We start from the raw sequence: 72,089 nt of genomic DNA, 5'->3' as shown, positions 1-72,089 counted from the left end.
CGCCGTTTTTCATCATTTTGGAGGATTTGAAAAAAATAAAAAAACAATGGGTTATAGCCCATGTTTTTTGAAATTTTGAAAAAAAAAGTTAGCCTCGTTTCTCATCATTTTGGACCATGGGCTATAGCCCATATCGTACGGCATACTATAGCACGCCGTTTATCATCATTTTGGAGGATTTGAAAAAAATGAAAAAATAAAAAAACGATGGGTTATAGCCCATGTTTTTTGAAATTTTGAAAAAAAAAGTTAGCCTCGTTTCTCATCATTTTGGACCATGGGCTATAGCCCATATCGTACGGCATACTATAGCACGCCGTTTTTCATCATTTTGGAGGATTTGAAAAAAATGAAAAAATAAAAAAACGATGGGTTATAGCCCATGTTTTTTGAAATTTTGAAAAAAAAAGTTAGCCTCGTTTCTCATCATTTTGGACCATGGGCTATAGCCCATATCGTACGGCATACTATAGCACGCCGTTTTTCATCATTTTGGAGGATTTGAAAAAAATGAAAAAATAAAAAAACGATGGGTTATAGCCCATGTTTTTTGAAATTTTGAAAAAAAAAGTTAGCCTCGTTTCTCATCATTTTGGACCATGGGCTATAGCCCATATCGTACGGCATACTATAGCACGCCGTTTTTCATCACTTTGGAGGATTTGAAAAAAATGAAAAAATAAAAAAACGATGGGTTATAGCCCATGTTTTTTGAAATTTTGAAAAAAAAAGTTAGCCTCGTTTCTCATCATTTTGGACCATGGGCTATAGCCCATATCGTACGGCATACTATAGCACGCCGTTTTTCATCATTTTGGAGGATTTGAAAAAAATGAAAAAATAAAAAAACGATGGGTTATAGCCCATGTTTTTTGAAATTTTGAAAAAAAAAGTTAGCCTCGTTTCTCATCATTTTGGACCATGGGCTATAGCCCATATCGTACGGCATACTATAGCACGCCGTTTTTCATCATTTTGGAGGATTTGAAAAAAATAGAAAAACGATGGGTTATAGCCCATGTTTTTTGAAATTTTGAAAAAAAAAGTTAGCCTCGTTTCTCATCATTTTGGACCATGGGCTATAGCCCATATCGTACGGCATACTATAGCACGCCGTTTTTCATCATTTTGGAGGATTTGAAAAAAATGAAAAAATAAAAAAACGATGGGTTATAGCCCATGTTTTTTGAAATTTTGAAAAAAAAAGTTAGCCTCGTTTCTCATCATTTTGGACCATGGGCTATAGCCCATATCGTACGGCATACTATAGCACGCCGTTTTTCATCATTTTGGAGGATTTGAAAAAAATGAAAAAATAAAAAAACGATGGGTTATAGCCCATGTTTTTTGAAATTTTGGAAAAAAAAGTTAGCCTCGTTTCTCATCATTTTGGACCATGGGCTATAGCCCATATCGTACGGCATACTATAGCACGCCGTTTTTCATCATTTTTGACGACTTGACAAAAAAAATTAAATTTTAAAAACGATGGGTTATAGCCCATGTTTTTTGAAATTTTGAAAAAAAAAGTTAGCCTCGTTTCTCATCTTTTTGGACCATGGGCTATAGCCCATATCGTACGGCATACTATAGCACGTCGTTTTTCATCATTTTTGAGGATTTGAAGAAAATTCAAAATTTCAAAAAACATGGGTTATAGCCCATCGTTTTTTGAATTTTTGAAAAAAATGTTATCCTCATTTTTCATCATTTTTGAACATGGGCTATAGCCCCTACCGTACGGCATACTATAGCACGCCGTTTTTCATCATTTTTGAGGATTTGAAGAAAATTCTAAATTTAAAAAAACATGGGTTATAGCCCATCGTTTTTTTAATTTTTGAAAAAAATGTTATCCTCATTTTTCATCATTTTTGAACATGGGCTATAGCCCCTACCGTACGGCATACTATAGCACGCCGTTTTTCATCATTTTTGAGGATTTGAAGAAAATTCTAAATTTCAAAAAACATGGGTTATAGCCCATCGTTTTTTGAAATTTTGAAAAAAAAAGTTAGCCTCGTTTCTCATCATTTTGGACCATGGGCTATAGCCCGTACCGTACGGCATACTATAGCACGCCGTTTTTCATCATTTTTGAGGATTTGAAGAAAATTCAAAATTTCAAAAAACATGGGTTATAGCCCATCGTTTTTTGAATTTTTGAAAAAAATGTTATCCTCATTTTTCATCATTTTTGAACATGGGCTATAGCCCGTACCGTACGGCATACTATAGCACGCCGTTTTTCATCATTTTTGAGGATTTGAAGAAAATTCAAAATTTCAAAAAACATGGGTTATAGCCCATCGTTTTTTGAATTTTTGAAAAAAATGTTATCCTCATTTTTCATCATTTTTGAACATGGGCTATAGCCCCTACCGTACGGCATACTATAGCACGCCGTTTTTCATCATTTTTGAGGATTTGAAGAAAATTCTAAATTTCAAAAAACATGGGTTATAGCCCATCGTTTTTTGAATTTTTGAAAAAAATGTTATCCTAATTTTTCATCATTTTTGAACATGGGCTATAGCCCCTACCGTACGGCATACTATAGCACGCCGTTTTTCATCATTTTTGAGGATTTGAAGAAAATTCAAAATTTCAAAAAACATGGGTTATAGCCCATCGTTTTTTGAATTTTTGAAAACAATGTTATCCTCATTTTTCATCATTTTTGAACATGGGCTATAGCCCCTACCGTACGGCATACTATAGCACGCCGTTTTTCATCATTTTTGAGGATTTGAAGAAAATTCAAAATTTCAAAAAACATGGGTTATAGCCCATCGTTTTTTGAATTTTTGAAAAAAATGTTATCCTCATTTTTCATCATTTTTGAACATGGGCTATAGCCCGTACCGTACGGCATACTATAGCACGCCGTTTTTCATCATTTTTGAGGATTTGAAGAAAATTCAAAATTTCAAAAAACATGGGTTATAGCCCATCGTTTTTTGAATTTTTGAAAAAAATGTTATCCTCATTTTTCATCATTTTTGAACATGGGTTATAGCCCCTACCGTACGGCATACTATAGCACGCCGTTTTTCATCATTTTTGAGGATTTGAAGAAAATTAAAATTTTCAAAAAACATGGGTTATAGCCCATCGTTTTTTTAATTTTTGAAAAAAATGTTATCCTCATTTTTCATCATTTTTGAACATGGGCTATAGCCCGTACCGTACGGCATACTATAGCACGCCGTTTTTCATCATTTTTGAGGATTTGAAGAAAATTCAAAATTTCAAAAAACATGGGTTATAGCCCATCGTTTTTTGAATTTTTGAAAAAAATGTTATCCTCATTTTTCATCATTTTTGAACATGGGCTATAGCCCGTACCGTACGGCATACTATAGCACGCCGTTTTTCATCATTTTTGAGGATTTGAAGAAAATTCAAAATTTCTAAAAACATGGGTTATAGCCCATCGTTTTTTGAATTTTTGAAAAAAATGTTATCCTCATTTTTCATCATTTTTGAACATGGGCTATAGCCCCTACCGTACGGCATACTATAGCACGCCGTTTTTCATCATTTTTGAGGATTTGAAGAAAATTCTAAATTTCAAAAAACATGGGTTATAGCCCATCGTTTTTTGAATTTTTGAAAAAAATATTATCCTCATTTTTCATCATTTTTGAACATGGGCTATAGCCCCTACCGTACGGCATACTATAGCACGCCGTTTTTCATCATTTTTGAGGATTTGAAGAAAATTCAAAATAAAAAAAAACATGGGTTATAGCCCATCGTTTTTTGAATTTTTGAAAAAAATGTTATCCTCATTTTTCATCATTTTTGAACATGGGCTATAGCCCCTACCGTACGGCATACTATAGCACGCCGTTTTTCATCATTTTTGAGGATTTGAAGAAAATTCAAAATTTCAAAAAACATGGGTTATAGCCCATCGTTTTTTGAATTTTTGAAAAAAATGTTATCCTCATTTTTCATCATTTTTGAACATGGGCTATAGCCCCTACCGTACGGCATACTATAGCACGCCGTTTTTCATCATTTTTGAGGATTTGAAGAAAATTCAAAATTTCAAAAAACATGGGTTATAGCCCATCGTTTTTTGAATTTTTGAAAAAAATGTTATCCTCATTTTTCATCATTTTTGAACATGGGCTATAGCCCGTACCGTACGGCATACTATAGCACGCCGTTTTTCATCATTTTTGAGGATTTGAAGAAAATTCAAAATTTCAAAAAACATGGGTTATAGCCCATCGTTTTTTGAATTTTTGAAAAAAATGTTATCCTCATTTTTCATCATTTTTGAACATGGGCTATAGCCCGTACCGTACGGCATACTATAGCACGCCGTTTTTCATCATTTTTGAGGATTTGAAGAAAATTCAAAATTTCAAAAAACATGGGTTATAGCCCATCGTTTTTTGAATTTTTGAAAAAAATGTTATCCTCATTTTTCATCATTTTTGAACATGGGCTATAGCCCCTACCGTACGGCATACTATAGCACGCCGTTTTTCATCATTTTTGAGGATTTGAAGAAAATTCTAAATTTCAAAAAACATGGGTTATAGCCCATCGTTTTTTGAATTTTTGAAAAAAATGTTATCCTAATTTTTCATCATTTTTGAACATGGGCTATAGCCCCTACCGTACGGCATACTATAGCACGCCGTTTTTCATCATTTTTGAGGATTTGAAGAAAATTCAAAATTTCAAAAAACATGGGTTATAGCCCATCGTTTTTTGAATTTTTGAAAAAAATGTTATCCTCATTTTTCATCATTTTTGAACATGGGCTATAGCCCCTACCGTACGGCATACTATAGCACGCCGTTTTTCATCATTTTTGAGGATTTGAAGAAAATTCAAAATTTCAAAAAACATGGGTTATAGCCCATCGTTTTTTGAATTTTTGAAAAAAATGTTATCCTCATTTTTCATCATTTTTGAACATGGGCTATAGCCCGTACCGTACGGCATACTATAGCACGCCGTTTTTCATCATTTTTGAGGATTTGAAGAAAATTCAAAATTTCAAAAAACATGGGTTATAGCCCATCGTTTTTTGAATTTTTGAAAAAAATGTTATCCTCATTTTTCATCATTTTTGAACATGGGTTATAGCCCCTACCGTACGGCATACTATAGCACGCCGTTTTTCATCATTTTTGAGGATTTGAAGAAAATTAAAATTTTCAAAAAACATGGGTTATAGCCCATCGTTTTTTTAATTTTTGAAAAAAATGTTATCCTCATTTTTCATCATTTTTGAACATGGGCTATAGCCCGTACCGTACGGCATACTATAGCACGCCGTTTTTCATCATTTTTGAGGATTTGAAGAAAATTCAAAATTTCAAAAAACATGGGTTATAGCCCATCGTTTTTTGAATTTTTGAAAAAAATGTTATCCTCATTTTTCATCATTTTTGAACATGGGCTATAGCCCGTACCGTACGGCATACTATAGCACGCCGTTTTTCATCATTTTTGAGGATTTGAAGAAAATTCAAAATTTCAAAAAACATGGGTTATAGCCCATCGTTTTTTGAATTTTTGAAAAAAATGTTATCCTCATTTTTCATCATTTTTGAACATGGGCTATAGCCCCTACCGTACGGCATACTATAGCACGCCGTTTTTCATCATTTTTGAGGATTTGAAGAAAATTCTAAATTTCAAAAAACATGGGTTATAGCCCATCGTTTTTTGAATTTTTGAAAAAAATGTTATCCTCATTTTTCATCATTTTTGAACATGGGCTATAGCCCCTACCGTACGGCATACTATAGCACGCCGTTTTTCATCATTTTTGAGGATTTGAAGAAAATTCAAAATAAAAAAAAACATGGGTTATAGCCCATCGTTTTTTGAATTTTTGAAAAAAATGTTATCCTCATTTTTCATCATTTTTGAACATGGGCTATAGCCCCTACCGTACGGCATACTATAGCACGCCGTTTTTCATCATTTTTGAGGATTTGAAGAAAATTCAAAATTTCAAAAAACATGGGTTATAGCCCATCGTTTTTTGAATTTTTGAAAAAAATGTTATCCTCATTTTTCATCATTTTTGAACATGGGCTATAGCCCGTACCGTACGGCATACTATAGCACGCCGTTTTTCATCATTTTTGAGGATTTGAAGAAAATTCAAAATAAAAAAAAACATGGGTTATAGCCCATCGTTTTTTGAATTTTTGAAAAAAATGTTATCCTCATTTTTCATCATTTTTGAACATGGGCTATAGCCCCTACCGTACAGCATACTATAGCACGCCGTTTTTCATCATTTTTGAGGATTTGAAGAAAATTCAAAATTTCAAAAAACATGGGTTATAGCCCATCGTTTTTTGAATTTTTGAAAAAAATGTTATCCTCATTTTTCATCATTTTTGAACATGGGCTATAGCCCGTACCGTACGGCATACTATAGCACGCCGTTTTTCATCATTTTTGAGGATTTGAAGAAAATTCAAAATTAAAAAAAACATGGGTTATAGCCCATCGTTTTTTGAATTTTTGAAAAATATTTTATCCTCATTTTTCATCATTTTTGAACATGGGCTATAGCCCCTACCGTACGGCATACTATAGCACGCCGTTTTTCATCATTTTTGAGGATTTGAAGAAAATTCAAAATTTCAAAAAACATGGGTTATAGCCCATCGTTTTTTGAATTTTTGAAAAAAATGTTATCCTCATTTTTCATCATTTTTGAACATGGGCTATAGCCCGTACCGTACGGCATACTATAGCACGCCGTTTTTCATCATTTTTGAGGATTTGAAGAAAATTCAAAATTTCAAAAAACATGGGTTATAGCCCATCGTTTTTTGAATTTTTGAAAAATATTTTATCCTCATTTTTCATCATTTTTGAACATGGGCTATAGCCCCTACCGTACGGCATACTATAGCACGCCGTTTTTCATCATTTTTGAGGATTTGGAAAAAATGAAAAAAACGATGGGTTATATTGAAGCGTGCATGCGTATGCACACCTGGACCTGTAAATGAACAACACAAAAACTAAGGCACTGGTGTCGGACTTCTGGTTTACCGGAACGGGGTTCAACTCCCTGCAGTGCCCTGCTCAATGTGTTGTATTTACCGGAAAAATTAAGTGTTGCGCAATTTCCATTTCCGCAATTTCGGCAATTTTCGCAATTTCCGCAATTACCATTTCCGCAATTTCTGCAATTTCCGCAATTTCTGCAATTATCATTTTTCGCAATTTCCGCAATTCCGCAATTTCCATTTCCGCAATTTCCGCAATTTCCATTTCCGCAATTCCGCAATTTCCGCAATTCCGCAATTCCCGCAATTTTCGCAATTACCATTTCTGCAATTTCCGCAATTAGCATTTCCGCAATTACCATTTCCGCAATTTCTGCAATTCCGCAATTTCCGCAATTACCATTTCCGCAATTTCGGAATTGCAGAAATTGCGGAATTGGTAATTGCGGAAATTGAGGAAATGGTAATTGCGGAAATTGCAGAAATTGCAGAAATTGCGGAAATGGTAATTGCGGAAATGGCAATTGCGGAAATTGCGGAATTGCAGAAATTGTGGAAATGGTAATTGAGGAAATTGCGGAAATGGTAATTGCGGAAATTGCGGAAATGGGAATTGCGGAAATTGCGGAAATTTTAATTGCGGAAATTGCGGAAATAGTAATTGCTAAAATTGCGGAAATGGTAATTGCGAAAATTGCGGGAATTGCGGAATTGCGGAAATGGAAATTGTGGAAATTGCGGAATTGCGGAAATGGAAATTGCGGAAATGGAAATTGCGGAATTGCGGAAATTGCGAAAAATGGTAATTGCAGAAATTGCGGAAATTGCAGAAATTGCGGAAATTGCGGAAATGGAAATTGTGGAAATTGCGAAAATTGCCGAAATTGCGGAAATGGAAATTGCGCAACACTTAATTTTTCCGGTAAATACAACACATTGAGCAGGGCACTGCAGGGAGTTGAACCCCGTTCCGGTAAACCAGAAGTCCGACACCAGTGCCTGTTTTTGTGTTGTTCATTTACAGGTCCAGGTGTGCATACGCATGCACGCTTCAATATAACCCATCGTTTTTTTCTTTTTTTCCAAATCCTCAAAAATGATGAAAACGGCGTGCTATAGTATGCCGTACGGTAGGGGCTATAGCCCATGTTCAAAAATGATGAAAAATGAGGATAACATTTTTTCAAAAATTCAAAAAACGATGGGCTATAACCCATGTTTTTTGAAATTTTGAATTTTCTTCAAATCCTCAAAAAATATGAAAAACGGCGTGCTATAGTATGTCGTACGGTAGGGGCTATAGCCCATGTTCAAAAATGATGAAAAATGAGGATAACATTTTTTTCAAAAATTCAAAAAACGATGGGCTATAACCCATGTTTTTTGAAAATTTGAATTTTCTTCAAATCCTCAAAAGTGATGAAAAACGGCGTGCTATAGTATGCCGTACGGTACGGGCTATAGCCCATGTTCAAAAATGATGAAAAATGAGGATAACATTTTTTTCAAAAATTCAAAAAACGATGGGCTATAACCCATGTTTTTTGAAATTTTGAATTTTCTTCAAATCCTCAAAAATGATGAAAAACGGCGTGCTATAGTATGCCGTACGGTAGGGGCTATAGCCCATGTTCAAAAATGATGAAAAATGAGGATAACATTTTTTTCAAAAATTCAAAAAACGATGGGCTATAACCCATGTTTTTTGAAATTTTGAATTTTCTTCAAATCCTCAAAAATTATGAAAAACGGCGTGCTATAGTATGCCGTACGGTAGGGGCTATAGCCCATGTTCAAAAATGATGAAAAATGAGGATAACATTTTTTCAAAAATTCAAAAAACGATGGGCTATAACCCATGTTTTTTGAAATTTAGAATTTTCTTCAAATCCTCAAAAAATATGAAAAACGGCGTGCTATAGTATGCCGTACGGTAGGGGCTATAGCCCATGTTCAAAAATGATGAAAAATGAGGATAACATTTTTTCAAAAATTCAAAAAACGATGGGCTATAACCCATGTTTTTTGAAATTTTGAATTTTCTTCAAATCCTCAAAAAATATGAAAAACGGCGTGCTATAGTATGTCGTACGGTAGGGGCTATAGCCCATGTTCAAAAATGATGAAAAATGAGGATAACATTTTTTTCAAAAATTCAAAAAACGATGGGCTATAACCCATGTTTTTTGAAAATTTGAATTTTCTTCAAATCCTCAAAAGTGATGAAAAACGGCGTGCTATAGTATGCCGTACGGTACGGGCTATAGCCCATGTTCAAAAATGATGAAAAATGAGGATAACATTTTTTTCAAAAATTCAAAAAACGATGGGCTATAACCCATGTTTTTTGAAATTTTGAATTTTCTTCAAATCCTCAAAAATGATGAAAAACGGCGTGCTATAGTATGCCGTACGGTAGGGGCTATAGCCCATGTTCAAAAATGATGAAAAATGAGGATAACATTTTTTTCAAAAATTCAAAAAACGATGGGCTATAACCCATGTTTTTTGAAATTTTGAATTTTCTTCAAATCCTCAAAAATTATGAAAAACGGCGTGCTATAGTATGCCGTACGGTAGGGGCTATAGCCCATGTTCAAAAATGATGAAAAATGAGGATAACATTTTTTCAAAAATTCAAAAAACGATGGGCTATAACCCATGTTTTTTGAAATTTAGAATTTTCTTCAAATCCTCAAAAAATATGAAAAACGGCGTGCTATAGTATGCCGTACGGTAGGGGCTATAGCCCATGTTCAAAAATGATGAAAAATGAGGATAACATTTTTTTCAAAAATTCAAAAAACGATGGGCTATAACCCATGTTTTTTGAAATTTAGAATTTTCTTCAAATCCTCAAAAATTATGAAAAACGGCGTGCTATAGTATGCCATACGGTACGGGCTATAGCCCATGTTCAAAAATGATGAAAAATGAGGATAACATTTTTTTCAAAAATTCAAAAAACGATGGGCTATAACCCATTTTTTTGAAATTTTGAATTTTCTTCAAATCATCAAAAATGATGAAAAACGGCGTGCTATAGTATGCCGTACGGTAGGGGCTATAGCCCATGTTCAAAAATGATGAAAAATGAGGATAACATTTTTTTCAAAAATTCAAAAAACGATGGGCTATAACCCATGTTTTTTGAAATTTTGAATTTTCTTCAAATCCTCAAAAATGATGAAAAACGGCGTGCTATAGTATGCCGTACGGTAGGGGCTATAGCCCATGTTCACAAATGATGAAAAATGAGGATAACATTTTTTTCAAAAATTCAAAAAACGATGGGCTATAACCCATGTTTTTTGAAATTTAGAATTTTCTTCAAATCCTCAAAAATGATGAAAAACGGCGTGCTATAGTATGCCGTACGGTAGGGGCTATAGCCCATGTTCAAAAATGATGAAAAATGAGGATAACATTTTTTTCAAAAATTCAAAAAACGATGGGCTATAACCCATGTTTTTAGAAATTTTGAATTTTCTTCAAATCCTCAAAAATTATGAAAAACGGCGTGCTATAGTATGCCGTACGGTAGGGGCTATAGCCCATGTTCAAAAATGATGAAAAATGAGGATAACATTTTTTCAAAAAACGATGGGCTATAACCCATGTTTTTTGAAATTTAGAATTTTCTTCAAATCCTCAAAAAATATGAAAAACGGCGTGCTATAGTATGCCGTACGGTAGGGGCTATAGCCCATGTTCAAAAATGATGAAAAATGAGGATAACATTTTTTTCAAAAATTCAAAAAACGATGGGCTATAACCCATGTTTTTTGAAATTTAGAATTTTCTTCAAATCCTCAAAAATTATGAAAAACGGCGTGCTATAGTATGCCATACGGTACGGGCTATAGCCCATGTTCAAAAATGATGAAAAATGAGGATAACATTTTTTTCAAAAATTCAAAAAACGATGGGCTATAACCCATTTTTTTGAAATTTTGAATTTTCTTCAAATCATCAAAAATGATGAAAAACGGCGTGCTATAGTATGCCGTACGGTAGGGGCTATAGCCCATGTTCAAAAATGATGAAAAATGAGGATAACATTTTTTCAAAAAACGATGGGCTATAACCCATGTTTTTTGAAATTTAGAATTTTCTTCAAATCCTCAAAAAATATGAAAAACGGCGTGCTATAGTATGCCGTACGGTAGGGGCTATAGCCCATGTTCAAAAATGATGAAAAATGAGGATAACATTTTTTTCAAAAATTCAAAAAACGATGGGCTATAACCCATGTTTTTTGAAATTTAGAATTTTCTTCAAATCCTCAAAAATTATGAAAAACGGCGTGCTATAGTATGCCATACGGTACGGGCTATAGCCCATGTTCAAAAATGATGAAAAATGAGGATAACATTTTTTTCAAAAATTCAAAAAACGATGGGCTATAACCCATTTTTTTGAAATTTTGAATTTTCTTCAAATCATCAAAAATGATGAAAAACGGCGTGCTATAGTATGCCGTACGGTAGGGGCTATAGCCCATGTTCAAAAATGATGAAAAATGAGGATAACATTTTTTTCAAAAATTCAAAAAACGATGGGCTATAACCCATGTTTTTTGAAATTTTGAATTTTCTTCAAATCCTCAAAAATGATGAAAAACGGCGTGCTATAGTATGCCGTACGGTAGGGGCTATAGCCCATGTTCACAAATGATGAAAAATGAGGATAACATTTTTTTCAAAAATTCAAAAAACGATGGGCTATAACCCATGTTTTTTGAAATTTAGAATTTTCTTCAAATCCTCAAAAATGATGAAAAACGGCGTGCTATAGTATGCCGTACGGTAGGGGCTATAGCCCATGTTCAAAAATGATGAAAAATGAGGATAACATTTTTTTCAAAAATTCAAAAAACGATGGGCTATAACCCATGTTTTTAGAAATTTTGAATTTTCTTCAAATCCTCAAAAATTATGAAAAACGGCGTGCTATAGTATGCCGTACGGTAGGGGCTATAGCCCATGTTCAAAAATGATGAAAAATGAGGATAACATTTTTTCAAAAAACGATGGGCTATAACCCATGTTTTTTGAAATTTAGAATTTTCTTCAAATCCTCAAAAAATATGAAAAACGGCGTGCTATAGTATGCCGTACGGTAGGGGCTATAGCCCATGTTAAAAAATGATGAAAAATGAGGATAACATTTTTTTCAAAAATTCAAAAAACGATGGGCTATAACCCATGTTTTTTGAAATTTAGAATTTTCTTCAAATCCTCAAAAATTATGAAAAACGGCGTGCTATAGTATGTCGTACGGTAGGGGCTATAGCCCATGTTCAAAAATGATGAAAAATGAGGATAACATTTTTTTCAAAAATTCAAAAAACGATGGGCTATAACCCATGTTTTTTGAAAATTTGAATTTTCTTCAAATCCTCAAAATTGATGAAAAACGGCGTGCTATAGTATGCCGTACGGTACGGGCTATAGCCCATGTTCAAAAATGATGAAAAATGAGGATAACATTTTTTTCAAAAATTCAAAAAACGATGGGCTATAACCCATGTTTTTTTAAATTTTGAATTTTCTTCAAATCATCAAAAATGATGAAAAACGGCGTGCTATAGTATGCCGTACGGTAGGGGCTATAGCCCATGTTAAAAAATGATGAAAAATGAGGATAACATTTTTTTCAAAAATTCAAAAAACGATGGGCTATAACCCATGTTTTTTGAAATTTTGAATTTTCTTCAAATCCTCAAAAATGATGAAAAACGGCGTGCTATAGTATGCCGTACGGTAGGGGCTATAGCCCATGTTCAAAAATGATGAAAAATGAGGATAACATTTTTTTCAAAAATTCAAAAAACGATGGGCTATAACCCATGTTTTTTGAAATTTAGAATTTTCTTCAAATCCTCAAAAATGATGAAAAACGGCGTGCTATAGTATGCCGTACGGTAGGGGCTATAGCCCATGTTCAAAAATGATGAAAAATGAGGATAACATTTTTTTCAAAAATTCAAAAAACATGGGCTATAACCCATCGTTTTTTTATTTTTTCATTTTTTTCAAATCCTCCAAAATGATGAAAAACGGCGTGCTATAGTATGCCGTACGATATGGGCTATAGCCCATGGTCCAAAATGATGAGAAACGAGGCTAACTTTTTTTTTCAAAATTTCAAAAAACATGGGCTATAACCCATCGTTTTTTTATTTTTTCATTTTTTTCAAATCCTCCAAAATGATGAAAAACCGCGTGCTATAGTATGCCGTACGATATGGGCTATAGCCCATGGTCCAAAATGATGAGAAACGAGGCTAACTTTTTTTTCCAAAATTTCAAAAAACATGGGCTATAACCCATCGTTTTTTTATTTTTTCATTTTTTTCAAATACTCCAAAATGATGAAAAACCGCGTGCTATAGTATGCCGTACGATATGGGCTATAGCCCATGGTCCAAAATGATGAGAAACGAGGCTAACTTTTTTTTTCAAAATTTCAAAAAACATGGGCTATAACCCATCGTTTTTTTATTTTTTCATTTTTTTCAAATACTCCAAAATGATGAAAAACGGCGTGCTATAGTATGCCGTACGATATGGGCTATAGCCCATGGTCCAAAATGATGAGAAACGAGGCTAACTTTTTTTTTCAAAATTTCAAAAAACATGGGCTATAACCCATCGTTTTTTTTTTTTTTCATTTTTTTTAAATCCTCCAAAATGATGAAAAACGGCGTGCTATAGTATGCCGTACGGTAGGGGCTATAGCCCATGTTCAAAAATGATGAAAAATGAGGATAACATTTTCTTCAAAAATTCAAAAAACGATGGGCTATAACCCATGTTTTTTGAAATTTAGAATTTTCTTCAAATCCTCAAAAATGATGAAAAACGGCGTGCTATAGTATGCCGTACGGTAGGGGCTATAGCCCATGTTCAAAAATGATGAAAAATGAGGATAACATTTTTTTCAAAAATTAAAAAAACATGGGCTATAATCGTTTTTTTATTTTTTCATTTTTTTCAAATCCTCCAAAATGATGAAAAACCGCGTGCTATAGTATGCCGTACGATATGGGCTATAGCCCATGGTCCAAAATGATGAGAAACGAGGCTAACTTTTTTTTTCAAAATTTCAAAAAACATGGGCTATAACCCATCGTTTTTTTATTTTTTCATTTTTTTCAAATACTCCAAAATGATGAAAAACGGCGTGCTATAGTATGCCGTACGATATGGGCTATAGCCCATGGTCCAAAATGATGAGAAACGAGGCTAACTTTTTTTTTCAAAATTTCAAAAAACATGGGCTATAACCCATCGTTTTTTTATTTTTTCATTTTTTTTAAATCCTCCAAAATGATGAAAAACGGCGTGCTATAGTATGCCGTACGATATGGGCTATAGCCCATGGTCCAAAATGATGAGAAACGAGGCTAACTTTTTTTTTCAAAATTTCAAAAAACATGGGCTATAACCCATCGTTTTTTTATTTTTTCATTTTTTTCAAATCCTCCAAAATGATGAAAAACGGCGTGCTATAGTATGCCGTACGATATGGGCTATAGCCCATGGTCCAAAATGATGAGAAACGAGGCTAACTTTTTTTTTCAAAATTTCAAAAAACATGGGCTATAACCCATCGTTTTTTTATTTTTTCATTTTTTTCAAATCCTCCAAAATGATGAAAACGGCGTGCTATAGTATGCCGTACGATATGGGCTATAGCCCATGGTCCAAAATGATGAGAAACGAGGCTAACTTTTTTTTTCAAAATTTCAAAAAACATGGGCTATAACCCATCGTTTTTTTATTTTTTCATTTTTTTCAAATCCTCCAAAATGATGAAAAACCGCGTGCTATAGTATGCCGTACGATATGGGCTATAGCCTAAGGTCCAAAATGATGAGAAACGAGGCTAACTTTTTTTTTCAAAATTTCAAAAAACATGGGCTATAACCCATCGTTTTTTTATTTTTTCATTTTTTTCAAATACTCCAAAATGATGAAAAACTGCGTGCTATAGTATGCCGTACGATATGGGCTATAGCCCATGGTCCAAAATGATGAGAAACGAGGCTAACTTTTTTTTTCAAAATTTCAAAAAACATGGGCTATAACCCATCGTTTTTTTATTTTTTCATTTTTTTCAAATCCTCCAAAATGATGAAAAACCGCGTGCTATAGTATGCCGTACGATATGGGCTATAGCCCATGGTCCAAAATGATGAGAAACGAGGCTAACTTTTTTTTCCAAAATTTCAAAAAACATGGGCTATAACCCATCGTTTTTTTATTTTTTCATTTTTTTCAAATACTCCAAAATGATGAAAAACGGCGTGCTATAGTATGCCGTACGATATGGGCTATAGCCCATGGTCCAAAATGATGAGAAACGAGGCTAACTTTTTTTTTCAAAATTTCAAAAAACATGGGCTATAACCCATCGTTTTTTTATTTTTTCATTTTTTTTAAATCCTCCAAAATGATGAAAAACGGCGTGCTATAGTATGCCGTACGATATGGGCTATAGCCCATGGTCCAAAATGATGAGAAACGAGGCTAACTTTTTTTTTCAAAATTTCAAAAAACATGGGCTATAACCCATCGTTTTTTTATTTTTTCATTTTTTTCAAATCCTCCAAAATGATGAAAAACGGCGTGCTATAGTATGCCGTACGATATGGGCTATAGCCCATGGTCCAAAATGATGAGAAACGAGGCTAACTTTTTTTTTCAAAATTTCAAAAAACATGGGCTATAACCCATCGTTTTTTTATTTTTTCATTTTTTTCAAATCCTCCAAAATGATGAAAAACGGCGTGCTATAGTATGCCGTACGGTAGGGGCTATAGCCCATGTTCAAAAATGATGAAAAATGAGGATAACATTTTCTTCAAAAATTCAAAAAACGATGGGCTATAACCCATGTTTTTTGAAATTTAGAATTTTCTTCAAATCCTCAAAAATGATGAAAAACGGCGTGCTATAGTATGCCGTACGGTAGGGGCTATAGCCCATGTTCAAAAATGATGAAAAATGAGGATAACATTTTTTTCAAAAATTAAAAAAACATGGGCTATAACCCATCGTTTTTTTATTTTTTCATTTTTTTCAAATCCTCCAAAATGATGAAAAACCGCGTGCTATAGTATGCCGTACGATATGGGCTATAGCCCATGGTCCAAAATGATGAGAAACGAGGCTAACTTTTTTTTTCAAAATTTCAAAAAACATGGGCTATAACCCATCGTTTTTTTATTTTTTCATTTTTTTCAAATACTCCAAAATGATGAAAAACGGCGTGCTATAGTATGCCGTACGATATGGGCTATAGCCCATGGTCCAAAATGATGAGAAACGAGGCTAACTTTTTTTTTCAAAATTTCAAAAAACATGGGCTATAACCCATCGTTTTTTTATTTTTTCATTTTTTTTAAATCCTCCAAAATGATGAAAAACGGCGTGCTATAGTATGCCGTACGATATGGGCTATAGCCCATGGTCCAAAATGATGAGAAACGAGGCTAACTTTTTTTTTCAAAATTTCAAAAAACATGGGCTATAACCCATCGTTTTTTTATTTTTTCATTTTTTTCAAATCCTCCAAAATGATGAAAAACGGCGTGCTATAGTATGCCGTACGATATGGGCTATAGCCCATGGTCCAAAATGATGAGAAACGAGGCTAACTTTTTTTTTCAAAATTTCAAAAAACATGGGCTATAACCCATCGTTTTTTTATTTTTTCATTTTTTTCAAATCCTCCAAAATGATGAAAACGGCGTGCTATAGTATGCCGTACGATATGGGCTATAGCCCATGGTCCAAAATGATGAGAAACGAGGCTAACTTTTTTTTTCAAAATTTCAAAAAACATGGGCTATAACCCATCGTTTTTTTATTTTTTCATTTTTTTCAAATCCTCCAAAATGATGAAAAACGGCGTGCTATAGTATGCCGTACGATATGGGCTATAGCCCATGGTCCAAAATGATGAGAAACGAGGCTAACTTTTTTTTTCAAAATTTCAAAAAACATGGGCTATAACCCATCGTTTTTTTATTTTTTCATTTTTTTCAAATCCTCCAAAATGATGAAAAACCGCGTGCTATAGTATGCCGTACGATATGGGCTATAGCCTAAGGTCCAAAATGATGAGAAACGAGGCTAACTTTTTTTTTCAAAATTTCAAAAAACATGGGCTATAACCCATCGTTTTTTTATTTTTTCATTTTTTTCAAATACTCCAAAATGATGAAAAACTGCGTGCTATAGTATGCCGTACGATATGGGCTATAGCCCATGGTCCAAAATGATGAGAAACGAGGCTAACTTTTTATTTCAAAATTTCAAAAAACATGGGCTATAACCCATCGTTTTTTTATTTTTTCATTTTTTTCAAATCCTCCAAAATGATGAAAAACCGCGTGCTATAGTATGCCGTACGATATGGGCTATAGCCCATGGTCCAAAATGATGAGAAACGAGGCTAACTTTTTTTTCCAAAATTTCAAAAAACATGGGCTATAACCCATCGTTTTTTTATTTTTTCATTTTTTTCAAATACTCCAAAATGATGAAAAACGGCGTGCTATAGTATGCCGTACGATATGGGCTATAGCCCATGGTCCAAAATGATGAGAAACGAGGCTAACTTTTTTTTTCAAAATTTCAAAAAACATGGGCTATAACCCATCGTTTTTTTTTTTTTTCATTTTTTTTAAATCCTCCAAAATGATGAAAAACGGCGTGCTATAGTATGCCGTACGATATGGGCTATAGCCCATGGTCCAAAATGATGAGAAACGAGGCTAACTTTTTTTTTCAAAATTTCAAAAAACATGGGCTATAACCCATCGTTTTTTTATTTTTTCATTTTTTTCAAATCCTCCAAAATGATGAAAAACGGCGTGCTATAGTATGGCGTACGATATGGGCTATAGCCCATGGTCCAAAATGATGAGAAACGAGGCTAACTTTTTTTTTCAAAATTTCAAAAAACATGGGCTATAACCCATCGTTTTTTTATTTTTTCATTTTTTTCAAATCCTCCAAAATGATGAAAAACGGCGTGCTATAGTATGCCGTACGGTAGGGGCTATAGCCCATGTTCAAAAATGATGAAAAATGAGGATAATTTTTTTTTCAAAAATTCAAAAAACGATGGGCTATAACCCATGTTTTTTGAAATTTAGAATTTTCTTCAAATCCTCAAAAATGATGAAAAACGGCGTGCTATAGTATGCCGTACGGTAGGGGCTATAGCCCATGTTCAAAAATGATGAAAAATGAGGATAACATTTTTTTCAAAAATTCAAAAAACATGGGCTATAACCCATCGTTTTTTTATTTTTTAATTTTTTTCAAATCCTCCAAAATGATGAAAAACTGCGTGCTATAGTATGCCGTACGATATGGGCTATAGCCCATGGTCCAAAATGATGAGAAACGAGGCTAACTTTTTTTTTCAAAATTTCAAAAAACATGGGCTATAACCCATCGTTTTTTTATTTTTTCATTTTTTTCAAATCCTCCAAAATGATGAAAAACCGCGTGCTATAGTATGCCGTACGATATGGGCTATAGCCCATGGTCCAAAATGATGAGAAACGAGGCTAACTTTTTTTTTCAAAATTTCAAAAAACATGGGCTATAACCCATCGTTTTTTTATTTTTTCATTTTTTTCAAATACTCCAAAATGATGAAAAACGGCGTGCTATAGTATGCCGTACGATATGGGCTATAGCCCATGGTCCAAAATGATGAGAAACGAGGCTAACTTTTTTTTTCAAAATTTCAAAAAACATGGGCTATAACCCATCGTTTTTTTATTTTTTCATTTTTTTTAAATCCTCCAAAATGATGAAAAACGGCGTGCTATAGTATGCCGTACGATATGGGCTATAGCCCATGGTCCAAAATGATGAGAAACGAGGCTAACTTTTTTTTTCAAAATTTCAAAAAACATGGGCTATAACCCATCGTTTTTTTATTTTTTCATTTTTTTCAAATCCTCCAAAATGATGAAAAACGGCGTGCTATAGTATGCTGTACGATATGGGCTATAGCCCATGGTCCAAAATGATGAGAAACGAGGCTAACTTTTTTTTTCAAAATTTCAAAAAACATGGGCTATAACCCATCGTTTTTTTATTTTTTCATTTTTTTCAAATCCTCCAAAATGATGAAAACGGCGTGCTATAGTATGCCGTACGATATGGGCTATAGCCCATGGTCCAAAATGATGAGAAACGAGGCTAACTTTTTTTTTCAAAATTTCAAAAAACATGGGCTATAACCCATCGTTTTTTTATTTTTTCATTTTTTTCAAATCCTCCAAAATGATGAAAAACGGCGTGCTATAGTATGCCGTACGATATGGGCTATAGCCCATGGTCCAAAATGATGAGAAACGAGGCTAACTTTTTTTTCAAAATTTCAAAAAACATGGGCTATAACCCATCGTTTTTTTATTTTTTCATTTTTTTCAAATCCTCCAAAATGATGAAAAACCGCGTGCTATAGTATGCCGTACGATATGGGCTATAGCCTAAGGTCCAAAATGATGAGAAACGAGGCTAACTTTTTTTTTCAAAATTTCTAAAAACATGGGCTATAACCCATCGTTTTTTTATTTTTTTCAAATACTCCAAAATGATGAAAAACGGCGTGCTATAGTATGCCGTACGATATGGGCTATAGCCCATGGTCCAAAATGATGAGAAACGAGGCTAACTTTTTTTTTCAAAATTTCAAAAAACATGGGCTATAACCCATCGTTTTTTTATTTTTTCATTTTTTTTAAATCCTCCAAAATGATGAAAAACGGCGTGCTATAGTATGCCGTACGATATGGGCTATAGCCCATGGTCCAAAATGATGAGAAACGAGGCTAACTTTTTTTTTCAAAATTTCAAAAAACATGGGCTATAACCCATCGTTTTTTTATTTTTTCATTTTTTTCAAATCCTCCAAAATGATGAAAAACCGCGTGCTATAGTATGCCGTACGATATGGGCTATAGCCCATGGTCCAAAATGATGAGAAACGAGGCTAACTTTTTTTTTCAAAATTTCAAAAAACATGGGCTATAACCCATCGTTTTTTTATTTTTTCATTTTTTTCAAATACTCCAAAATGATGAAAAACGGCGTGCTATAGTATGCCGTACGATATGGGCTATAGCCCATGGTCCAAAATGATGAGAAACGAGGCTAACTTTTTTTTCCAAAATTTCAAAAAACATGGGCTATAACCCATCGTTTTTTTATTTTTTCATTTTTTTCAAATCCTCCAAAATGATGAAAAACGGCGTGCTATAGTATGCCGTACGATATGGGCTATAGCCCATGGTCCAAAATGATGAGAAACGAGGCTAACTTTTTTTTTCAAATTTTCAAAAAACATGGGCTATAACCCATCGTTTTTTTATTTTTTCATTTTTTTCAAATCCTCCAAAATGATGAAAAACGGCGTGCTATAGTATGCCGTACGATATGGGCTATAGCCCATGGTCCAAAATGATGAGAAACGAGGCTAACTTTTTTTTCAAAATTTCAAAAAACATGGGCTATAACCCATCGTTTTTTTATTTTTTCATTTTTTTCAAATCCTCCAAAATGATGAAAAACGGCGTGCTATAGTATGCCGTACGATATGGGCTATAGCCCATGGTCCAAAATGATGAGAAACGAGGCTAACTTTTTTTTTCAAAATTTCAAAAAACATGGGCTATAACCCATCGTTTTTTTTTTTTTTCATTTTTTTCAAATCCTCCAAAATGATGAAAAACGGCGTGCTATAGTATGCCGTACGATATGGGCTATAGCCCATGGTCCAAAATGATGAGAAACGAGGCTAACTTTTTTTTTCAAAATTTCAAAAAACATGGGCTATAACCCATAGTTTTTTTATTTTTTCATTTTTTTCAAATCCTCCAAAATGATGAAAAACGGCGTGCTATAGTATGCCGTACGATATGGGCTATAGCCCATGGTCCAAAATGATGAGAAACGAGGCTAACTTTTTTTTTTCAAAATTTCAAAAAACATGGGCTATAACCCATCGTTTTTTTATTTTTTCATTTTTTTCAAATCCTCCAAAATGATGAAAAACGGCGTGTTATAGTATGCCGTACGATATGGGCTATAGCCCATGGTCCAAAATGATGAAAAATGAGGATAACATTTTTTTCAAAAATTCAAAAAACGATGGGCTATAACCCATGTTTTTTGAAAATTTGAATTTTCTTCAAATCCTCAAAATTGATGAAAAACGGCGTGCTATAGTATGCCGTACGGTACGGGCTATAGCCCATGTTCAAAAATGATGAAAAATGAGGATAACATTTTTTTCAAAAATTCAAAAAACGATGGGCTATAACCCATGTTTTTTGAAATTTTGAATTTTCTTCAAATCATCAAAAATGATGAAAAACGGCGTGCTATAGTATGCCGTACGGTAGGGGCTATAGCCCATGTTAAAAAATGATGAAAAATGAGGATAACATTTTTTTCAAAAATTCAAAAAACGATGGGCTATAACCCATGTTTTTTGAAATTTTGAATTTTCTTCAAATCCTCAAAAATGATGAAAAACGGCGTGCTATAGTATGCCGTACGGTAGGGGCTATAGCCCATGTTCAAAAATGATGAAAAATGAGGATAACATTTTTTTCAAAAATTCAAAAAACGATGGGCTATAACCCATGTTTTTTGAAATTTAGAATTTTCTTCAAATCCTCAAAAATGATGAAAAACGGCGTGCTATAGTATGCCGTACGGTAGGGGCTATAGCCCATGTTCAAAAATGATGAAAAATGAGGATAACATTTTTTTCAAAAATTCAAAAAACATGGGCTATAACCCATCGTTTTTTTATTTTTTCATTTTTTTCAAATCCTCCAAAATGATGAAAAACGGCGTGCTATAGTATGCCGTACGATATGGGCTATATATAGCCCATGGTCCAAAATGATGAGAAACGAGGCTAACTTTTTTTTTCAAAATTTCAAAAAACATGGGCTATAACCCATCGTTTTTTTATTTTTTCATTTTTTTCAAATCCTCCAAAATGATGAAAAACCGCGTGCTATAGTATGCCGTACGATATGGGCTATAGCCCATGGTCCAAAATGATGAGAAACGAGGCTAACTTTTTTTTCCAAAATTTCAAAAAACATGGGCTATAACCCATCGTTTTTTTATTTTTTCATTTTTTTCAAATACTCCAAAATGATGAAAAACGGCGTGCTATAGTATGCCGTACGGTAGGGGCTATAGCCCATGTTCAAAAATGATGAAAAATGAGGATAACATTTTTTTCAAAAATTAAAAAAACATGGGCTATAACCCATCGTTTTTTTATTTTTTCATTTTTTTCAAATCCTCCAAAATGATGAAAAACCGCGTGCTATAGTATGCCGTACGATATGGGCTATAGCCCATGGTCCAAAATGATGAGAAACGAGGCTAACTTTTTTTTTCAAAATTTCAAAAAACATGGGCTATAACCCATCGTTTTTTTATTTTTTCATTTTTTTCAAATACTCCAAAATGATGAAAAACGGCGTGCTATAGTATGCCGTACGATATGGGCTATAGCCCATGGTCCAAAATGATGAGAAACGAGGCTAACTTTTTTTTTCAAAATTTCAAAAAACATGGGCTATAACCCATCGTTTTTTTATTTTTTCATTTTTTTTAAATCCTCCAAAATGATGAAAAACGGCGTGCTATAGTATGCCGTACGGTAGGGGCTATAACCCATGTTCAAAAATGATGAAAAATGAGGATAACATTTTCTTCAAAAATTAAAAAAACGATGGGCTATAACCCATGTTTTTTGAAATTTAGAATTTTCTTCAAATCCTCAAAAATGATGAAAAACGGCGTGCTATAGTATGCCGTACGGTAGGGGCTATAGCCCATGTTAAAAAATGATGAAAAATGAGGATAACATTTTTTTCAAAAATTAAAAAAACATGGGCTATAACCCATCGTTTTTTTATTTTTTCATTTTTTTCAAATCCTCCAAAATGATGAAAAACCGCGTGCTATAGTATGCCGTACGATATGGGCTATAGCCCATGGTCCAAAATGATGAGAAACGAGGCTAACTTTTTTTTTCAAAATTTCAAAAAACATGGGCTATAACCCATCGTTTTTTTATTTTTTCATTTTTTTCAAATACTCCAAAATGATGAAAAACGGCGTGCTATAGTATGCCGTACGATATGGGCTATAGCCCATGGTCCAAAATGATGAGAAACGAGGCTAACTTTTTTTTTCAAAATTTCAAAAAACATGGGCTATAACCCATCGTTTTTTTATTTTTTCATTTTTTTTAAATCCTCCAAAATGATGAAAAACGGCGTGCTATAGTATGCCGTACGATATGGGCTATAGCCCATGGTCCAAAATGATGAGAAACGAGGCTAACTTTTTTTTTCAAAATTTCAAAAAACATGGGCTATAACCCATCGTTTTTTTATTTTTTCATTTTTTTCAAATCCTCCAAAATGATGAAAAACGGCGTGCTATAGTATGCCGTACGATATGGGCTATAGCCCATGGTCCAAAATGATGAGAAACGAGGCTAACTTTTTTTTTCAAAATTTCAAAAAACATGGGCTATAACCCATCGTTTTTTTATTTTTTCATTTTTTTCAAATCCTCCAAAATGATGAAAACGGCGTGCTATAGTATGCCGTACGATATGGGCTATAGCCCATGGTCCAAAATGATGAGAAACGAGGCTAACTTTTTTTTTCAAAATTTCAAAAAACATGGGCTATAACCCATCGTTTTTTTATTTTTTCATTTTTTTCAAATCCTCCAAAATGATGAAAAACGGCGTGCTATAGTATGCCGTACGATATGGGCTATAGCCCATGGTCCAAAATGATGAGAAACGAGGCTAACTTTTTTTTTCAAAATTTCAAAAAACATGGGCTATAACCCATCGTTTTTTTATTTTTTCATTTTTTTCAAATCCTCCAAAATGATGAAAAACCGCGTGCTATAGTATGCCGTACGATATGGGCTATAGCCTAAGGTCCAAAATGATGAGAAACGAGGCTAACTTTTTTTTTCAAAATTTCAAAAAACATGGGCTATAACCCATCGTTTTTTTATTTTTTCATTTTTTTCAAATACTCCAAAATGATGAAAAACTGCGTGCTATAGTATGCCGTACGATATGGGCTATAGCCCATGGTCCAAAATGATGAGAAACGAGGCTAACTTTTTTTTTCAAAATTTCAAAAAACATGGGCTATAACCCATCGTTTTTTTATTTTTTCATTTTTTTCAAATCCTCCAAAATTATGAAAAACCGCGTGCTATAGTATGCCGTACGATATGGGCTATAGCCCATGGTCCAAAATGATGAGAAACGAGGCTAACTTTTTTTTCCAAAATTTCAAAAAACATGGGCTATAACCCATCGTTTTTTTATTTTTTCATTTTTTTCAAATACTCCAAAATGATGAAAAACGGCGTGCTATAGTATGCCGTACGATATGGGCTATAGCCCATGGTCCAAAATGATGAGAAACGAGGCTAACTTTTTTTTTCAAAATTTCAAAAAACATGGGCTATAACCCATCGTTTTTTTATTTTTTCATTTTTTTTAAATCCTCCAAAATGATGAAAAACGGCGTGCTATAGTATGCCGTACGATATGGGCTATAGCCCATGGTCCAAAATGATGAGAAACGAGGCTAACTTTTTTTTTCAAAATTTCAAAAAACATGGGCTATAACCCATCGTTTTTTTATTTTTTCATTTTTTTCAAATCCTCCAAAATGATGAAAAACGGCGTGCTATAGTATGCCGTACGATATGGGCTATAGCCCATGGTCCAAAATGATGAGAAACGAGGCTAACTTTTTTTTTCAAAATTTCAAAAAACATGGGCTATAACCCATCGTTTTTTTATTTTTTCATTTTTTTCAAATCCTCCAAAATGATGAAAAACGGCGTGCTATAGTATGCCGTACGGTAGGGGCTATAGCCCATGTTCAAAAATGATGAAAAATGAGGATAATTTTTTTTTCAAAAATTCAAAAAACGATGGGCTATAACCCATGTTTTTTGAAATTTAGAATTTTCTTCAAATCCTCAAAAATGATGAAAAACGGCGTGCTATAGTATGCCGTACGGTAGGGGCTATAGCCCATGTTCAAAAATGATGAAAAATGAGGATAACATTTTTTTCAAAAATTCAAAAAACATGGGCTATAACCCATCGTTTTTTTATTTTTTCATTTTTTTCAAATCCTCCAAAATGATGAAAAACTGCGTGCTATAGTATGCCGTACGATATGGGCTATAGCCCATGGTCCAAAATGATGAGAAACGAGGCTAACTTTTTTTTTCAAAATTTCAAAAAACATGGGCTATAACCCATCGTTTTTTTATTTTTTCATTTTTTTCAAATCCTCCAAAATGATGAAAAACCGCGTGCTATAGTATGCCGTACGATATGGGCTATAGCCCATGGTCCAAAATGATGAGAAACGAGGCTAACTTTTTTTTTCAAAATTTCAAAAAACATGGGCTATAACCCATCGTTTTTTTATTTTTTCATTTTTTTTAAATCCTCCAAAATGATGAAAAACGGCGTGCTATAGTATGCCGTACGGTAGGGGCTATAGCCCATGTTCAAAAATGATGAAAAATGAGGATAACATTTTCTTCAAAAATTAAAAAAACGATGGGCTATAACCCATGTTTTTTGAAATTTAGAATTTTCTTCAAATCCTCAAAAATGATGAAAAACGGCGTGCTATAGTATGCCGTACGGTAGGGGCTATAGCCCATGTTAAAAAATGATGAAAAATGAGGATAACATTTTTTTCAAAAATTAAAAAAACATGGGCTATAACCCATCGTTTTTTTATTTTTTCATTTTTTTCAAATCCTCCAAAATGATGAAAAACCGCGTGCTATAGTATGCCGTACGATATGGGCTATAGCCCATGGTCCAAAATGATGAGAAACGAGGCTAACTTTTTTTTTCAAAATTTCAAAAAACATGGGCTATAACCCATCGTTTTTTTATTTTTTCATTTTTTTCAAATACTCCAAAATGATGAAAAACGGCGTGCTATAGTATGCCGTACGATATGGGCTATAGCCCATGGTCCAAAATGATGAGAAACGAGGCTAACTTTTTTTTTCAAAATTTCAAAAAACATGGGCTATAACCCATCGTTTTTTTATTTTTTCATTTTTTTTAAATCCTCCAAAATGATGAAAAACGGCGTGCTATAGTATGCCGTACGATATGGGCTATAGCCCATGGTCCAAAATGATGAGAAACGAGGCTAACTTTTTTTTTCAAAATTTCAAAAAACATGGGCTATAACCCATCGTTTTTTTATTTTTTCATTTTTTTCAAATCCTCCAAAATGATGAAAAACGGCGTGCTATAGTATGCCGTACGATATGGGCTATAGCCCATGGTCCAAAATGATGAGAAACGAGGCTAACTTTTTTTTTCAAAATTTCAAAAAACATGGGCTATAACCCATCGTTTTTTTATTTTTTCATTTTTTTCAAATCCTCCAAAATGATGAAAACGGCGTGCTATAGTATGCCGTACGATATGGGCTATAGCCCATGGTCCAAAATGATGAGAAACGAGGCTAACTTTTTTTTTCAAAATTTCAAAAAACATGGGCTATAACCCATCGTTTTTTTATTTTTTCATTTTTTTCAAATCCTCCAAAATGATGAAAAACGGCGTGCTATAGTATGCCGTACGATATGGGCTATAGCCCATGGTCCAAAATGATGAGAAACGAGGCTAACTTTTTTTTTCAAAATTTCAAAAAACATGGGCTATAACCCATCGTTTTTTTATTTTTTCATTTTTTTCAAATCCTCCAAAATGATGAAAAACCGCGTGCTATAGTATGCCGTACGATATGGGCTATAGCCTAAGGTCCAAAATGATGAGAAACGAGGCTAACTTTTTTTTTCAAAATTTCAAAAAACATGGGCTATAACCCATCGTTTTTTTATTTTTTCATTTTTTTCAAATACTCCAAAATGATGAAAAACTGCGTGCTATAGTATGCCGTACGATATGGGCTATAGCCCATGGTCCAAAATGATGAGAAACGAGGCTAACTTTTTTTTTCAAAATTTCAAAAAACATGGGCTATAACCCATCGTTTTTTTATTTTTTCATTTTTTTCAAATCCTCCAAAATTATGAAAAACCGCGTGCTATAGTATGCCGTACGATATGGGCTATAGCCCATGGTCCAAAATGATGAGAAACGAGGCTAACTTTTTTTTCCAAAATTTCAAAAAACATGGGCTATAACCCATCGTTTTTTTATTTTTTCATTTTTTTCAAATACTCCAAAATGATGAAAAACGGCGTGCTATAGTATGCCGTACGATATGGGCTATAGCCCATGGTCCAAAATGATGAGAAACGAGGCTAACTTTTTTTTTCAAAATTTCAAAAAACATGGGCTATAACCCATCGTTTTTTTATTTTTTCATTTTTTTTAAATCCTCCAAAATGATGAAAAACGGCGTGCTATAGTATGCCGTACGATATGGGCTATAGCCCATGGTCCAAAATGATGAGAAACGAGGCTAACTTTTTTTTTCAAAATTTCAAAAAACATGGGCTATAACCCATCGTTTTTTTATTTTTTCATTTTTTTCAAATCCTCCAAAATGATGAAAAACGGCGTGCTATAGTATGCCGTACGATATGGGCTATAGCCCATGGTCCAAAATGATGAGAAACGAGGCTAACTTTTTTTTTCAAAATTTCAAAAAACATGGGCTATAACCCATCGTTTTTTTATTTTTTCATTTTTTTCAAATCCTCCAAAATGATGAAAAACGGCGTGCTATAGTATGCCGTACGGTAGGGGCTATAGCCCATGTTCAAAAATGATGAAAAATGAGGATAATTTTTTTTTCAAAAATTCAAAAAACGATGGGCTATAACCCATGTTTTTTGAAATTTAGAATTTTCTTCAAATCCTCAAAAATGATGAAAAACGGCGTGCTATAGTATGCCGTACGGTAGGGGCTATAGCCCATGTTCAAAAATGATGAAAAATGAGGATAACATTTTTTTCAAAAATTCAAAAAACATGGGCTATAACCCATCGTTTTTTTATTTTTTCATTTTTTTCAAATCCTCCAAAATGATGAAAAACTGCGTGCTATAGTATGCCGTACGATATGGGCTATAGCCCATGGTCCAAAATGATGAGAAACGAGGCTAACTTTTTTTTTCAAAATTTCAAAAAACATGGGCTATAACCCATCGTTTTTTTATTTTTTCATTTTTTTCAAATCCTCCAAAATGATGAAAAACCGCGTGCTATAGTATGCCGTACGATATGGGCTATAGCCCATGGTCCAAAATGATGAGAAACGAGGCTAACTTTTTTTTTCAAAATTTCAAAAAACATGGGCTATAACCCATCGTTTTTTTTATTTTTTCATTTTTTTCAAATACTCCAAAATGATGAAAAACGGCGTGCTATAGTATGCCGTACGATATGGGCTATAGCCCATGGTCCAAAATGATGAGAAACGAGGCTAACTTTTTTTTTCAAAATTTCAAAAAACATGGGCTATAACCCATCGTTTTTTTATTTTTTCATTTTTTTTAAATCCTCCAAAATGATGAAAAACGGCGTGCTATAGTATGCCGTACGATATGGGCTATAGCCCATGGTCCAAAATGATGAGAAACGAGGCTAACTTTTTTTTTCAAAATTTCAAAAAACATGGGCTATAACCCATCGTTTTTTTATTTTTTCATTTTTTTCAAATCCTCCAAAATGATGAAAAACGGCGTGCTATAGTATGCCGTACGATATGGGCTATAGCCCATGGTCCAAAATGATGAGAAACGAGGCTAACTTTTTTTTTCAAAATTTCAAAAAACATGGGCTATAACCCATCGTTTTTTTATTTTTTCATTTTTTTCAAATCCTCCAAAATGATGAAAACGGCGTGCTATAGTATGCCGTACGATATGGGCTATAGCCCATGGTCCAAAATGATGAGAAACGAGGCTAACTTTTTTTTTCAAAATTTCAAAAAACATGGGCTATAACCCATCGTTTTTTTATTTTTTCATTTTTTTCAAATCCTCCAAAATGATGAAAAACGGCGTGCTATAGTATGCCGTACGATATGGGCTATAGCCCATGGTCCAAAATGATGAGAAACGAGGCTAACTTTTTTTTTCAAAATTTCAAAAAACATGGGCTATAACCCATCGTTTTTTTATTTTTTCATTTTTTTTAAATCCTCCAAAATGATGAAAAACGGCGTGTTATAGTATGCCGTACGATATGGGCTATAGCCCATGGTCCAAAATGATGAAAAATGAGGATAACATTTTTTTCAAAAATTCAAAAAACGATGGGCTATAACCCATGTTTTTTGAAAATTTGAATTTTCTTCAAATCCTCAAAATTGATGAAAAACGGCGTGCTATAGTATGCCGTACGGTACGGGCTATAGCCCATGTTCAAAAATGATGAAAAATGAGGATAACATTTTTTTCAAAAATTCAAAAAACGATGGGCTATAACCCATGTTTTTTGAAATTTTGAATTTTCTTCAAATCATCAAAAATGATGAAAAACGGCGTGCTATAGTATGCCGTACGGTAGGGGCTATAGCCCATGTTAAAAAATGATGAAAAATGAGGATAACATTTTTTTCAAAAATTCAAAAAACGATGGGCTATAACCCATGTTTTTTGAAATTTTGAATTTTCTTCAAATCCTCAAAAATGATGAAAAACGGCGTGCTATAGTATGCCGTACGGTAGGGGCTATAGCCCATGTTCAAAAATGATGAAAAATGAGGATAACATTTTTTTCAAAAATTCAAAAAACGATGGGCTATAACCCATGTTTTTTGAAATTTAGAATTTTCTTCAAATCCTCAAAAATGATGAAAAACGGCGTGCTATAGTATGCCGTACGGTAGGGGCTATAGCCCATGTTCAAAAATGATGAAAAATGAGGATAACATTTTTTTCAAAAATTCAAAAAACATGGGCTATAACCCATCGTTTTTTTATTTTTTCATTTTTTTCAAATCCTCCAAAATGATGAAAAACGGCGTGCTATAGTATGCCGTACGATATGGGCTATATATAGCCCATGGTCCAAAATGATGAGAAACGAGGCTAACTTTTTTTTTCAAAATTTCAAAAAACATGGGCTATAACCCATCGTTTTTTTATTTTTTCATTTTTTTCAAATCCTCCAAAATGATGAAAAACCGCGTGCTATAGTATGCCGTACGATATGGGCTATAGCCCATGGTCCAAAATGATGAGAAACGAGGCTAACTTTTTTTTCCAAAATTTCAAAAAACATGGGCTATAACCCATCGTTTTTTTATTTTTTCATTTTTTTCAAATACTCCAAAATGATGAAAAACGGCGTGCTATAGTATGCCGTACGGTAGGGGCTATAGCCCATGTTCAAAAATGATGAAAAATGAGGATAACATTTTTTTCAAAAATTAAAAAAACATGGGCTATAACCCATCGTTTTTTTATTTTTTCATTTTTTTCAAATCCTCCAAAATGATGAAAAACCGCGTGCTATAGTATGCCGTACGATATGGGCTATAGCCCATGGTCCAAAATGATGAGAAACGAGGCTAACTTTTTTTTTCAAAATTTCAAAAAACATGGGCTATAACCCATCGTTTTTTTATTTTTTCATTTTTTTCAAATACTCCAAAATGATGAAAAACGGCGTGCTATAGTATGCCGTACGATATGGGCTATAGCCCATGGTCCAAAATGATGAGAAACGAGGCTAACTTCTTTTTTCAAAATTTCAAAAAACATGGGCTATAACCCATCGTTTTTTTATTTTTTCATTTTTTTTAAATCCTCCAAAATGATGAAAAACGGCGTGCTATAGTATGCCGTACGGTAGGGGCTATAGCCCATGTTCAAAAATGATGAAAAATGAGGATAACATTTTCTTCAAAAATTCAAAAAACGATGGGCTATAACCCATGTTTTTTGAAATTTAGAATTTTCTTCAAATCCTCAAAAATGATGAAAAACGGCGTGCTATAGTATGCCGTACGGTAGGGGCTATAGCCCATGTTCAAAAATGATGAAAAATGAGGATAACATTTTTTTCAAAAATTAAAAAAACATGGGCTATAACCCATCGTTTTTTTATTTTTTCATTTTTTTCAAATCCTCCAAAATGATGAAAAACCGCGTGCTATAGTATGCCGTACGATATGGGCTATAGCCCATGGTCCAAAATGATGAGAAACGAGGCTAACTTTTTTTTTCAAAATTTCAAAAAACATGGGCTATAACCCATCGTTTTTTTATTTTTTCATTTTTTTCAAATACTCCAAAATGATGAAAAACGGCGTGCTATAGTATGCCGTACGATATGGGCTATAGCCCATGGTCCAAAATGATGAGAAACGAGGCTAACTTTTTTTTTCAAAATTTCAAAAAACATGGGCTATAACCCATCGTTTTTTTATTTTTTCATTTTTTTTAAATCCTCCAAAATGATGAAAAACGGCGTGCTATAGTATGCCGTACGATATGGGCTATAGCCCATGGTCCAAAATGATGAGAAACGAGGCTAACTTTTTTTTTCAAAATTTCAAAAAACATGGGCTATAACCCATCGTTTTTTTATTTTTTCATTTTTTTCAAATCCTCCAAAATGATGAAAAACGGCGTGCTATAGTATGCCGTACGATATGGGCTATAGCCCATGGTCCAAAATGATGAGAAACGAGGCTAACTTTTTTTTTCAAAATTTCAAAAAACATGGGCTATAACCCATCGTTTTTTTATTTTTTCATTTTTTTCAAATCCTCCAAAATGATGAAAACGGCGTGCTATAGTATGCCGTACGATATGGGCTATAGCCCATGGTCCAAAATGATGAGAAACGAGGCTAACTTTTTTTTTCAAAATTTCAAAAAACATGGGCTATAACCCATCGTTTTTTTATTTTTTCATTTTTTTCAAATCCTCCAAAATGATGAAAAACGGCGTGCTATAGTATGCCGTACGATATGGGCTATAGCCCATGGTCCAAAATGATGAGAAACGAGGCTAACTTTTTTTTTCAAAATTTCAAAAAACATGGGCTATAACCCATCGTTTTTTTATTTTTTCATTTTTTTCAAATCCTCCAAAATGATGAAAAACCGCGTGCTATAGTATGCCGTACGATATGGGCTATAGCCTAAGGTCCAAAATGATGAGAAACGAGGCTAACTTTTTTTTTCAAAATTTCAAAAAACATGGGCTATAACCCATCGTTTTTTTATTTTTTCATTTTTTTCAAATACTCCAAAATGATGAAAAACTGCGTGCTATAGTATGCCGTACGATATGGGCTATAGCCCATGGTCCAAAATGATGAGAAACGAGGCTAACTTTTTTTTTCAAAATTTCAAAAAACATGGGCTATAACCCATCGTTTTTTTATTTTTTCATTTTTTTCAAATCCTCCAAAATTATGAAAAACCGCGTGCTATAGTATGCCGTACGATATGGGCTATAGCCCATGGTCCAAAATGATGAGAAACGAGGCTAACTTTTTTTTCCAAAATTTCAAAAAACATGGGCTATAACCCATCGTTTTTTTATTTTTTCATTTTTTTCAAATACTCCAAAATGATGAAAAACGGCGTGCTATAGTATGCCGTACGATATGGGCTATAGCCCATGGTCCAAAATGATGAGAAACGAGGCTAACTTTTTTTTTCAAAATTTCAAAAAACATGGGCTATAACCCATCGTTTTTTTATTTTTTCATTTTTTTTAAATCCTCCAAAATGATGAAAAACGGCGTGCTATAGTATGCCGTACGATATGGGCTATAGCCCATGGTCCAAAATGATGAGAAACGAGGCTAACTTTTTTTTTCAAAATTTCAAAAAACATGGGCTATAACCCATCGTTTTTTTATTTTTTCATTTTTTTCAAATCCTCCAAAATGATGAAAAACGGCGTGCTATAGTATGCCGTACGATATGGGCTATAGCCCATGGTCCAAAATGATGAGAAACGAGGCTAACTTTTTTTTTCAAAATTTCAAAAAACATGGGCTATAACCCATCGTTTTTTTATTTTTTCATTTTTTTCAAATCCTCCAAAATGATGAAAAACGGCGTGCTATAGTATGCCGTACGGTAGGGGCTATAGCCCATGTTCAAAAATGATGAAAAATGAGGATAATTTTTTTTTCAAAAATTCAAAAAACGATGGGCTATAACCCATGTTTTTTGAAATTTAGAATTTTCTTCAAATCCTCAAAAATGATGAAAAACGGCGTGCTATAGTATGCCGTACGGTAGGGGCTATAGCCCATGTTCAAAAATGATGAAAAATGAGGATAACATTTTTTTCAAAAATTCAAAAAACATGGGCTATAACCCATCGTTTTTTTATTTTTTCATTTTTTTCAAATCCTCCAAAATGATGAAAAACTGCGTGCTATAGTATGCCGTACGATATGGGCTATAGCCCATGGTCCAAAATGATGAGAAACGAGGCTAACTTTTTTTTTCAAAATTTCAAAAAACATGGGCTATAACCCATCGTTTTTTTATTTTTTCATTTTTTTCAAATCCTCCAAAATGATGAAAAACCGCGTGCTATAGTATGCCGTACGATATGGGCTATAGCCCATGGTCCAAAATGATGAGAAACGAGGCTAACTTTTTTTTTCAAAATTTCAAAAAACATGGGCTATAACCCATCGTTTTTTTATTTTTTCATTTTTTTCAAATACTCCAAAATGATGAAAAACGGCGTGCTATAGTATGCCGTACGATATGGGCTATAGCCCATGGTCCAAAATGATGAGAAACGAGGCTAACTTTTTTTTTCAAAATTTCAAAAAACATGGGCTATAACCCATCGTTTTTTTATTTTTTCATTTTTTTTAAATCCTCCAAAATGATGAAAAACGGCGTGCTATAGTATGCCGTACGATATGGGCTATAGCCCATGGTCCAAAATGATGAGAAACGAGGCTAACTTTTTTTTTCAAAATTTCAAAAAACATGGGCTATAACCCATCGTTTTTTTATTTTTTCATTTTTTTCAAATCCTCCAAAATGATGAAAAACGGCGTGCTATAGTATGCCGTACGATATGGGCTATAGCCTAAGGTCCAAAATGATGAGAAACGAGGCTAACTTTTTTTTTCAAAATTTCAAAAAACATGGGCTATAACCCATCGTTTTTTTATTTTTTTCAAATACTCCAAAATGATGAAAAACGGCGTGCTATAGTATGCCGTACGATATGGGCTATAGCCCATGGTCCAAAATGATGAGAAACGAGGCTAACTTTTTTTTTCAAAATTTCAAAAAACATGGGCTATAACCCATCGTTTTTTTATTTTTTCATTTTTTTTAAATCCTCCAAAATGATGAAAAACGGCGTGCTATAGTATGCCGTACGATATGGGCTATAGCCCATGGTCCAAAATGATGAGAAACGAGGCTAACTTTTTTTTTCAAAATTTCAAAAAACATGGGCTATAACCCATCGTTTTTTTATTTTTTCATTTTTTTCAAATCCTCCAAAATGATGAAAAACCGCGTGCTATAGTATGCCGTACGATATGGGCTATAGCCCATGGTCCAAAATGATGAGAAACGAGGCTAACTTTTTTTTTCAAAATTTCAAAAAACATGGGCTATAACCCATCGTTTTTTTATTTTTTCATTTTTTTCAAATACTCCAAAATGATGAAAAACGGAGTGCTATAGTATGCCGTACGATATGGGCTATAGCCCATGGTCCAAAATGATGAGAAACGAGGCTAACTTTTTTTTTCAAAATTTCAAAAAACATGGGCTATAACCCATCGTTTTTTTATTTTTTCATTTTTTTCAAATCCTCCAAAATGATGAAAAACGGCGTGCTATAGTATGCCGTACGATATGGGCTATAGCCCATGGTCCAAAATGATGAGAAACGAGGCTAACTTTTTTTTTCAAAATTTCAAAAAACATGGGCTATAACCCATCGTTTTTTTATTTTTCCATTTTTTTCAAATCCTCCAAAATGATGAAAAACGGCGTGCTATAGTATGCCGTACGATATGGGCTATAGCCCATGGTCCAAAATGATGAGAAACGAGGCTAACTTTTTTTTTCAAAATTTCAAAAAACATGGGCTATAACCCATCGTTTTTTTATTTTTTCATTTTTTTCAAATCCTCCAAAATGATGAAAAACGGCGTGCTATAGTATGCCGTACGATATGGGCTATAGCCCATGGTCCAAAATGATGAGAAACGAGGCTAACTTTTTTTTTCAAAATTTCAAAAAACATGGGCTATAACCCATCGTTTTTTTATTTTTTCATTTTTTTCAAATCCTCCAAAATGATGAAAAACGGCGTGCTATAGTATGCCGTACGATATGGGCTATAGCCCATGGTCCAAAATGATGAGAAACGAGGCTAACTTTTTTTTCAAAATTTCAAAAAACATGGGCTATAACCCATCGTTTTTTTATTTTTTCATTTTTTTCAAATCCTCCAAAATGATGAAAAACGGCGTGCTATAGTATGCCGTACGGTAGGGGCTATAGCCCATGTTCAAAAATGATGAAAAATGAGGATAATTTCTTTTTCAAAAATTCAAAAAACGATGGGCTATAACCCATGTTTTTTGAAATTTAGAATTTTCTTCAAATCCTCAAAAATGATGAAAAACGGCGTGCTATAGTATGCCGTACGGTAGGGGCTATAGCCCATGTTCAAAAATGATGAAAAATGAGGATAACATTTTTTTCAAAAATTCAAAAAACATGGGCTATAACCCATCGTTTTTTTATTTTTTCATTTTTTTCAAATCCTCCAAAATGATGAAAAACTGCGTGCTATAGTATGCCGTACGATATGGGCTATAGCCCATGGTCCAAAATGATGAGAAACGAGGCTAACTTTTTTTTTCAAAATTTCAAAAAACATGGGCTATAACCCATCGTTTTTTTATTTTTTCATTTTTTTCAAATCCTCCAAAATGATGAAAAACCGCGTGCTATAGTATGCCGTACGATATGGGCTATAGCCCATGGTCCAAAATGATGAGAAACGAGGCTAACTTTTTTTTTCAAAATTTCAAAAAACATGGGCTATAACCCATCGTTTTTTTATTTTTTCATTTTTTTCAAATACTCCAAAATGATGAAAAACGGCGTGCTATAGTATGCCGTACGATATGGGCTATAGCCCATGGTCCAAAATGATGAGAAACGAGGCTAACTTTTTTTTTCAAAATTTCAAAAAACATGGGCTATAACCCATCGTTTTTTTATTTTTTCATTTTTTTCAAATCCTCCAAAATGATGAAAAACGGCGTGCTATAGTATGCCGTACGATATGGGCTATAGCCCATGGTCCAAAATGATGAGAAACGAGGCTAACTTTTTTTTTCAAAATTTCAAAAAACATGGGCTATAACCCATCGTTTTTTTATTTTTTCATTTTTTTCAAATCCTCCAAAATGATGAAAAACGGCGTGCTATAGTATGCCGTACGATATGGGCTATAGCCCATGGTCCAAAATGATGAGAAACGAGGCTAACTTTTTTTTCAAAATTTCAAAAAACATGGGCTATAACCCATCGTTTTTTTATTTTTTCATTTTTTTCAAATCCTCCAAAATGATGAAAAACGGCGTGCTATAGTATGCCGTACGGTAGGGGCTATAGCCCATGTTCAAAAATGATGAAAAATGAGGATAATTTCTTTTTCAAAAATTCAAAAAACGATGGGCTATAACCCATGTTTTTTGAAATTTAGAATTTTCTTCAAATCCTCAAAAATGATGAAAAACGGCGTGCTATAGTATGCCGTACGGTAGGGGCTATAGCCCATGTTCAAAAATGATGAAAAATGAGGATAACATTTTTTTCAAAAATTCAAAAAACATGGGCTATAACCCATCGTTTTTTTATTTTTTCATTTTTTTCAAATCCTCCAAAATGATGAAAAACTGCGTGCTATAGTATGCCGTACGATATGGGCTATAGCCCATGGTCCAAAATGATGAGAAACGAGGCTAACTTTTTTTTTCAAAATTTCAAAAAACATGGGCTATAACCCATCGTTTTTTTATTTTTTCATTTTTTTCAAATCCTCCAAAATGATGAAAAACCGCGTGCTATAGTATGCCGTACGATATGGGCTATAGCCCATGGTCCAAAATGATGAGAAACGAGGCTAACTTTTTTTTTCAAAATTTCAAAAAACATGGGCTATAACCCATCGTTTTTTTATTTTTTCATTTTTTTCAAATACTCCAAAATGATGAAAAACGGCGTGCTATAGTATGCCGTACGATATGGGCTATAGCCCATGGTCCAAAATGATGAGAAACGAGGCTAACTTTTTTTTTCAAAATTTCAAAAAACATGGGCTATAACCCATCGTTTTTTTATTTTTTCATTTTTTTTAAATCCTCCAAAATGATGAAAAACGGCGTGCTATAGTATGCCGTACGATATGGGCTATAGCCCATGGTCCAAAATGATGAGAAACGAGGCTAACTTTTTTTTTCAAAATTTCAAAAAACATGGGCTATAACCCATCGTTTTTTTATTTTTTCATTTTTTTCAAATACTCCAAAATGATGAAAAACGGCGTGCTATAGTATGCCGTACGATATGGGCTATAGCCCATGGTCCAAAATGATGAGAAACGAGGCTAACTTTTTTTTTCAAAATTTCAAAAAACATGGGCTATAACCCATCGTTTTTTTATTTTTTCATTTTTTTTAAATCCTCCAAAATGATGAAAAACGGCGTGCTATAGTATGCCGTACGATATGGGCTATAGCCCATGGTCCAAAATGATGAGAAACGAGGCTAACTTTTTTTTTCAAAATTTCATAAAACATGGGCTATAACCCATCGTTTTTTTATTTTTTCATTTTTTTCAAATCCTCCAAAATGATGAAAAACGGCGTGCTATAGTATGCCGTACGATATGGGCTATAGCCCATGGTCCAAAATGATGAGAAACGAGGCTAACTTTTTTTTTCAAAATTTCAAAAAACATGGGCTATAACCCATCGTTTTTTTATTTTTTCATTTTTTTCAAATCCTCCAAAATGATGAAAACGGCGTGCTATAGTATGCCGTACGATATGGGCTATAGCCCATGGTCCAAAATGATGAGAAACGAGGCTAACTTTTTTTTTCAAAATTTCAAAAAACATGGGCTATAACCCATCGTTTTTTTATTTTTTCATTTTTTTCAAATCCTCCAAAATGATGAAAAACGGCGTGCTATAGTATGCCGTACGATATGGGCTATAGCCCATGGTCCAAAATGATGAGAAACGAGGCTAACTTTTTTTTTCAAAATTTCAAAAAACATGGGCTATAACCCATCGTTTTTTTATTTTTTCATTTTTTTCAAATCCTCCAAAATGATGAAAAACCGCGTGCTATAGTATGCCGTACGATATGGGCTATAGCCTAAGGTCCAAAATGATGAGAAACGAGGCTAACTTTTTTTTTCAAAATTTCAAAAAACATGGGCTATAACCCATCGTTTTTTTATTTTTTTCAAATACTCCAAAATGATGAAAAACGGCGTGCTATAGTATGCCGTACGATATGGGCTATAGCCCATGGTCCAAAATGATGAGAAACGAGGCTAACTTTTTTTTTCAAAATTTCAAAAAACATGGGCTATAACCCATCGTTTTTTTATTTTTTCATTTTTTTAAATCCTCCAAAATGATGAAAAACGGCGTGCTATAGTATGCCGTACGATATGGGCTATAGCCCATGGTCCAAAATGATGAGAAACGAGGCTAACTTTTTTTTTCAAAATTTCAAAAAACATGGGCTATAACCCATCGTTTTTTTATTTTTTCATTTTTTTCAAATCCTCCAAAATGATGAAAAACCGCGTGCTATAGTATGCCGTACGATATGGGCTATAGCCCATGGTCCAAAATGATGAGAAACGAGGCTAACTTTTTTTTTCAAAATTTCAAAAAACATGGGCTATAACCCATCGTTTTTTTTATTTTTTCATTTTTTTCAAATACTCCAAAATGATGAAAAACGGCGTGCTATAGTATGCCGTACGATATGGGCTATAGCCCATGGTCCAAAATGATGAGAAACGAGGCTAACTTTTTTTTTCAAAATTTCAAAAAACATGGGCTATAACCCATCGTTTTTTTATTTTTTCATTTTTTTCAAATCCTCCAAAATGATGAAAAACGGCGTGCTATAGTATGCCGTACGATATGGGCTATAGCCCATGGTCCAAAATGATGAGAAACGAGGCTAACTTTTTTTTTCAAAATTTCAAAAAACATGGGCTATAACCCATCGTTTTTTTATTTTTTCATTTTTTTCAAATCCTCCAAAATGATGAAAAACGGCGTGCTATAGTATGCCGTACGATATGGGCTATAGCCCATGGTCCAAAATGATGAGAAACGAGGCTAACTTTTTTTTCAAAATTTCAAAAAACATGGGCTATAACCCATCGTTTTTTTATTTTTTCATTTTTTTCAAATCCTCCAAAATGATGAAAAACGGCGTGCTATAGTATGCCGTACGGTAGGGGCTATAGCCCATGTTCAAAAATGATGAAAAATGAGGATAATTTTTTTTTCAAAAATTCAAAAAACGATGGGCTATAACCCATGTTTTTTGAAATTTAGAATTTTCTTCAAATCCTCAAAAATGATGAAAAACGGCGTGCTATAGTATGCCGTACGGTAGGGGCTATAGCCCATGTTCAAAAATGATGAAAAATGAGGATAACATTTTTTTCAAAAATTCAAAAAACATGGGCTATAACCCATCGTTTTTTTATTTTTTCATTTTTTTCAAATCCTCCAAAATGATGAAAAACTGCGTGCTATAGTATGCCGTACGATATGGGCTATAGCCCATGGTCCAAAATGATGAGAAACGAGGCTAACTTTTTTTTTCAAAATTTCAAAAAACATGGGCTATAACCCATCGTTTTTTTATTTTTTCATTTTTTTCAAATCCTCCAAAATGATGAAAAACCGCGTGCTATAGTATGCCGTACGATATGGGCTATAGCCCATGGTCCAAAATGATGAGAAACGAGGCTAACTTTTTTTTTCAAAATTTCAAAAAACATGGGCTATAACCCATCGTTTTTTTATTTTTTCATTTTTTTCAAATACTCCAAAATGATGAAAAACGGCGTGCTATAGTATGCCGTACGATATGGGCTATAGCCCATGGTCCAAAATGATGAGAAACGAGGCTAACTTTTTTTTTCAAAATTTCAAAAAACATGGGCTATAACCCATCGTTTTTTTATTTTTTCATTTTTTTTAAATCCTCCAAAATGATGAAAAACGGCGTGCTATAGTATGCCGTACGATATGGGCTATAGCCCATGGTCCAAAATGATGAGAAACGAGGCTAACTTTTTTTTTCAAAATTTCAAAAAACATGGGCTATAACCCATCGTTTTTTTATTTTTTCATTTTTTTCAAATCCTCCAAAATGATGAAAAACGGCGTGCTATAGTATGCCGTACGATATGGGCTATAGCCCATGGTCCAAAATGATGAGAAACGAGGCTAACTTTTTTTTTCAAAATTTCAAAAAACATGGGCTATAACCCATCGTTTTTTTATTTTTTCATTTTTTTCAAATCCTCCAAAATGATGAAAACGGCGTGCTATAGTATGCCGTACGATATGGGCTATAGCCCATGGTCCAAAATGATGAGAAACGAGGCTAACTTTTTTTTTCAAAATTTCAAAAAACATGGGCTATAACCCATCGTTTTTTTATTTTTTCATTTTTTTCAAATCCTCCAAAATGATGAAAAACGGCGTGCTATAGTATGCCGTACGATATGGGCTATAGCCCATGGTCCAAAATGATGAGAAACGAGGCTAACTTTTTTTTTCAAAATTTCAAAAAACATGGGCTATAACCCATCGTTTTTTTATTTTTTCATTTTTTTCAAATCCTCCAAAATGATGAAAAACCGCGTGCTATAGTATGCCGTACGATATGGGCTATAGCCTAAGGTCCAAAATGATGAGAAACGAGGCTAACTTTTTTTTTCAAAATTTCAAAAAACATGGGCTATAACCCATCGTTTTTTTATTTTTTTCAAATACTCCAAAATGATGAAAAACGGCGTGCTATAGTATGCCGTACGATATGGGCTATAGCCCATGGTCCAAAATGATGAGAAACGAGGCTAACTTTTTTTTTCAAAATTTCAAAAAACATGGGCTATAACCCATCGTTTTTTTATTTTTTCATTTTTTTTAAATCCTCCAAAATGATGAAAAACGGCGTGCTATAGTATGCCGTACGATATGGGCTATAGCCCATGGTCCAAAATGATGAGAAACGAGGCTAACTTTTTTTTTCAAAATTTCAAAAAACATGGGCTATAACCCATCGTTTTTTTATTTTTTCATTTTTTTCAAATCCTCCAAAATGATGAAAAACCGCGTGCTATAGTATGCCGTACGATATGGGCTATAGCCCATGGTCCAAAATGATGAGAAACGAGGCTAACTTTTTTTTTCAAAATTTCAAAAAACATGGGCTATAACCCATCGTTTTTTTATTTTTTCATTTTTTTCAAATACTCCAAAATGATGAAAAACGGCGTGCTATAGTATGCCGTACGATATGGGCTATAGCCCATGGTCCAAAATGATGAGAAACGAGGCTAACTTTTTTTTTCAAAATTTCAAAAAACATGGGCTATAACCCATCGTTTTTTTATTTTTTCATTTTTTTCAAATCCTCCAAAATGATGAAAAACGGCGTGCTATAGTATGCCGTACGATATGGGCTATAGCCCATGGTCCAAAATGATGAGAAACGAGGCTAACTTTTTTTTTCAAAATTTCAAAAAACATGGGCTATAACCCATCGTTTTTTTTTTTTTTCATTTTTTTCAAATCCTCCAAAATGATGAAAAACGGCGTGCTATAGTATGCCGTACGATATGGGCTATAGCCCATGGTCCAAAATGATGAGAAACGAGGCTAACTTTTTTTTTCAAAATTTCAAAAAACATGGGCTATAACCCATCGTTTTTTTATTTTTTCATTTTTTTCAAATACTCCAAAATGATGAAAAACGGCGTGCTATAGTATGCCGTACGATATGGGCTATAGCCCATGGTCCAAAATGATGAGAAACGAGGCTAACTTTTTTTTTCAAAATTTCAAAAAACATGGGCTATAACCCATCGTTTTTTTATTTTTTCATTTTTTTTAAATCCTCCAAAATGATGAAAAACGGCGTGCTATAGTATGCCGTACGATATGGGCTATAGCCCATGGTCCAAAATGATGAGAAACGAGGCTAACTTTTTTTTTCAAAATTTCAAAAAACATGGGCTATAACCCATCGTTTTTTTATTTTTTCATTTTTTTCAAATCCTCCAAAATGATGAAAAACCGCGTGCTATAGTATGCCGTACGATATGGGCTATAGCCCATGGTCCAAAATGATGAGAAACGAGGCTAACTTTTTTTTTCAAAATTTCAAAAAACATGGGCTATAACCCATCGTTTTTTTATTTTTTCATTTTTTTCAAATACTCCAAAATGATGAAAAACGGCGTGCTATAGTATGCCGTACGATATGGGCTATAGCCCATGGTCCAAAATGATGAGAAACGAGGCTAACTTTTTTTTTCAAAATTTCAAAAAACATGGGCTATAACCCATCGTTTTTTTATTTTTTCATTTTTTTCAAATACTCCAAAATGATGAAAAACGGCGTGCTATAGTATGCCGTACGATATGGGCTATAGCCCATGGTCCAAAATGATGAGAAACGAGGCTAACTTTTTTTTTCAAAATTTCAAAAAACATGGGCTATAACCCATCGTTTTTTTATTTTTTCATTTTTTTCAAATCCTCCAAAATGATGAAAAACGGCGTGCTATAGTATGCCGTACGATATGGGCTATAGCCCATGGTCCAAAATGATGAGAAACGAGGCTAACTTTTTTTTTCAAAATTTCAAAAAACATGGGCTATAACCCATCGTTTTTTTTTTTTTTCATTTTTTTCAAATCCTCCAAAATGATGAAAAACGGCGTGCTATAGTATGCCGTACGATATGGGCTATAGCCCATGGTCCAAAATGATGAGAAACGAGGCTAACTTTTTTTTTCAAAATTTCAAAAAACATGGGCTATAACCCATCGTTTTTTTATTTTTTCATTTTTTTCAAATACTCCAAAATGATGAAAAACGGCGTGCTATAGTATGCCGTACGATATGGGCTATAGCCCATGGTCCAAAATGATGAGAAACGAGGCTAACTTTTTTTTTCAAAATTTCAAAAAACATGGGCTATAACCCATCGTTTTTTTATTTTTTCATTTTTTTTAAATCCTCCAAAATGATGAAAAACGGCGTGCTATAGTATGCCGTACGATATGGGCTATAGCCCATGGTCCAAAATGATGAGAAACGAGGCTAACTTTTTTTTTCAAAATTTCAAAAAACATGGGCTATAACCCATCGTTTTTTTATTTTTTCATTTTTTTCAAATCCTCCAAAATGATGAAAAACCGCGTGCTATAGTATGCCGTACGATATGGGCTATAGCCCATGGTCCAAAATGATGAGAAACGAGGCTAACTTTTTTTTTCAAAATTTCAAAAAACATGGGCTATAACCCATCGTTTTTTTATTTTTTCATTTTTTTCAAATACTCCAAAATGATGAAAAACGGCGTGCTATAGTATGCCGTACGATATGGGCTATAGCCCATGGTCCAAAATGATGAGAAACGAGGCTAACTTTTTTTTTCAAAATTTCAAAAAACATGGGCTATAACCCATCGTTTTTTTATTTTTTCATTTTTTTCAAATCCTCCAAAATGATGAAAAACGGCGTGCTATAGTATGCCGTACGATATGGGCTATAGCCCATGGTCCAAAATGATGAGAAACGAGGCTAACTTTTTTTTTCAAAATTTCAAAAAACATGGGCTATAACCCATCGTTTTTTTTTTTTTTCATTTTTTTCAAATCCTCCAAAATGATGAAAAACGGCGTGCTATAGTATGCCGTACGATATGGGCTATAGCCCATGGTCCAAAATGATGAGAAACGAGGCTAACTTTTTTTTTCAAAATTTCAAAAAACATGGGCTATAACCCATCGTTTTTTTATTTTTTCATTTTTTTCAAATACTCCAAAATGATGAAAAACGGCGTGCTATAGTATGCCGTACGATATGGGCTATAGCCCATGGTCCAAAATGATGAGAAACGAGGCTAACTTTTTTTTCCAAAATTTCAAAAAACATGGGCTATAACCCATCGTTTTTTTATTTTTTCATTTTTTTCAAATCCTCCAAAATGATGAAAAACGGCGTGCTATAGTATGCCGTACGATATGGGCTATAGCCCATGGTCCAAAATGATGAGAAACGAGGCTAACTTTTTTTTCAAAATTTCAAAAAACATGGGCTATAACCCATCGTTTTTTTATTTTTTCATTTTTTTCAAATCCTCCAAAATGATGAAAAACGGCGTGCTATAGTATGCCGTACGGTAGGGGCTATAGCCCATGTTCAAAAATGATGAAAAATGAGGATAATTTTTTTTTCAAAAATTCAAAAAACGATGGGCTATAACCCATGTTTTTTGAAATTTAGAATTTTCTTCAAATCCTCAAAAATGATGAAAAACGGCGTGCTATAGTATGCCGTACGGTAGGGGCTATAGCCCATGTTCAAAAATGATGAAAAATGAGGATAACATTTTTTTCAAAAATTCAAAAAACATGGGCTATAACCCATCGTTTTTTTATTTTTTCATTTTTTTCAAATCCTCCAAAATGATGAAAAACTGCGTGCTATAGTATGCCGTACGATATGGGCTATAGCCCATGGTCCAAAATGATGAGAAACGAGGCTAACTTTTTTTTTCAAAATTTCAAAAAACATGGGCTATAACCCATCGTTTTTTTATTTTTTCATTTTTTTCAAATCCTCCAAAATGATGAAAAACCGCGTGCTATAGTATGCCGTACGATATGGGCTATAGCCCATGGTCCAAAATGATGAGAAACGAGGCTAACTTTTTTTTTCAAAATTTCAAAAAACATGGGCTATAACCCATCGTTTTTTTATTTTTTCATTTTTTTCAAATACTCCAAAATGATGAAAAACGGCGTGCTATAGTATGCCGTACGATATGGGCTATAGCCCATGGTCCAAAATGATGAGAAACGAGGCTAACTTTTTTTTTCAAAATTTCAAAAAACATGGGCTATAACCCATCGTTTTTTTATTTTTTCATTTTTTTAAAATCCTCCAAAATGATGAAAAACGGCGTGCTATAGTATGCCGTACGATATGGGCTATAGCCCATGGTCCAAAATGATGAGAAACGAGGCTAACTTTTTTTTTCAAAATTTCAAAAAACATGGGCTATAACCCATCGTTTTTTTATTTTTTCATTTTTTTCAAATCCTCCAAAATGATGAAAAACGGCGTGCTATAGTATGCCGTACGATATGGGCTATAGCCCATGGTCCAAAATGATGAGAAACGAGGCTAACTTTTTTTTTCAAAATTTCAAAAAACATGGGCTATAACCCATCGTTTTTTTATTTTTTCATTTTTTTCAAATCCTCCAAAATGATGAAAACGGCGTGCTATAGTATGCCGTACGATATGGGCTATAGCCCATGGTCCAAAATGATGAGAAACGAGGCTAACTTTTTTTTCAAAATTTCAAAAAACATGGGCTATAACCCATCGTTTTTTTATTTTTTCATTTTTTTCAAATACTCCAAAATGATGAAAAACGGCGTGCTATAGTATGCCGTACGATATGGGCTATAGCCCATGGTCCAAAATGATGAGAAACGAGGCTAACTTTTTTTTTCAAAATTTCAAAAAACATGGGCTATAACCCATCGTTTTTTTATTTTTTCATTTTTTTTAAATCCTCCAAAATGATGAAAAACGGCGTGCTATAGTATGCCGTACGATATGGGCTATAGCCCATGGTCCAAAATGATGAGAAACGAGGCTAACTTTTTTTTTCAAAATTTCAAAAAACATGGGCTATAACCCATCGTTTTTTTATTTTTTCATTTTTTTCAAATCCTCCAAAATGATGAAAAACGGCGTGCTATAGTATGCCGTACGATATGGGCTATAGCCCATGGTCCAAAATGATGAGAAACGAGGCTAACTTTTTTTTTCAAAATTTCAAAAAACATGGGCTATAACCCATCGTTTTTTTATTTTTTCATTTTTTTCAAATCCTCCAAAATGATGAAAACGGCGTGCTATAGTATGCCGTACGATATGGGCTATAGCCCATGGTCCAAAATGATGAGAAACGAGGCTAACTTTTTTTTTCAAAATTTCAAAAAACATGGGCTATAACCCATCGTTTTTTTATTTTTTCATTTTTTTCAAATCCTCCAAAATGATGAAAAACGGCGTGCTATAGTATGCCGTACGATATGGGCTATAGCCCATGGTCCAAAATGATGAGAAACGAGGCTAACTTTTTTTTTCAAAATTTCAAAAAACATGGGCTATAACCCATCGTTTTTTTATTTTTTCATTTTTTTCAAATCCTCCAAAATGATGAAAAACCGCGTGCTATAGTATGCCGTACGATATGGGCTATAGCCTAAGGTCCAAAATGATGAGAAACGAGGCTAACTTTTTTTTTCAAAATTTCAAAAAACATGGGCTATAACCCATCGTTTTTTTATTTTTTTCAAATACTCCAAAATGATGAAAAACGGCGTGCTATAGTATGCCGTACGATATGGGCTATAGCCCATGGTCCAAAATGATGAGAAACGAGGCTAACTTTTTTTTTCAAAATTTCAAAAAACATGGGCTATAACCCATCGTTTTTTTATTTTTTCATTTTTTTTAAATCCTCCAAAATGATGAAAAACGGCGTGCTATAGTATGCCGTACGATATGGGCTATAGCCCATGGTCCAAAATGATGAGAAACGAGGCTAACTTTTTTTTTCAAAATTTCAAAAAACATGGGCTATAACCCATCGTTTTTTTATTTTTTCATTTTTTTCAAATCCTCCAAAATGATGAAAAACCGCGTGCTATAGTATGCCGTACGATATGGGCTATAGCCCATGGTCCAAAATGATGAGAAACGAGGCTAACTTTTTTTTTCAAAATTTCAAAAAACATGGGCTATAACCCATCGTTTTTTTATTTTTTCATTTTTTTCAAATACTCCAAAATGATGAAAAACGGCGTGCTATAGTATGCCGTACGATATGGGCTATAGCCCATGGTCCAAAATGATGAGAAACGAGGCTAACTTTTTTTTTCAAAATTTCAAAAAACATGGGCTATAACCCATCGTTTTTTTATTTTTTCATTTTTTTCAAATCCTCCAAAATGATGAAAAACGGCGTGCTATAGTATGCCGTACGATATGGGCTATAGCCCATGGTCCAAAATGATGAGAAACGAGAATAACTTTTTTTTTCAAAATTTCAAAAAACATGGGCTATAACCCATCGTTTTTTTATTTTTTCATTTTTTTCAAATCCTCCAAAATGATGAAAAACGGCGTGCTATAGTATGCCGTACGATATGGGCTATAGCCCATGGTCCAAAATGATGAGAAACGAGGCTAACTTTTTTTTCAAAATTTCAAAAAACATGGGCTATAACCCATCGTTTTTTTATTTTTTCATTTTTTTCAAATCCTCCAAAATGATGAAAAACGGCGTGCTATAGTATGCCGTACGATATGGGCTATAGCCCATGGTCCAAAATGATGAGAAACGAGGCTAACTTTTTTTTTCAAAATTTCAAAAAACATGGGCTATAACCCATCGTTTTTTTTTTTTTTCATTTTTTTCAAATCCTCCAAAATGATGAAAAACGGCGTGCTATAGTATGCCGTACGATATGGGCTATAGCCCATGGTCCAAAATGATGAGAAACGAGGCTAACTTTTTTTTTCAAAATTTCAAAAAACATGGGCTATAACCCATAGTTTTTTTATTTTTTCATTTTTTTCAAATCCTCCAAAATGATGAAAAACGGCGTGCTATAGTATGCCGTACGATATGGGCTATAGCCCATGGTCCAAAATGATGAGAAACGAGGCTAACTTTTTTTTTTCAAAATTTCAAAAAACATGGGCTATAACCCATCGTTTTTTTATTTTTTCATTTTTTTCAAATCCTCCAAAATGATGAAAAACGGCGTGTTATAGTATGCCGTACGATATGGGCTATAGCCCATGGTCCAAAATGATGAGAAACGAGGCTAACTTTTTTTTTCAAAATTTCAAAAAACATGGGCTATAACCTATCGTTTTTTTTAATTTTTTCATTTTTTTCAAATCCTCCAAAATGATGAAAAACGGCGTGCTATAGTATGCCGTACGATATGGGCTATAGCCCATGGTCCAAAATGATGAGAAACGAGGCTAACTTTTTTTTTCAAAATTTCAAAAAACATGGGCTATAACCCATCGTTTTTTTATTTTTTTTATTTTTTTCAAATCCTCCAAAATGATGAAAAACGGCGTGCTATAGTATGCCGTACGATATGGGCTATAGCCCATGGTCCAAAATGATGAGAAACGAGGCTAACTTTTTTTTTTCAAAATTTCAAAAAACATGGGCTATAACCCATCGTTTTTTTATTTTTTCATTTTTTTCAAATCCTCCAAAATGATGAAAAACGGCGTGCTATAGTATGCCGTACGATATGGGCTATAGCCTATGGTCCAAAATGATGAGAAACGAGGCTAACTTTTTTTTTCAAAATTTCAAAAAACATGGGCTATAACCCATCGTTTTTTTATTTTTTCATTTTTTTCAAATCCTCCAAAATGATGAAAAACGGCGTGCTATAGTATGCCGTACGATATGGGCTATAGCCCATGGTCCAAAATGATGAGAAACGAGGCTAACTTTTTTTTCAAAATTTCAAAAAACATGGGCTATAACCCATCGTTTTTTTATTTTTTCATTTTTTTCAAATCCTCCAAAATGATGAAAAACGGCGTGCTATAGTATGCCGTACGGTAGGGGCTATAGCCCATGTTCAAAAATGATGAAAAATGAGGATAATTTTTTTTTCAAAAATTCAAAAAACGATGGGCTATAACCCATGTTTTTTGAAATTTAGAATTTTCTTCAAATCCTCAAAAATGATGAAAAACGGCGTGCTATAGTATGCCGTACGGTAGGGGCTATAGCCCATGTTCAAAAATGATGAAAAATGAGGATAACATTTTTTTCAAAAATTCAAAAAACATGGGCTATAACCCATCGTTTTTTTATTTTTTCATTTTTTTCAAATCCTCCAAAATGATGAAAAACTGCGTGCTATAGTATGCCGTACGATATGGGCTATAGCCCATGGTCCAAAATGATGAGAAACGAGGCTAACTTTTTTTTTCAAAATTTCAAAAAACATGGGCTATAACCCATCGTTTTTTTATTTTTTCATTTTTTTCAAATCCTCCAAAATGATGAAAAACCGCGTGCTATAGTATGCCGTACGATATGGGCTATAGCCCATGGTCCAAAATGATGAGAAACGAGGCTAACTTTTTTTTTCAAAATTTCAAAAAACATGGGCTATAACCCATCGTTTTTTTATTTTTTCATTTTTTTCAAATACTCCAAAATGATGAAAAACGGCGTGCTATAGTATGCCGTACGATATGGGCTATAGCCCATGGTCCAAAATGATGAGAAACGAGGCTAACTTTTTTTTTCAAAATTTCAAAAAACATGGGCTATAACCCATCGTTTTTTTATTTTTTCATTTTTTTAAAATCCTCCAAAATGATGAAAAACGGCGTGCTATAGTATGCCGTACGATATGGGCTATAGCCCATGGTCCAAAATGATGAGAAACGAGGCTAACTTTTTTTTTCAAAATTTCAAAAAACATGGGCTATAACCCATCGTTTTTTTATTTTTTCATTTTTTTCAAATCCTCCAAAATGATGAAAAACGGCGTGCTATAGTATGCCGTACGATATGGGCTATAGCCCATGGTCCAAAATGATGAGAAACGAGGCTAACTTTTTTTTTCAAAATTTCAAAAAACATGGGCTATAACCCATCGTTTTTTTATTTTTTCATTTTTTTCAAATCCTCCAAAATGATGAAAACGGCGTGCTATAGTATGCCGTACGATATGGGCTATAGCCCATGGTCCAAAATGATGAGAAACGAGGCTAACTTTTTTTTTCAAAATTTCAAAAAACATGGGCTATAACCCATCGTTTTTTTATTTTTTCATTTTTTTCAAATACTCCAAAATGATGAAAAACGGCGTGCTATAGTATGCCGTACGATATGGGCTATAGCCCATGGTCCAAAATGATGAGAAACGAGGCTAACTTTTTTTTTCAAAATTTCAAAAAACATGGGCTATAACCCATCGTTTTTTTATTTTTTCATTTTTTTTAAATCCTCCAAAATGATGAAAAACGGCGTGCTATAGTATGCCGTACGATATGGGCTATAGCCCATGGTCCAAAATGATGAGAAACGAGGCTAACTTTTTTTTTCAAAATTTCAAAAAACATGGGCTATAACCCATCGTTTTTTTATTTTTTCATTTTTTTCAAATCCTCCAAAATGATGAAAAACGGCGTGCTATAGTATGCCGTACGATATGGGCTATAGCCCATGGTCCAAAATGATGAGAAACGAGGCTAACTTTTTTTTTCAAAATTTCAAAAAACATGGGCTATAACCCATCGTTTTTTTATTTTTTCATTTTTTTCAAATCCTCCAAAATGATGAAAACGGCGTGCTATAGTATGCCGTACGATATGGGCTATAGCCCATGGTCCAAAATGATGAGAAACGAGGCTAACTTTTTTTTTCAAAATTTCAAAAAACATGGGCTATAACCCATCGTTTTTTTATTTTTTCATTTTTTTCAAATCCTCCAAAATGATGAAAAACGGCGTGCTATAGTATGCCGTACGATATGGGCTATAGCCCATGGTCCAAAATGATGAGAAACGAGGCTAACTTTTTTTTTCAAAATTTCAAAAAACATGGGCTATAACCCATCGTTTTTTTATTTTTTCATTTTTTTCAAATCCTCCAAAATGATGAAAAACCGCGTGCTATAGTATGCCGTACGATATGGGCTATAGCCTAAGGTCCAAAATGATGAGAAACGAGGCTAACTTTTTTTTTCAAAATTTCAAAAAACATGGGCTATAACCCATCGTTTTTTTATTTTTTTCAAATACTCCAAAATGATGAAAAACGGCGTGCTATAGTATGCCGTACGATATGGGCTATAGCCCATGGTCCAAAATGATGAGAAACGAGGCTAACTTTTTTTTTCAAAATTTCAAAAAACATGGGCTATAACCCATCGTTTTTTTATTTTTTTTAAATCCTCCAAAATGATGAAAAACGGCGTGCTATAGTATGCCGTACGATATGGGCTATAGCCCATGGTCCAAAATGATGAGAAACGAGGCTAACTTTTTTTTTCAAAATTTCAAAAAACATGGGCTATAACCCATCGTTTTTTTATTTTTTCATTTTTTTCAAATCCTCCAAAATGATGAAAAACCGCGTGCTATAGTATGCCGTACGATATGGGCTATAGCCCATGGTCCAAAATGATGAGAAACGAGGCTAACTTTTTTTTTCAAAATTTCAAAAAACATGGGCTATAACCCATCGTTTTTTTATTTTTTCATTTTTTTCAAATACTCCAAAATGATGAAAAACGGCGTGCTATAGTATGCCGTACGATATGGGCTATAGCCCATGGTCCAAAATGATGAGAAACGAGGCTAACTTTTTTTTTCAAAATTTCAAAAAACATGGGCTATAACCCATCGTTTTTTTATTTTTTCATTTTTTTCAAATCCTCCAAAATGATGAAAAACGGCGTGCTATAGTATGCCGTACGATATGGGCTATAGCCCATGGTCCAAAATGATGAGAAACGAGGCTAACTTTTTTTTTCAAAATTTCAAAAAACATGGGCTATAACCCATCGTTTTTTTATTTTTTCATTTTTTTCAAATCCTCCAAAATGATGAAAAACGGCGTGCTATAGTATGCCGTACGATATGGGCTATAGCCCATGGTCCAAAATGATGAGAAACGAGGCTAACTTTTTTTTCAAAATTTCAAAAAACATGGGCTATAACCCATCGTTTTTTTATTTTTTCATTTTTTTCAAATCCTCCAAAATGATGAAAAACGGCGTGCTATAGTATGCCGTACGATATGGGCTATAGCCCATGGTCCAAAATGATGAGAAACGAGGCTAACTTTTTTTTTCAAAATTTCAAAAAACATGGGCTATAACCCATCGTTTTTTTATTTTTTCATTTTTTTCAAATCCTCCAAAATGATGAAAAACGGCGTGCTATAGTATGCCGTACGATATGGGCTATAGCCCATGGTCCAAAATGATGAGAAACGAGGCTAACTTTTTTTTTCAAAATTTCAAAAAACATGGGCTATAACCCATAGTTTTTTTATTTTTTCATTTTTTTCAAATCCTCCAAAATGATGAAAAACGGCGTGCTATAGTATGCCGTACGATATGGGCTATAGCCCATGGTCCAAAATGATGAGAAACGAGGCTAACTTTTTTTTTCAAAATTTCAAAAAACATGGGCTATAACCCATCGTTTTTTTATTTTTTCATTTTTTTCAAATCCTCCAAAATGATGAAAAACGGCGTGTTATAGTATGCCGTACGATATGGGCTATAGCCCATGGTCCAAAATGATGAGAAACGAGGCTAACTTTTTTTTTCAAAATTTCAAAAAACATGGGCTATAACCTATCGTTTTTTTTAATTTTTTCATTTTTTTCAAATCCTCCAAAATGATGAAAAACGGCGTGCTATAGTATGCCGTACGATATGGGCTATAGCCCATGGTCCAAAATGATGAGAAACGAGGCTAACTTTTTTTTTCAAAATTTCAAAAAACATGGGCTATAACCCATCGTTTTTTTATTTTTTTTATTTTTTTCAAATCCTCCAAAATGATGAAAAACGGCGTGCTATAGTATGCCGTACGATATGGGCTATAGCCCATGGTCCAAAATGATGAGAAACGAGGCTAACTTTTTTTTTTCAAAATTTCAAAAAACATGGGCTATAACCCATCGTTTTTTTATTTTTTCATTTTTTTCAAATCCTCCAAAATGATGAAAAACGGCGTGCTATAGTATGCCGTACGATATGGGCTATAGCCTATGGTCCAAAATGATGAGAAACGAGGCTAACTTTTTTTTTCAAAATTTCAAAAAACATGGGCTATAACCCATCGTTTTTTTATTTTTTCATTTTTTTCAAATCCTCCAAAATGATGAAAAACGGCGTGCTATAGTATGCCGTACGATATGGGCTATAGCCCATGGTCCAAAATGATGAGAAACGAGGCTAACTTTTTTTCCCAAAATTTCAAAAAACATGGGCTATAACCCATCGTTTTTAAAATTTTTAATTTTTTGTCAAATCCTCCAAAATGATGAAAAACGGCGTGCTATAGTATGCCGTACGATATGGGCTATAGGCCATGGTCCAAAATGATGAGAAACGAGGCTAACTTTTTTTTTCAAAATTTCAAAAAACATGGGCTATAACCCATCGTTTTTAAAATTTTAGTCAAATCGTCAAAAATGATGAAAAACGGCGTGCTATAGTATGCCGTACGATATGGGCTATAGCCCATGGTCCAAAATGATGAGAAACGAGGATAACTTTTTTTTTCAAAATTTCAAAAAACATGGGCTATAACCCATCGTTTTTTTAATTTTTTAATTTTTTTCAAATCCTCCAAAATGATGAAAAACGGCGTGCTATAGTATGCCGTACGATATGGGCTATAGCCCATGGTCCAAAATGATGAGAAACGAGGCTAACTTTTTTTTTCAAAATTTCAAAAAACATGGGCTATAACCCATCGTTTTTTTATTTTTTTATTTTTTTCAAATCCTCCAAAATGATGAAAAACGGCGTGCTATAGTATGCCGTACGATATGGGCTATAGCCCATGGTCCAAAATGATGAGAAACGAGGCTAACTTTTTTTTTTCAAAATTTCAAAAAACATGGGCTATAACCCATCGTTTTTTTATTTTTTCATTTTTTTCAAATCCTCCAAAATGATGAAAAACGGCGTGCTATAGTATGCCGTACGATATGGGCTATAGCCTATGGTCCAAAATTATGAGAAACGAGGCTAACTTTTTTTTTCAAAATTTCAAAAAACATGGGCTATAACCCATCGTTTTTTTATTTTTTCATTTTTTTCAAATCCTCCAAAATGATGAAAAACGGCGTGCTATAGTATGCCGTACGATATGGGCTATAGCCCATGGTCCAAAATGATGAGAAACGAGGCAAACTTTTTTTTTCAAAATTTCAAAAAACATGGGCTATAACCCATCGTTTTTTTATTTTTTCATTTTTTTCAAATCCTCCAAAATGATGAAAAACGGCGTGCTATAGTATGCCGTACGATATGGGCTATAGCCCATGGTCCAAAATGATGAGAAACGAGGCTAACTTTTTTTCCCAAAATTTCAAAAAACATGGGCTATAACCCATCGTTTTTAAAAAATTTAATTTTTTGTCAAATCCTCCAAAATGATGAAAAACGGCGTGCTATAGTATGCCGTACGATATGGGCTATAGGCCATGGTCCAAAATGATGAGAAACGAGGCTAACTTTTTTTTTCAAAATTTCAAAAAACATGGGCTATAACCCATCGTTTTTAAAATTTTAGTCAAATCGTCAAAAATGATGAAAAACGGCGTGCTATAGTATGCCGTACGATATGGGCTATAGCCCATGGTCCAAAATGATGAGAAACGAGGATAACTTTTTTTTTCAAAATTTCAAAAAACATGGGCTATAACCCATCGTTTTTTTTTTTTTTTTCATTTTTGTCAAATCTTACAAAATGATGAAAAACGGCGTGCTATAGTATGCCGTACGATATGGGCTATAGCCCATGGTCCAAAATGATGAGAAACGAGGCTAACTTTTTTTTTCAAAATTTCAAAAAACATGGGCTATAACCCATCGTTTTTTTATTTTTTCATTTTTTTCAAATCCTCCAAAATGATGAAAAACGGCGTGCTATAGTATGCCGTACGATATGGGCTATAGCCCATGGTCCAAAATGATGAGAAACGAGGCTAACTTTTTTTTTCAAAATTTCAAAAAACATGGGCTATAACCCATCGTTTTTTTATTTTTTTATTTTTTTCAAATCCTCCAAAATGATGAAAAACGGCGTGCTATAGTATGCCGTACGATATGGGCTATAGCCCATGGTCCAAAATGATGAGAAACGAGGCTAACTTTTTTTTTCAAAATTTCAAAAAACATGGGCTATAACCCATCTTTCTTTTTCTTTTCTTTTTTTTTTTCAAATCCTCCAAAATGATGAAAAACGGCGTGCTATAGTATGCCGTACGATATGGGCTATAGCCCATGGTCCAAAATGATGAGAAACGAGGCTAACTTTTTTTTTCAAAATTTCAAAAAACATGGGCTATAACCCATCGTTTTTTTATTTTTTCATTTTTTTCAAATCCTCCAAAATGATGAAAAACGGCGTGCTATAGTATGCCGTACGATATGGGCTATAGCCCATGGTCCAAAATGATGAGAAACGAGGCTAACTTTTTTTTTCAAAATTTCAAAAAACATGGGCTATAACCCATCGTTTTTTTATTTTTGCATTTTTTTAAAATCCTCCAAAATGATGAAAAACGGCGTGCTATAGTATGCCGTACGATATGGGCTATAGCCCATGGTCCAAAATGATGAGAAACGAGGCTAACTTTTTTTTTCAAAATTTCAAAAAACATGGGCTATAACCCATCGTTTTTTTATTTTTTCATTTTTTTTAAATCCTCCAAAATGATGAAAAACGGCGTGCTATAGTATGCCGTACGATATGGGCTATAGCCCATGGTCCAAAATGATGAGAAACGAGGCTAACTTTTTTTTCCAAAATTTCAAAAAACATGGGCTATAACCCATCGTTTTTTTTATTTTTTTCAAATCCTCCAAAATGATGAAAAACGGCGTGCTATAGTATGCCGTACGATATGGGCTATAGCCCATGGTCCAAAATGATGAGAAACGAGGCTAACTTTTTTTTTCAAAATTTCAAAAAACATGGGCTATAACCCATAGTTTTTTTATTTTTTCATTTTTTTCAAATCCTCCAAAATGATGAAAAACGGCGTGCTATAGTATGCCGTACGATATGGGCTATAGCCCATGGTCCAAAATGATGAGAAACGAGGCTAACTTTTTTTTTTCAAAATTTCAAAAAACATGGGCTATAACCCATCGTTTTTTTATTTTTTTCATTTTTTTCAAATCCTCCAAAATGATGAAAAACGGCGTGCTATAGTATGCCGTACGATATGGGCTATAGCCTATGGTCCAAAATGATGAGAAACGAGGCTAACTTTTTTTTTCAAAATTTCAAAAAACATGGGCTATAACCCATCGTTTTTTTATTTTTTCATTTTTTTCAAATCCTCCAAAATGATGAAAAACGGCGTGTTATAGTATGCCGTACGATATGGGCTATAGCCCATGGTCCAAAATGATGAGAAACGAGGCTAACTTTTTTTTTCAAAATTTCAAAAAACATGGGCTATAACCCATCGTTTTTTTATTTTTTTTATTTTTTTCAAATCCTCCAAAATGATGAAAAACGGCGTGCTATAGTATGCCGTACGATATGGGCTATAGCCCATGGTCCAAAATGATGAGAAACGAGGCTAACTTTTTTTTTTCAAAATTTCAAAAAACATGGGCTATAACCCATCGTTTTTTTATTTTTTCATTTTTTTCAAATCCTCCAAAATGATGAAAAACGGCGTGCTATAGTATGCCGTACGATATGGGCTATAGCCTATGGTCCAAAATGATGAGAAACGAGGCTAACTTTTTTTTTCAAAATTTCAAAAAACATGGGCTATAACCCATCGTTTTTTTATTTTTTCATTTTTTTCAAATCCTCCAAAATGATGAAAAACGGCGTGTTATAGTATGCCGTACGATATGGGCTATAGCCCATGGTCCAAAATGATGAGAAACGAGGCTAACTTTTTTTTTCAAAATTTCAAAAAACATGGGCTATAACCCATCGTTTTTTTATTTTTTTTATTTTTTTCAAATCCTCCAAAATGATGAAAAACGGCGTGCTATAGTATGCCGTACGATATGGGCTATAGCCCATGGTCCAAAATGATGAGAAACGAGGCTAACTTTTTTTTTTCAAAATTTCAAAAAACATGGGCTATAACCCATCGTTTTTTTATTTTTTCATTTTTTTCAAATCCTCCAAAATGATGAAAAACGGCGTGCTATAGTATGCCGTACGATATGGGCTATAGCCTATGGTCCAAAATGATGAGAAACGAGGCTAACTTTTTTTTTCAAAATTTCAAAAAACATGGGCTATAACCCATCGTTTTTTTATTTTTTCATTTTTTTCAAATCCTCCAAAATGATGAAAAACGGCGTGCTATAGTATGCCGTACGATATGGGCTATAGCCCATGGTCCAAAATGATGAGAAACGAGGCTAACTTTTTTTTTCAAAATTTCAAAAAACATGGGCTATAACCCATCGTTTTTTTATTTTTTCATTTTTTTCAAATCCTCCAAAATGATGAAAAACGGCGTGCTATAGTATGCCGTACGATATGGGCTATAGCCCATGGTCCAAAATGATGAGAAACGAGGCAAACTTTTTTTTTCAAAATTTCAAAAAACATGGGCTATAACCCATCGTTTTTTTATTTTTTTCAAATCCTCCAAAATGATGAAAAACGGCGTGCTATAGTATGCCGTACGATATGGGCTATAGCCCATGGTCCAAAATGATGAGAAACGAGGCTAACTTTTTTTCCCAAAATTTCAAAAAACATGGGCTATAACCCATCGTTTTTAAAAAATTTAATTTTTTGTCAAATCCTCCAAAATGATGAAAAACGGCGTGCTATAGTATGCCGTACGATATGGGCTATAGGCCATGGTCCAAAATGATGAGAAACGAGGCTAACTTTTTTTTTCAAAATTTCAAAAAACATGGGCTATAACCCATCGTTTTTAAAATTTTAGTCAAATCGTCAAAAATGATGAAAAACGGCGTGCTATAGTATGCCGTACGATATGGGCTATAGCCCATGGTCCAAAATGATGAGAAACGAGGCTAACTTTTTTTTTCAAAATTTCAAAAAACATGGGCTATAACCCATCGTTTTTTTATTTTTTCATTTTTTTCAAATCCTCCAAAATGATGAAAAACGGCGTGCTATAGTATGCCGTACGATATGGGCTATAGCCCATGGTCCAAAATGATGAGAAACGAGGCTAACTTTTTTTTTTCAAAATTTCAAAAAACATGGGCTATAACCCATCGTTTTTTTATTTTTTCATTTTTTTCAAATCCTCCAAAATGATGAAAAACGGCGTGCTATAGTATGCCGTACGATATGGGCTATAGCCCATGGTCCAAAATGATGAGAAACGAGGCTAACTTTTTTTTTTCAAAATTTCAAAAAACATGGGCTATAACCCATCGTTTTTTTATTTTTTCATTTTTTTCAAATCCTCCAAAATGATGAAAAACGGCGTGCTATAGTATGCCGTACGATATGGGCTATAGCCCATGGTCCAAAATGATGAGAAACGAGGCTAACTTTTTTTTTTCAAAATTTCAAAAAACATGGGCTATAACCCATCGTTTTTTTATTTTTTCATTTTTTTCAAATCCTCCAAAATGATGAAAAACGGCGTGCTATAGTATGCCGTACGATATGGGCTATAGCCCATGGTCCAAAATGATGAGAAACGAGGCTAACTTTTTTTTTCAAAATTTCAAAAAACATGGGCTATAACCCATCGTTTTTTTTTTTTTTTTTCATTTTTTTCAAATCCTCCAAAATGATGAAAAACGGCGTGCTATAGTATGCCGTACGATATGGGCTATAGCCCATGGTCCAAAATGATGAGAAACGAGGCTAACTTTTTTTTTTTTAAATTTCAAAAAACATGGGCTATAACCAAGGGGCCAGCTAGGCACTCCAATGTTGAAGCGCTGGTCCCTAGTGGTAAGAGGAAGGACTGCAGGCGGACCCGTGGATTCTTGACGAGGAAACCCCGTGCAACCGAGCGCCCAATGTAAAGCCCAGGTGCACTCTGGGTGCACTTCCGCATTTGGACACCAAATTTTGGTGTCCAAATGCGGAAGTGCACCCAGAGTGCACCTCGGTGAAATGCTGAATCAGCGAAAAGACGGTACTTCCGGCAGCCTTCCGGGTGCTTCAAAACGCCACTGAGCAACTTCCACTGACATGAATAGAAGAGGGGGCGGAGTTTCGCGTTAGTTTAGTCTCTATCCTTTTAATACTCTATGGCTATAACCCATCGTTTTTTTATTTTTTCATTTTTTTCAAATCCTCCAAAATGATGAAAAACGGCGTGCTATAGTATGCCGTACGATATGGGCTATAGCCCATTTCCAAAATGATGAGAAACGAGGCTAACTTTTTTTTTCAAAATTTAAAAAAACATGGGCTATAACCCATCGTTTTTTTATTTTTTCATTTTTTTTAAATCCTCCAAAATGATGAAAAACGGCGTGCTATAGTATGCCGTACGATATGGGCTATAGCCCATGGTCCAAAATGATGAGAAACGAGGCTAACTTTTTTTTTCAAAATTTCAAAAAACATGGGCTATAACCCATCGTTTTTTTATTTTTTCATTTTTTTTAAATCCTCCAAAATGATGAAAAACGGCGTGCTATAGTATGCCGTACGATATGGGCTATAGCCCATGGTCCAAAATGATGAGAAACGAGGCTAACTTTTTTTTTCAAAATTTCAAAAAACATGGGCTATAACCCATCGTTTTTTTATTTTTTCATTTTTTTCAAATCCTCCAAAATGATGAAAAACGGCGTGCTATAGTATGCCGTACGATATGGGCTATAGCCCATGGTCCAAAATGATGAGAAACGAGGCTAACTTTTTTTTCCAAAATTTAAAAAAACATGGGCTATAACCCATCGTTTTTTTATTTTTTCATTTTTTTCAAATCCTCCAAAATGATGAAAAACGGCGTGCTATAGTATGCCGTACGATATGGGCTATAGCCCATGGTCCAAAATAATGAGAAACGAGGCTAACTTTTTTTTTCAAAATTTCAAAAAACCATCGTTTTTTTATTTTTTCATTTTTTTCAAATCCTCCAAAATGATGAAAAACCGCGTGCTATAGTATGCCGTACGATATGGGCTATAGCCCATGGTCCAAAATGATGAGAAACGAGGCTAACTTTTTTTTTCAAAATTTCAAAAAACATGGGCTATAACCCATCGTTTTTTTATTTTTTCATTTTTTTCAAATACTCCAAAATGATGAAAAACGGCGTGCTATAGTATGCCGTACGATATGGGCTATAGCCCATGGTCCAAAATGATGAGAAACGAGGCTAACTTTTTTTTTCAAAATTTCAAAAAACATGGGCTATAACCCATCGTTTTTTTCATTTTTTCAATATTGTCAAATCATCAAAAATGATGAAAAACGGCGCGCTATAGTATTATATGTGTATAGTATTATGTGCATAAAATTACGAAGTTGGGTTGAGGTCGCAAATCAATGGCAGCATTATTTTGAGGTCGGGAGCTGAAAAGTTTGGGAACCCATGACTTAGACGTCACATATTCTGGTTCCCATATGCCCTAGCACATGTTTTTAGTTTCTACATTTCTTGTGTATGAGATCTTGCTTTTACCACCCTCACACAATGTTACCCGTTATATTCTTACCCATGGTTGTTTCGACAAAAGCCAGTGCACAGATAAATTAATAAATAAATTGAAAATCCAGCCAGCCATTACTCTTTTGGTCCTTGAGCGGTGATCCCATTTTATACTTTCGCTGCAGTCTGTCAGAAAATATATTCCATCAAAAATGGCACCCTAAAAGTGTCCTAACTACTGTAAGTGAAAAATGAATAGCAAATTGATGGCATATATTATCCTAACCTCCATTCTCAACTTGACCTTTATATCACCACAAATATATTTAAAAAAATCTTCTCTTCTTGGCTCAGTTCACCATTTATCAGAGGCATGCTTGAAGAGCCCTATTACAACCCTGAACCCTGAAAACGTATTAATAGACTAGTACAATTTCAGCGTATTAAATTAAACGGGTATTCAAACTATTGTAGGTGCAATGAAATTCAATTAGATCGGATGTAATGAAATTGTCTAGTCCAGATGGAATTTATTCAATGCACTTTTCTTTCTTCATAATACCGACAGCAGTTGTACAAGAAATAACTTATGTATCTCTGCATTCATGCTGACAGCCCACACTGTTCTTTACAGAATCTTACTATGTGCTCTTTATATACCTCAATACTATGTGTGTACTGTACATCGAAAAGCAAGAGATCGGGAAACATTGTCTTATATTATTATCCTGCTTAGTTTTGACAAGGGTCACAAATTTATCATTCAAAGATCGTGTTTATCGTCGTCCAGCTGGCTCTCATTGTCTGCAGCACTGCATCCCATCAAACCTTTGGCTGTTTGCCTCCCAGCGCCTAGAAGGGGGCATCATTATTTGACCTTCCCTTCAATACCCAGAGCACCTTTAATTCACATCACCCTAGGCTTGACTATCAATCTTTCTACCATAATGACCTGATAGTACCCCCCCCCCCCCCCCCCCCACACACACACGCGAGCACGCACACACTTGTGAACGCACACTTGTGAACGCACACACACACACGCACACAACACACCGCAATCGCTGCCACCACCATAAGTGATTCATCGGCACTGATATCCCATGCAGGAGCATGAGTTAATTACTGGGGGCTAATCTATATCTTCCACTAAATGATTGCTCAAAAGCATAATGTGTGTGCGTGTGTGTGTGTGACTGTGTGTGCGTGCGTGCGTGCAACACACACACAGACACACGTCTGTGAGCAAAGGCCCTTTGGGCTATGTGTGATGGCTGTATATCTGATGTGATGAATGGTGTGTGTGTGTTTTTGCCCCCAGCTGTGTTATACAGGCTGTGAGTTTCTCACTGGCTTGACAGTGCAACTCAACACACAGCCTAGGGCTCAGCCAAGGCTGGACACGACTGCATTCCCTGCCACTAAACTGCTTAATGTATGTTGTGGAGAGGAAGTGTACACAACAATCTAGATACACAGCATTATACTGTATACACCCTAAAGCCTTTTTTTGGTGCAGTGGTTCCCAAAGTGTGGTCCGGGGACCCCCAGGGGTTATGATAGTTTGGAACCAAATGGATCCTTATGGGTCTGTAACTCAATATGAATATTAATAACATTGCTTTTACAATATAAATTGGTGGTCCCAGAGATAGAAATGCCATTAAATGTGGGGCCGTAGACTAATGCATGTCCAACTGGGGGAAATTAAACGGGTTGAGAATCTCCGCTAGAGCCGTAAAAATCTTCTCTTATGGGGGTCCCTGGCATATCTTTTCAAATGGGGATCCACAGGCAAATAAATGTCCATTTAGGGGTCCTTGACATTTGGGAACCACTGCTATATAGCACCTATCCATATTAAGGTGCTATATACAGTAGCACTACAACCATGCTGAAGGTTGTTTACATGTCTCCTGGTACTGAGGTCTCAACTCAAGTCACCTGGCATGCATGGGAATTGAACCAGCATCCTAGCACTCTTAATTAGCAAATCCACAGGGGTTCACAGGGGCAGGGGACATGACATCTCTGCAGTGTGTCATGGATGGAAGAAAGAGAGAAAAGGAGGGAGGGATCCGAACAACAAATAGAAAGCAGAGATTGTAAGCTGCCCATGGCAGAAGTGTTGAGCATTAACTCTTGTGTAATTTGGTGGATGAAAAGCATCATTTAGCTGCAAACAAATTTGTGCAGCGCTCCGTAGTAATTAGAATTGGCGGCTTTGATTATGACAGGCTGGGGAACAAGAGCCTTTAACTTCCAACGAGATGCCACGCATTGTAAATATTAATAACGACAAAACAACAACAAAGGGAAAACTAATGCAAACACATTAGCCAAGACTCATTATCACGCCGGCATTCATTTGGAAATGTATGATTTGTCAATCAGAGCAGCAAGTTTATTATCGCTGAAGGCAGGAGGCTGTTATATCTCCATGGTCCTCCATCACTGCACTCAGAAACCTTTGACCAATATAAAGCATTTACCTAAATAATGTAGACGAGAGAAGTTGGTGGTGGTGGGGGAGGTAAAGTTTCTGAGAACTTTGTTCTAGCATACATCTGGTCTGCGACCAGAATGAAGTGTGTGTGCGGTTCTAGCGTGCATTCATGTTCTGTCTGCATTTCCCTCTTCACCCTGACCACTCCCACATGCTATTCATACACACCTCATTCTCAGTTATGCCGGCCTTGCACCGACCGACTCTCAAGCGACTTTGGTCGCCGTCAAATCGTAATGAAATCAGTGTTGCCATGTCCGCTTATTATAAGCGACTTTGGGCTTGTTTTTCTGCAAAGCTGCTTGTAAATATTGGTGGTTGTGGGTGTGTGTTTCTTTTTGGACTTGTTTCTAAATAATACTAGTTGCTGATTTGGGCTAATCCTAATGTCGTTTAAACCAGTGACTCTCACACATTTCCATGTCTTGTCAACGACCCCCACATTAATGTAATTGTCCAAGTACCCTTACATACAGGACCCCCATACCAGATCATTTGTGTAGTTAAAATGTTTAAAAAAAATTCCACATTTTGTCACGATGGTGTGCCCTAGTCGCTTCTTTTGGGCTTGTTTTCATAGACCTGAATGCTTATTTCTCTCACACAATCTGGCAACACTGAATGAACTCAGGAGGAGTCGCGGCACGCTCCCTTCAGCCTTCAATTGGTGTCGTCAGGAACATTATCTCTGCTGTGAGTGAGGGAATCTTAACAAATGTGGTCGAAGGCATTCAGGGATCCAAATTTAATTTCTTTAAACAGTCATCTGTGCAGGATGTGATACATTATCTACAGTGGGGATCAATGGCCACTGTGTGTATGTGTTTGCGTGCATATTGTAAAGGGAGCGAATGGGAATGAAATTCAAGTAATACACCACACACACACACACACACACACACACACACACACACACACACACAGAGGACCATGCTAAATATTTGAATGGTTGAAATACTCTGTTGCTGTATTTGGAGGATTATGCCTTTTATACGAGCTTGGCCTTGTCATCTCTGTGTCTGTGTTTGCTGTTTGATGTTATATAATATATTTGCTGCTGCATTGTCTGAAGGAAGCCAAACAAAAATAAGTTTTACTCTTATGTACCTGTACACAAGATGTAACAATAAAGCACAACCTTGAACCTTGGTGCCAAGACACCATGCTCGACACCATGCTCGACATTGTCTAATATAATTTATCTCTCTGGAACATTCTAGCCATGGTTGGCTCTCAGATGTCATTTCAGGTAGGTCAGTGTACACAGACAGGAAACCAACGACAGAGAGACAAGAACTTGAATCCAGATCCTCGTGTTCCGAAGGAAGCATAATGGCCACCAGGCACATTATGTTTGGCACGTGTAATGCAGGGCAGATTGAGGTTGGAGGACAGGGCTGTGCGGTGCTAGGTGATCAATGATTCTATTTGTATGTCTATTTCAAATAGCACCTTTGTTTGTTGAGTAAAAAAAAGCACATTTTGTTTGTTGAATGTTTTATGAGTTTTCAACTTGGAACTTACAAAACAAAAAAGCATGGGGCCTAAGCGTTTAGTGTATGGGCACTACCGAAACCATCTCAAGTGTACAGTGTTTAATGCATTGACTTGGTGTGATCTTGTAACCTGTGTTATGGGCATACATTGACATTGGTATGTGGTACCTAAGACCCCAGAGGTGCTGAAACAGCCCATTTCCCTGCAAAACAACACTGCAGTAATTGGCTTATTCTCTAGGAAGTGGGTTTCATAGTGGGGACTAATGCACTGTGTGAACCGAGCGATTTTGCCAATCAGTCTGTTTTTGTTCTTTGCATTCGGGATACTGTCTGGTAATTGTTCTATGACTGGGAGAGAGCAATAACCCCCATACAACTGTAATGTACAGGAGGCATTGAAAGGCTGACTAAAAGGGAATGCTTTTGAAAGCCATCAGCTCTATCAGTGGGGAAGAAAGCAACACAGAACACAGATTCTTCCGACTAGTATTATCCAGGTGTACTGTAAATGGTACATTTATATAGCGCCTTTATCCAAGGTGCTTTACATTACATTCACCCATTCACACTGCCAAAAGAAACATTGCAGGCACCAACCTGCACATCGGGAGCAATTAGGGGTTCAGAGTCTTGCTCAAGGACACTTCGACACTATAACTCTGTGGTAGCCCGGGGAACTGGGAACCTTGCGGTTGCCATCCGGTCACTCTACCCCTGAGCCACTTTCATTCCATGCAAGCAATGTTTTCAAACTAGAGTGCACAATCAAATATTGCTTACCAGTCTTTTAGCCTGGTCTGCAGGCAAAGAACTGTGCCAATCTGGGACTGATTTATATACTTGTGGGATGTTCTGGTCAATAGAGAAGAGTCAGCAGGGCTGGTGTCTACTATTGGTGTCTACTATTGGTGTCTACTCTGTAGACAGGGCTCGAAATTAACTTTTTTACTTGGTAGCACTGGTGCTCCCAATTTCAAAATGAAGGAGCACCAGAAAAAAATTAGGAGCACCCACCAAAATCTAAGGAGCACTAATATGTAATCGATTTTTTACATTCATAAAAACAATAATATAACGTGTGGTTTACAAATAACATAAAATGACTAAAGTATAAAAATACATGCCAGAATTTAAAATGTAGTGTCCAGACTTTCTGTCCCTCATCCATCCATCTCTTCAAAGAGGCCGAGGCATCAAACATCTCCAGTTGAGGACCCTCGATCTAGTCTACACTGATTCCAGCCAGTCACATCACCCGTTTTCTTTTTCTTTGTTTTGTGTTTTTCACCTTCATAGCCTATTTAGATCATATAATTAGAATTTCTAATATAAAATAATTTCTATGTAAAACATGGTATTTATAGCTATGCCTACTCACTATGCCTACCACTTCAGTGCTGGAAAATTACTCTAATGTTATACTTAAGTAAAAGTAGCAATACTGCTGCTATGTAGAAACCAGGTAGAAACACTTACAAGTCTGCTATTCTCTCTCCCTCCCTCTCTCTCATTCCCTACCTCTCTCTCATTCCCTCTCTCTCTCTCTTGCAAGCGCGCGAGCGCACACACACGCACACACACACGCCGGTCCGCCTCCTCCTCTTTTACATTCACAATCACATTATCACAGAGTCCGTAGCGTACCGCTCCGGTCTTTTCTGAATCGCTGCCTTGAAATAATGTACTTTCTGACACATAGTGAAGTTGCGAGCCGAGGCGCTCTGGAATGTGAGCGATGCAGCGCTCAACGTTGTCCCGTACCGTTGTGTCAAAGAGAAGTTAACTACACACGTTGGTTTGTTAGCATCAAGTGCTAGTGCAGCTAGCAGACAGGAGTCTGCAGTGGACTAGGATAGAGATGCTGCGGCTCAGAGCGCCCGTTTTTCGAGAATTGATCGTTGTAGCCAGGCGCACCACAGTAATTATTTGTAGTAGCACTGGTGCTCCCAAATATATTTTTAGGTCGCAAAGGTTAAAATTCAGGCGCATTTGCGACCAAAATGGTCGCTATTTCGAGCCCTGGTAGACATTTTTTAAAGCACAGCTCAAGACCCACTTCTACACCCTTGCTTTTAATTGATATTTTATTTTTTGTTATTCATGTCCTCACTGTATTGCATTACTGCTTGTTTTTTAATGTTTATGGCTTGCTTTTCTTTTCTTTTTTCTCCATTGCTCTGTAAAGCACTTTGAGCTGCATTTCATGTCATGAAAGGTGCTATACAAATAAAGTTTTATTATTATTATTCAGTGACCTACATACGATTTCATGCACAAACCCAACAGCCTCCACCACACTCATTCACACACTGTACAGAAACAGGTGCAATGATAGCATGCTGTCAAGTGCACAGAGTATCTGCCCTGCAGTTGCTGTTTTGCTTGCACCATCTACTCTTAATCATACGCGCACAAACCTGGCAGTCTGCCCTACCTAGTCCCTGGCCTAATTTCAACAGTATCAATTAGCAATGGTGGCCTACTGGTGCCAAACGACCTGAGGTCAGGAAAGAATAAAAGTCAAATTATTTTTCTCTACATTCGCATTCCCTCCAATGAGAACTCTGAGAACATGCCGCCGCTAAGCATTTTTGGATTACTACAATGAGCATCTGAGGGAACTCGTCTGCCCTTGACTCACAGGCTTGCATATATATTTCAGCATTTCCGTGGCTGGGTAAATCACCCTGCCTAAATCCCTGCTGCTGGATAAAATGTCACAACTCTGCAGAACCTGCAGTCACTAACCAGGATTTATACATAACCACGACAATACACACATAAAATATCATTGTCTGTCTGTCAGATTAATGCCCTACTTCTTCATACTGAACTGCAGTGTCACACAAAAGTAGGCTAGGCTATAGCTAAACTTCATCCTTTTTTTTTTAAAGATTGTCTTTTAATTTTGTTTTGTTTTTAATAAGTGAAATTTGAAGTTTTGAAGTGTGTCTGCAGCTCACAACGCCTCAATATTGGCAGAGTCAAACTAAATGTAATGCCTCAAGTGCTTATCAGGGTTGGGGGTACCCAAATGAAATGTGACAGTTTTGGGGGTCACGGCCTGAAAAGGTTGAGAACTACAACCACTGTATAGTGGCAGACGCCCATGAGACACAGATACAGAACAAGAATTATAAGGGTGACTTGGTTTAATCCTACCGTCTCTCTGCTAGCACTCACTGAAAGTGGGTTAGATGCGCAGGGCATGCATCTCAGAGGTGTAAAGGCACACACCAAACGCCAGCTACTTCATACAAATGCTCTTAATCTAATCTCTCTAAATGTAGCATTAGTGAAGGAGGAAATATGCAGGACATTCACGGATACAAAGCCCCCCCATAACCTGATACCATGTGGGTCCATACGAGGAAGCGAAGGATCAAATATATGCATAATTCATAGAGTATGGATTACTGAATGAGGTCAAAGAAAAAGGTACTGTAATGCTCCTTCAGGGACGACAAGGACTTTGAAATAGCACACTCTGTGCACCTCTCCTGTGCTTCTCCTTGTATTATTTCAATTCCGTCGTCTACAGGGATGTCCTACAGACACGGGTACAAATAATTATCTTATCTGTTCTCGCGTCTGTACAACCCCCTGCCCTCCCTTTACTCTCTCACTTCTCTCATTTCCATCCCCAGTTTTACCGCAATGTCTCATCCCCTTTAAGGAGAAACATTCATGTAGTCTCTTACACGCTGATCCAAGTGCTATGTGGTTAGCACATCCATCTACAGCGGCCTGGCACTATAGTCTTTAGTCTGACTATACTTGATACTACAGGTTGACTTCACAGCTTCCTGACATCCAGCCACACTCACTGTGGCTGGATGTCTGCCTAATGCAAGGCAATGCCGCTGACAGTGACACAAATGTATATCACCAGTAAGACGCCTAAGGACTAGAATTAAGCGACCTCGCCCACACATCCGCCTCGTTGGCGGCAGACTGCTGGGCGAGCGCTGGCACTTTGGCATGGTCAGTCAGATGGAATGTCAGAACAGGTCAGCTCCATATATGGAGATCTAAGGGTGGTAGCGGGGATATTTTTAACAGGGTTTGATGAGGGACGGGCCATAATTTCTGGGCCTGTTGAGTTTCCGCCGGCTGCCGTCTAGAGTTTGAATGGTATCAGTCAAAAGGGAAACATCGAAGAGGAAGAATGGATAGGAGCTCTGGGAGCAATTAGGGGTTAAGAGTCAGGGACACACATCGACACATTGCTATAGCCTGGCCTGGAATCGCACCAGGGACAACCAGGGCCTCTGGCTACCCAGGCGGGCTCAGTAACAACTCAGCTATGGTGGTGAAACATAACATAGCATTCATCATTGTGTTTTGCATATTTGGACCGGGTGAATCATGAGCGGGCCTGAGCATAGCCATATCCATTGTGTGTTTTATGCTGTGCTGGAGCCCAGCCTGTAGCACTCAGTGTGGTGATGATGGCGAACAGCTGGGCCTGGCTGTTGGAGCTGAGCACACATAAAGAGATGATCGAACGCTTAATGGCACATTGTCAGACACTCTGGCTCTATAAAATGGGTGGAAAGCATAATTATTTCATAATGGCATCCTGAAACAGGACTTTTTGATTGTGCCCTGTATTCTGAGGAAGGCAGTGGCCCCTTGCATCTTGCAGTTGCACAGTAAGAGGTGGAGCAGGACTGTTATTCATAGAGATAATGATCAACTAGCCCAATGTATTATCCCCTTGGAACAAGCTTTGAAAGCATTTGTTTGTACTTGCAGTAGATTAATGAACATTGCATTAGCTTGAATTGCCTCAGTTACTAAGTCCATAGTGCCTGTAAATTAGATTCATAGTTATTCAGTGTATTCACACTCTGTCTGGGTAATGTATTGCCGAAGTGAATGCTTTATTTCAGTGTTCTGGCTGTTGTAGATGGTATGTATTGTCAGACGTAGTAGATGGTTGTAGTCTTTGTTTCATCTTGTGAATGGAATGTCCTCAGGGGTATTAATGGGGGTCATAAACTCTGATACGGATATTTGAACACTGAACTATAACTGGTCTTGCACTGACAAGGACACATGCTTTACCCCTGAGGCCATTTTCGTGGAAAATAGAAACTATTGATTCCCCACCGTGCGTAATGCAATTGCTTCAATTGTGTTTGGTTAGCACTTAACTGGGCTTTTCCCCTTCTTTTATGTGTGTCTGGCAGAGTTAACCGAGGGATGTGTGTCCCAAATCGCACATTGGGCACAAGTTCAGATACTGTAACAATATTCACAGTAGAGTACAGTATACTAGAAGTTCAGCTTCAGAGCTTCAAGTCACAGTGACATCACAGTTTTACAGGTGTACAACAGTGGATTAAATTATTTGTTTTATTTTTTAATATATTTTTTATCCCAGGATTTTGTAACCCATTTTAGTTGGCACAGCTATATAGACTATTATTTTAGAACATTCAAGCTATTGAAATTAAGTAACTTTGATGCATTTAGGAGCTGGAACAGTGCAGGGCAAAGCCTGTGGGGAGCGGATTTTCTCTTCTGTTTCTTCGCCTGCAACAAGGAGATGTGTCTCTCCTCGGCACGGCGGGTTCCTGCAGCGACAGTCTGCCTCCAAACGCCACGGTCCTTTGCAGCTTCCTCCCAGTTGTTGTGGTCAATGCCTGCCTGCTTCATATCACGTTTGCAAACGTCCTTAAAGCGCAGGCGTGGGCGACCAAGAGGTCTGGAGCCTGTTGACAGCTCTACAGGACGGCCCTGGGGAGCCGGCTGGGGTCCATCCTGTGGACATGGCCCTACAAGCAGATGAAAGCCTGTCCATCAGCCCCTGGAGTCCAGACTCGGTGTGGGATGCTAGTGCTGCATCATCAGCAAAAAGCATTTCCCTCAGGAGGACACTGGTCACCTTGGTCTTAGAGTGCAGACGTGCAAGGTTGAACAGTTTGCCATCAGCTCTGGTGTGTAGGTAGGCACCTTCAGGACATGAGCCAAATGCAGCATACAGTACTAGGGAGAAGAAGATTCCGAAGAGGGTTGGTGCAAGAACACAAGCCTGTTTGACACCACTGTGGATTGGAAAGGACTTTGATGTTTCACCTTCCCAACAGACTGAACCCTGTATGTTGTCATGAAATGATTTTATGACGGCAAGGAGTTTTGGGGGGCATCCGATCTTTACAAGCAGCTTGAAGAGACCATCTCTGCTAACAAGGTCCAAGGCCTTTGTGAGGTCGATGAAAGCGAGATACAGGGGCCTCCTCTGTTCCCGACATTTCCTGTGTGGGTTTCTTGTCAAGATCCTCCAAGACGGGCAGGTTTGGACCTCCATTCAGAGCCTCCTCTGACACTGTGTTCTCTGTAGCGTATAGCTCCATGTAATGTTCAGCCCATCTTTCCATCTTCTTATCGCGGTCTGTGATGACGTCACCAGACTTAGATTTTAGTGGGGCCGTTTTCTTGATATATATATATATATATATATATATATATATATATATATATATACACACACACACACAGACAACATAATATATATTATAATAAATCAACAGATCTAGATCCAAAATGCAATTCAACCATGGTAATAAAAAAAAGCAAAACATCACCTCCTCAGAGACAGACACTTCCTTCCTTGACCGGCTCCAGACAGCAGACTGACTGACTAGGCCATTTCTCAGAGCTATATACCCCCTGGCTCCTCCCACAACACAGGACCAAATGAAAAAGGGGTCAACATGATCTACAACATGTTATAGTCGCTCAAACGGTCACAAAACACAGATATATAATTATATATTTCAGTTCATTTGAGCTTGTAGCTCTTTTATTTCACAAAGTCATTACTTTTCCAAAGTCCTTTTAGAATTCCAATGTCCCTCGGCGACAAGTAATCCTCCCCATCCCTAGACAGGAGTTGGTTTGGCCCAAATTGGCCCGATTAGTGTTCAGCTGAGCTGTCCCTATTTAAAGTGACAGGACCCATATTCCAGAAATATGAGAGCAGTGTGTGATCTGTTTGCTGCTTGCTTATAGTTTGTCCATACCCTACCTAAACAGTGCACGCTACTGAAAGGCATGCAAATGAGCAAACAGACAGTGATAGGTTGGGGTCCCACTGTCACACACTGAACCAGCATTTGGCCAAAATCTGTTGAATAACAGTGTGATATCCAATCAGATTCCATTTGATGTCTATCTAGTGTTCAGTAGCAGTATGAGTAGGAGGATGAAAAGCTAATTTAAAGTAGGACTGCCCGACTGCTCTG

This window comes from Protomyctophum bolini (assembly GCF_963924005.1).
Source record: "Protomyctophum bolini genome assembly, chromosome: 9".
Taxonomy (NCBI): Eukaryota; Metazoa; Chordata; class Actinopteri; order Myctophiformes; family Myctophidae; genus Protomyctophum; species Protomyctophum bolini.
This window is presented reverse-complemented; position numbering follows the sequence as displayed.